This window comes from Triturus cristatus, chromosome 11 (genome assembly GCF_964204655.1).
Source record: "Triturus cristatus chromosome 11, aTriCri1.1, whole genome shotgun sequence".
In the NCBI taxonomy this organism is placed as follows: Eukaryota; Metazoa; Chordata; class Amphibia; order Caudata; family Salamandridae; genus Triturus; species Triturus cristatus.
The window spans coordinates 845039304-845111392 of NC_140594.1; positions in this window are offsets into that span (position 1 = coordinate 845039304).

The window sequence follows — 72089 nt, forward strand, 5'->3', positions numbered from 1 at the left end:
AGTCAAAATGTGCCCTAATTTTTCTTTCTGCAGCACTAATCATAATTTCTATGGCAAAATGAATCCCCTCATTGTGTTCCTTTGTAAATTAAATGTTTTAAGTGTTACCACTTTATTCCATTCAAGATGGCTTCAGGTGTGCCATACTTTTGTCATAAGTAAGACTGTTAGCGCTCTAGTTGTTCGTTAGAACACTCTGGGACATTCTGTCATTGGGCTATACTTGGGCTACATCTGGGTGATATTTGGGCTACATTTGGGCTCTTTTGTCTCTGGTGGCCATTTTGGGAGACTTATTTGTTATGATGTTTCCTAATTTCCTCATTTACTACAGTCTCCTCAGTAGGAAATACTTTCAGTTTTTTACTTTGATTCCATTAAGAAGGCATTCAGATGTGTCACAAATTTGCCATAAATTCAGAATGTTAGCACTCTAGTTGCTTATTAGATCACTGTAGTAAAGCTACTGCTCACCAGGGAAGTCTGCTGCTGGTATTGAAAGTGCATGTTTCAGCCTGCATGTCAGAATTTTTTAATGAAATAGAAGAGGATTTGAGAAGTCACTCAAAATGTGCCCTAATTTTTCTTTCTGCAGCACTAATCATACTCATTTTGTTCCTTTTTAAATTAAATGTTTTAAGAATTACCACTTTATTCCAACCAAGATGGCTTCAGGTGTGCCATACGTTTGTCATAAGTAGGACTGTTAACGCTCTAGTTGTTCTTTAGAACACTCTGGGAAGCTGCAGTAGAACACAAAGGAATCAACTGACAGTCTATGCCCTTGTTGGATGTACATGTTTTACTGAGAATGTCAGACTTCATTCTCACATGACTGAGAAAGATAATGTGAATTTACAGAAAATATGCTCTCAGTTAGCTTATAGATCACCTTCCAAACCTATGTGGGAAAAGCATGAGAAAATAGTTTTCTCTCAAACATGATTCATGATATCACAGCAGAAGGCTTTTTCACATGGTAAAATCACCTTAGAACACACGACAATTCCTAAAATGAGTATGGTACCATCAACAAATGATTTATAATGTAACTAAAGTCTTAAAACCTTCTATTAACTGCAATGCTTTTTAATGAGGTGCTATCATGTATATTGGTCCCAAGATGGCTGCCAACACTTCTTGGATGAAGTGCTGACAGCCAATCAGATCTCACGATGAGATGTGTGGTTAGGCTCCGCCCAGATATATATGTGATTTTACTTTTGATTTCTCAGGAACTACTGAACGGATTTACACCATTTAAGCAAAAGGCACATGCCTGACCTGAGGACTACCTCTTTGCCAAATTTCAAGTAATTCTGTTCAGCCGTTCGTGCTGTACCTTCGACTAAAGGTCCTATGGGAAAATGCATGGGGAAAAAGCGTTTTGGGACCCAGTGTAGGAGCTGAGCAGAGCGCCCCATTAGTTTTGAAAATTTCATGAAGATAAGTCAACCGGCGCCAAAGTTATTCAAAATAGAATTTTCAGATTTCCTATGGGATCTCGGTCCTAACTATAACTATCTACTGGCGACCGCCATTAGATAATATATATATAGATAGCTATAGATATAGATAGATATATATATATCCAAACGAGAAATGCGTCAAGACCCGGTTCCTGGAAAAAGGTGCTTTATTACTATTGGCGCAGGCAATCACATGACAGAGGCACCTGACGCGTTTCAGCATTTGTCTTTCTCAAAGGTGTGTCCTCATTAAGTGCAATGTCCCAGGTGTGCCTGATCACATACCCATCAATTGGCCATACTTCAAGTCCCATAATGCACTATTTGAGACTGGTAACATCACGAAGATCACACATGGAATACACTGTCTCACAAAGCGCATTATGGGACTTGAAGTATGGCCAATTGATGGGTATGTGATCAGGCACACCTGGGACATTGCACTTAATGAGGACACAACTTTGAGAAAGGCAAATGCTGAAATGCGTCAGGTGCCTCTGTCATGTGATTGCCTGCGCCAATAGTAATAAAGCACCTTTTTCCAGGAACCGGGTCTTGATGCATTTCTTGTTTGGATTGTTCTTGCAGAAATCGCTGTCTTCTGTGTTAGTCAAGACCGCCCTGCAGGGTTGGGGGCCTCTGACGACAGCATCTTTTCCTTGGTGTTAATTTAGGGGTCATGATCCGCTCGCCCTGTCACAAGCCTAAGGATTGCCGGCGCTTGTGTGACGGAATAAGAGAAAGGGAGTGGAGCGAGGCAGATGCCTCTATTCAACAGGTCCTGGACCCAGCGCCTCATTGACATTGTGGGGCAACAACGTGTAAGTGCACCAGTCGTATTTCCCGTATGGCCATTCTTACCTGTTACTATCAAGATTGTGAGACAGGAGTTGGTAACATCACGAAGATCACACATGGAGTGCACTGTCTCACAAAGTGCATTATGGGACTTGAATTATGGCCAATTGACGGGTATGTGATCAGGCACACTTGGGACATTGCACTTAATGAGGACACATCTTTGAGAAAGGCAAATGCTGAAACGCGTCAGGTGCCTCTGTCATGTGATTGCCTGCGCCAATAGTAATAAAGCACCTTTTTCCAGGAACCGGGTCATGACGCATTCCTTGTTTGGATTGTTCTTGCAGAAATCGCTGTCTTCTGTGTTAGTCAAGACCGCCCTGCAGGGTTGGGGGCCTCCGACGACAGCATGTTTTCCTTGGAGATATATATATATATATAGATATATAGATAGATATATTGATAGATATGCATATGATGGAACCGCACCCAACACTATCTTGAACAGTTACTTGATCCACAGCAGTACAGCAGTAGCGGATATTTGTAAATACAATCCCATACATATTATCGATCATATGTCCTTATGCAGCGTAATTAGTATCAAAGTACATGCAATAGTTTATTTTCAAAAATAGTCTGATACAGTTTCCGTCCAAAGATGATTTATTCTGAGGAATAATGTTTCCAGCGAAACATCAGCCAACACATGTTTCGTCACTTTTGACTTTTTCAAGGCTGAAAAAACAGGTATAGTACATATTGTTGGTGCATAGCACAGATTGTAACTACAACAAAGGACAAATCACTGTAACCCAATGTTGCAAAAAAAAAACATGGAGGTGTTCTTCAATATTTAGATAGAGGTGAGATTAAAAAGGCGGTAGAAGACATGCGGGAGGAATGGGAGATAAGAGAGAATTATTTGTGATACCCAAAGTTGAGCCACAAAACTAATAGTTCAGTAGGGCTGTGAACCTACACCAAAGTGATTCTCATATCCTTTTTGTCACCCATGTGCGACATCAAATATAGTGATTGACACCCGATTGTGGGAATTATAACAGTATCTATATACAACCCACCAGATAGATGTTACAAATCCTGGTGTTATACGCTCTATTCTCAACAGTTGCTGCACAATATTAGTCCAAGAAAAATCTTTAAAACCAAGATATCTTATTACCAAATGTGGATCTTGGAAAATGCTAGCCTGCCATAACACATTTCAGCCATCATTTGCGTCCTTTGTCATATGTATGTATGTCTGTGTATATGTATATATATATATATGTGTGTGTGTGTGCAAAAAAGAAGCAGAGAACTCTGGGTAGTTCTCAAGTTTAGGTGGAAAGCAGCTCCTGTATAGAGTACCCTCAACACCAGCGACACTCTAGATTTCCTCACCTGAAATGTCTGCTTTTCTATCAAAGTCTTTACAGCTTTGAATTAGTAAAATACCAACCAAGTTAACCTCAAATGAATAAAATCAACCCCTGATATGTGTTTCGCTCTCATTAGAGCTCTTCAGAGAGGTATAACTTTGTCCAAACACAAGGAAGCACCCAGTATAAATCAAAACAATACCCTTACAGGCATCGAGTGATTCATAAATTATGCAAAAAAGAAACAGAGAACTCTTGGTGGTTCTCCAGTTTAGGTGGAAAGCAGATCCTGTAGAGAGCACCCTCAACATCAGTGACACTCCAGATTTGCTCAAATGTCTGCTTTCCTATCAAAGTCTTTGAAAATAGGATTAGCACTTAGTCCATGGCTTCCAGTAATTACTCAGTGTGTAGTCCCCAGATTCCAATATTGATTCAGTGGCGATTCCCAGGTTACAGTAATGATTATGTGGTGATCCACAGAAATGAAAAGTTTAATAGCTACTGCTCTATGCTGTTCTACTATATACCACTGCACTGTACACTATTCCACTCTATGTCACTCTACTGTATGCCACTCCACTATACGCCACTTCACTCTACGAAAATCCAGTGTATGCTATTGCACTGTACACAACTCCATTGTCTGGAATTTCACTCTACGGCACTCCCCTCTACGCACTCCACTCTACGTCACACCAATCTATGCTGATACACTGTATGACCCCCTACTCTACGCCTATTTACTCTATTTCACTATATGTCACTCCACTCTACGTCACGATACTGTAGGCCAGTAGACTCAGCGTTCTTCCACTCTACACCACTTCACTGTATGCTACCTCCCTGTATGTCACTCCACTCTATGCCATTACACTCTATGCAACTACACTTTATTCTGTTCTACTGTACGCTACACCACTCTACCATACTCCACTCTATGCCACTCCACATGTAGTATTGATTATGCTCACATGTACTAATGTCAGGCCTGGGCGGTGAACTTCACCCCGTTTGCGGAGTTTGCGGAGTTTTCTGCACTCCGTGGAGCTCGTGGAATGCAGAAAACTCTGCTTTGCGATGTGCTGCAGATTTTTTTCCCCACGATCGTGAACGGTAAATTTGCGATCCCGAACGGTAAGTTCGTGAGCGCGAACTGCCGCTCGGGTAGCATTTTTACCCGAGCGGCAGGAATACCAGCACAAACTGCAGTTCGCACTGCACTCCACCACCCGTGGAACTTCGCGGAGTTTTTTTGTAACTTCGCTGAGTTCCGCATAGCAACACTCCACGAACTACGCCCAGGCCTAAAATGTTTTTTATTTTTCCTAAGGGTTAAATAAGAATGTGGTTTTGGATCACTTATTTCTATTGATTATGTAGCTGCAATTTAGTTATTATTATGATTGTCTTAGGATGGCTGCATTTTATTTCAGATTTGATTTTGGTTTCCTTTTTCACATTAGCTGTTGTGGTAAGCATGGTTTGCCCACTTGGAAATAAATTATCCCAGTGTTAAGATATATTAGCAAACCACCATTTCTATATGTTTTAGTGGCTTACAACAACATGTGGACCCTGATATCTAATCCCACATGTTTGCTTGAAGATTGTAGTAATGGTTATTATACCAGGCTCTGTGTATACTTGCCCCGTTGCGTATTTGATTGATGTGACCCCTGAGCAACCAAATGTTTTAAATAACAATACATGACTACAGTACAGTTTCTTTGTTCTTCGTTTTTGTATTTTCCTTCTTCTTCACACTTCATTAGATGTTCTCAATACATTCTGTAGCCACTCTGGCAACTTCAGTAGCCAACACGTGTTTCGTCATCAGGTACATGAACTTTTAACTTCATCAGAGCAATAAGAAAATCGTAATGTTCCTCCTCTTGAGTATAGTAAACTCCTTATTGTTAGGGTATCAGTAACCTGTGTCTCCAGATCACATCTGATCGGAGAGTACTCCAATGGTCCGTGTGTACCATGCTGGGGGATTTGCAGGTATTACCCTTTTGACTAGGCAATTTCCATTATGGCACTTTTCTTCACGGAACGACTATCCACATATGTACAACTAATGATATCAGCAAGTCTAGTTTGGGGAATATTGAGCTATGTATTTGTTACACTTGACACAACTATTGCTATGCCGCTGATAGTGTGTGATGGGTAATAAGCCCACTGGCGTACTGTTCTTTTTTTCTTTTATTTTCAATACCTTTGACTCTGCTTTGAATATTCATGGGTTGGTGGGAGGCACAACATGTCTGGACAGAGACTAATTAGGGATGGATGAAACACCTGACATTTTGGACAAGATGCATAGACAATCTTTTTGTTATTTGGGATGGTCCACAAAAGAAGCTACACCGTTTTTTTACATACATTTCAGATAATGATCTTAACCTAAAATTCACACACAAAATACATAAAACTGAGATGAACAATTGGGGCGTCTATGTTAAGGTTGAGGGAGACACCATACAGATTAGTCTTTTCAGGAAAAAGCTTTGCTGGAATTAGCTTTTTACATGCTCAGAGCCATCACTCAAAGAATCTCAAATGGAGTATTCCACTTTGAGAGATGCTGCGGGCGAAATGTAATGCAGTACCCCACAGGCATTTGAAACTGAACATAATAGAATGATCAGCAGATTTAAGGCAAGAGGCTACCCTAGTAAGACAATGAGAGTTGCCAGTGAAAAAGTAAATAACCAGCCCAGAGAGAGTTTACTACAGAAATGGAAAGGAAATGAAGATTCCAATAAAAAATGGGGTCAATCAACACTTTCAATTTGCGAGTCATCTAGGATTAAACAAATGCTCCTGAAACACTGCCATCTAGTCAAGTCAGACCTTGTGATAGGCAACCTTATGACCACACCTCCACTTGTTACCTATAGAAAAAGTGATTATAGGAAGGTACACTTTCCTGCACAAAAAAACCCTAGAGAACTTTTCTTCTAAATCAGCACACATAGAAAGAGGAAATAACGAGGAGAAAGATGTTTCTCCTTGTATGCCTCTGTTGGGAAAGCAAACCATTGGAACGCCCTCCCAATGCAGAGTAGCACATGGCAATGATTTGCGCTACCTTACATTACTCTGCATTTACTAAACCACATAGAGCCACGCAAGGTGGCTGTGTGTAGCTTACTAAATCTTATTTAAACCCTTGTGTTGCCTTGTGTCACTTTGCGTGATGCAAGGGCATAGAAGATCTGGCCCTAAGTGCACTCTATGTTATCAATTCCTCATATGTGTTCAATGGAGGTAAATTGCATTAGCCCTCCTGAGAGCAATTCGCAAAAGGGAATACTTGGAAACATAGATCACTAATAACATGGATAAATTGGGCAACAATACGTAGGGAGAGTGACATGGCATAAACCACCAAACTTTGCTTGGTTAGGGTTAGAAAATGAGTCATTAGTTGCGTGGCCTGTAGTAGTAATGGGTCTACATTTGTCCTACACTGGGAACATAACACCCCATTTTAGGGCTTGAATCTCACAGAGTAACGAAGCAGAGCAGAATCCAAGGCTTACTCAAGGGAGGTAGTGTGGGCTAGTAATCACCATTCACAGATCCCTAATAATAACTAGCAATAAATGATTGTCCAGTCTGTACTTTTTCTTTTGAAAAAGGAAAAAGTACAATTATTACTCAGATTCAATTCAGTACTCTGCAGCAATGTACAAATATACATAAGCTGATGGAAATACATCTTGATGACATTGTGTAAACGTCCTTGCCCCTCCCAAAGGGGGGGGTCTGATTCCACAAACCGCATGTGTTGACGTTAGATTGTCCCTAAATGCGAATATTGAAATGCAAGGATTGAAGATAACCTGAAGTAAGAGCACTTAAAACTGGCACCAATGCAAGTGGCTGTCAACTTCATTATGTCAACAAGCATTTCCTCATAGGAATAATTGCAATAATTACATATAGCCATGACTGAGAGCACTTAATACTGGCAAGAAAGCATGCAAACTTTGATCAAGAGTGTCTGTCAATCTCATTATGTAAATAAAGCATTTGCAAGAATAATGTATCCGCATGTCTAAGTGGTTTACGTGCGTTTAATAAACTTGGAACATGGAAAACGCAATTATACAATGGCCCTTAAAGGGCATTACATTCATAAACACAACACTGCAAATAAAGACATTCACCCCTTCAGAGTGTTGCACTTAAGACATAGTGCCTAAAGGACACATCTCCTTTATTATTACATAAACATGCATTTATCACCTTTCACTGCTAGAGAGAATTGATACAACATTAAAGCACTTCAGGCCACAAGGACCATAGTATTAGTCTTTGCCCCTAGAGGGTGCAATACTCCCCCCTGAAGAGTAAAAGCTCCATTCTGGGGAGTGCTTGAATATTCTACAAAACCCTTGAAGGGTTATCCTTTTGAGTCTTACCCAACTTAGGGTGGGGACTCTGGGAATCTTTTGAAGGGAGGGTGTGTTGCTCCCTTGCACTTCTGCATTCATTTGGTGGTGACCCCATACTCCTGGGGCCACCACAATCCATAAACAGGGCAAAAAACAAGACTAAGGGCCAGATGTAAGACCATAGCATTTGTCGCAAAATGCTATGTACAACAGTGTCTGAGACACTGTTTGCTACTCCCAATGGGGTCGCAAATTGCATGCCTTATGAATATGAATGAGGCTGTCGCAATTTATGACCCCATTGGGAATGGCTAGCACTCCCAGGGATGGTGGCCTGCTGTGGTCAGCAGACCACCATGTTTGGGACTGCTTTGTTAATAAAGCAGTTTTTTTTCAAAATGCAGCCTGTTTTCCTTAAAGGAAAATAGGATGCATTTAAAAAATTAAAATGAAAATTTTCAGTTTCATTTTTTAAGGACAGGCAGTGGTCCCTGGGACAACTGCCTGCTCTAAAACAATCTTTGCGCATGCATTCCCAAAGGGAAAGGGGTCCCCTGGGGACCACTTTCCGTTTGCAAGTGTTTTGTGACCGCAATTGCGCTTGCAAAACATTCATAGATAGGTTCTGGACTCGATATTAGGATGGGACGCCCTTGGCACGCCCCTTCCTATAGCGAGTCGCTAACCCTATTTTGCGAGTCGCTAACTGATTAGCGACACGCAAAATAGGGTTGGTACATTGGCCACACATTTTTTGCGGTCGCAAATGGGCCTAAAACCCCTTTGCAACTGCAAAAACGGTCATACATCTGGCCCTAAATATGCAAACCCGACAGGGCATTATGAGGTGCTCCTCCTGAGCTTGGTGATTTTTTATTAGCGGCTCTTCCACTGCTTTAGGGAGAGCTACACGATGCTTTCTCTTTTTCTTTTTGTATTTTTTTGTGCTGCCTTGTCCCACTCCTTCTCGAGGTGCCAAATCCCACCCGGGCACCCCGCGTGCAGTACCTCGTTGGCGGGCAACTTGGAGAGCCCACCAGTTCCCCACACACCAATAGGTTAGTGTGCTGTCACAGGAACTGTGGCACTTTCCCCTCATCTCTGCCATCTTTGGGAGCCAGGGATGAAGTCCTGGGCTCCTACCTCAGATTGCAAAGGGGCGTGACAATGCTCCCTCAACCACTACTTCTTCTTGGGGCCAAGGGATGGGGTCCTGGGTCCTTCCCTCCTATCTCAAGGGGGTGCATGGTGCTCCCTCGACCAGAGCATCTTCACAGGGCTCAGGGAGGCGTCCTGGGCCTCTTCCTCCTATCACGAGGGGGTGCAACAGCACTTTGAAAAGCCATGACTCTGGCCCTGTTCGGCTGATTTTGACAATCTTGGTCTTATTTTGCTCCTGGTGGTGAGCCCTTGCCACCTGGAGCGCTTTCATCAAGCTTGCTGGTCTCAAAGTGACAAACTTTGCAGAGAGTGGGTTTTACTGGCTCCCTGTGCCAGCCATTCACTTTACTCCTCCTCTGGGCTTCTCTCCTTCTTGGTGCAGGAGCTCAGGCTTGCGCCAACTGGTGCTCGGGGGGTGTACGGGAACCAGTGTCACTGGTCCTCGGGGAGTGCCCACAGGTCCTGGAGTCAATCAGAGACAGAGTCCTTCGTGCAGATGACAGTCAAATAGCTCTTACTTTCAATTGTCCATGGCATCAGCCTCCAGTCCCAATCTCCAACAGAAAAGCACATCCAAGAGAGTGCTCTCCCCCTGCACAAGACCTTTTAAGTTGGGGTGGGAGGTTCCAGCAGGGATGCACCTCTGGCCTATACTGAGGTGCCACATCAAATCGCCGCCCCCGTTTCAACCCTTTTGCACAGCCTTCTGGGGTACTTCAAAATGGTGTCACCCAGGAGTCATTTATGTGCTCGGGGGAGCGCTAATCCCCACCCCATGCTGACATCACTGTCAGGACCTGCCCCAGAAAAACATCAAAGGAGCCCACCTTCTGGTTTGGGTCCAGGGACTGGGCTCACTCACTTTGTTTAGTTGGCTGTGGCCGGTCCTCTTCCTGGTAGAGGATAAGAGTTGGCTGATAAAGACAGACTGTGACCCTGGACCAGTTTAAATCGACTCCTTACGTGCTCACGTGTGGGGTCTCTCAGAGTTCGTCGTTGAGCCCATCCTTATTTAACATTTATGTGTCGGAACTGGCTCCTTTAATCCAACACTTTGGTTTCAATTAACATCATATGCCGACGACACTCAGATTGTGATTGTGGCTCATAAAAATCAAGAATCCAAGTTTCAAAACTGCATGAGGGAAATCAGTGGCTGGATGGGAAGGCATAGCCTCAAATTGAATTCGGACAAAACCGAAGTTGTGATCTTTGGTAGTCTCCAACCAAGATGGGACGGACTCTGGTGGCCTGTTGAAATCAGAGAGTTACCAAAACCGGTAGAAAAGGCAAAGAACCTCAGGGTTATGATTGATAGTAAACTCACCTTCTCCCAGCAAACCAATGCCACAGTTTTGGCCACCTTTTAACTGATGAGGAAGCTGAAGAAGGTTCTGCCCTACATCCCCCCTGAATCCAGGAGGACGATTATAACTACATTAGTATTATCTAAATTAGACTACTGTAGCAGCCTCTATCTTGAGATGCAAAAGCAACATCTGAAAAAAACTTCAGATGGTGCAAAATGCAGCTACTAGGCTTTTACTGAACCTACCAAAGTATCAATCAGTTTCTGAAGACATTCGGAAACTTCATTGGCTGCCAGTGGCACAACGTATTAAGTTCAAGGCACTTTGCCTAGCTTATAAATCCTTGAATAATAAAGCACCGGTATCTCTGAAAAGTATTTTCTCCTGGTACCACCCTGTCAGACAGCTAAGGTCCACCAATGCCAGGTTGATGTTGGTTCCAAGGATTCGAACCTTGAGCTGGGGACGTTGAAGCATAGGCCATGGTATGGCTAAACTATGGAATATGCTCCCTGTGGACATGAGAGCTGCCGACTCTCTTGCCTCTTTCGGAAAAGACCTGAAAACTTGGATATTTTTAAATTAATTATTCCCCCTCGCTTTACCCCAGGGCTTACGGTCAGGTTTAGCGCCAAGACACCTTTGTGCGCTTAAAAAGTTATATTAACATAAGATAACATAACATAAATATAGAGCAATCAACCTAACCCCTTTCTGTTCAGGAGCTGACTTAATCAAGTTAATTGCTTCCCTTTGTGGGGGAGGCATTTGTTCCTGTAGCTAGAGAGAAAAGTAATTAACCCAGACCAGCAGGATGACAACAGGCCTAGGTTTTGCTCCTGAGCTGAGCCAGACAAACATGACATTCCTGAATGACCCATAAGCTATGCAGATATGACTTTGGACTTTACAGAATTGTTCTTTTCAGACACGATACACTGTACATTGGTATGACACTGGTGTCTTTAGACCAAGGAGAAGCGAAGCAAAGCAGCTCTCTAAGGTAGCCTTCCCCATAGTGTATAATAGAGTGTGACTGCAGACAAGACAGTGAAGCACACTGACTTTCCCTATCTGTGTGCACCCACATTATGAGGCCTAACCCAGGTCAGTACCCAACCCTGCAGAGTGCCTTCTGCGTCAGGCTACCTGTGCACAATTTCTGGGCTGCTCATTACAGTATTCTCCCATGTACAGCCCTCACACCTGTAACCAGCCAAGTTCCTCTTACCCATGCTGCATGCAGCGGCCTTATCTTAAATGGCGGATAGTAGCGGGGGAGTCACAGATTGTGAGACTCTCCCACGGTAAAAGGTCAAAACCCAGGTGACCAAAAGCAAAAAATCTGAGCAGATTAGACAGGCAAAACCCTCTTCTCACACACACCATGGACAGCTGACTCTAACAACTGATGGTGGGTTCTGGTCAGACACCCTAATAGCCAGTTGTCTGCTACCCGAGACACCTTGCACTAATTGTCAGCCGCTAAGACCACCTACCTCACCCAGCCATGAGACCAGCTCTCCCTACAGAGCCCCACACTGCATTATGAACCCTCCTGGTTCTAGGCTAGATGCATCTAGGTCACTACTTGGCTAAATGTACTGAGCAGAACTAGGCCTACCCTTGCCCTGGGTCATGCAACACTACGCCCCCACTCTTTTGGACAAGGGTGCAAGTCCTCAGCACTGATACCTCCACACTGGATAGGTCTAGAACCTATCCCCTGGATCACTAAGTGGTCCCTCTTCTGGCGATCACTTCACCTAGTACCCCTTTCTTCCGGATCCCAGCATCCTGAATATGCAGACTCTTTTCACCTTCACCTACAGCCTGTCACTGGGGTATGTAGCTGCTGCCACCCTTTCAGGGTGACTGTATTCCCTAAAGAAAGAACAGCCCCTTACCTATTGGTACCTATTGCAGAGAAGCACCCATGGCCCTGGGCCTGGCTCCCTGCTAGTACCTCAGATTGACCTCAACTCAGCCTGAACAGGATCTCTTCACTTAAGATAGGCCCCACCTGGTTCAGGGTGACAGCCAGACCTGCCTTCTGCACTTTGCAGGGGGTACTCCCCTCCAAATGCCAATTCAAGGGGTATCAGGAAGGCACCCCAGGGCTGTTACACCTATAGTGTACCAGGCAAGGTTCTGCTAAGTCAATGCGTCTGCAGCCTGTCACTCATTGACTGCACAGAGCACCCCCTAACAGACACGGCTTCCTGTCCCCTTCCTTGTCCTGTTGTTTGACTCCACAAGACCTACCTGATTAGTCACTCGACCAGGAACTGCTCCAGCCACCACCTCAGGATTAAAACAACTCACTCTAGGATGACATCCTTTTGCACCCTTGGGTAACCAGCTACCATACCCAGACACATCAGGGTCTACTACTAATTCTCCTCATGGAATCCAGGGAGTCCACCACCACCTCTCAGATCTCCTCGGGGGTACTTACTTTTTTGTTTTGTAAACATTTTTATTACATTATATACTATGTTGATACAATTGATCAAGAGAACACATATAGCATGCAATTATCTCACAATGTTGTAGAAGAAGAGAGTAATAGACAGCACAACAACTTGTGACCAATCTGCCACTGGATACATGTCATTCAGGATGTCCCCCCATTCATCTAAACCTCACAGTCAGATGGGCCAACATGCTTGATTCAGCAAAGACAAAATACTTGCTAAGCAAGGGTGTGGCACATGTACCAATACTGTAAACAGCAAAAAGCACAGAAATGATGGACGGAATACAGAACAAATCAAACATTCACCCCCAGTCAAGAGATCTAGGTTCAATCCATCGTTTTTTTGCTCACGATGCCACCCCAGTTTAGACCTAGCCATATGTAAATCAGTCTTGACCCTGCTCCTCATGGAAATAGGCCAGCCCGAACTGCCAAGCCAGGTCCTCCCGGGACCAGAAACAAGCATCCTGGGAGTAGCTCTGCAGGATGCAGACTTGCGTTGCAGCACTGCAAGCAGTGGGCCTGCGGAGAGATCCTGGCAGCCTGACAGAGAGAGACACATTGCCCAGGGGAACCAGCTGTGGGACACAGCGGAAAGCGGAGCTGGTGTTGCAACCTATCAACATGAAGGTGTCCTAATGGATGATCCTGCGGGTGGTATCTGCAGTGAGGGGTGGGAGACCTGAGATGGAGGCCCATCGGGCGCTGGTGTACGGATCACCTATTCCCCCTAATTGTCACCAGTGGGGGAGGGACGCAAAAATTGTCACAGCAGACTGCATGGCTCCTGAGGTTGGGGGTCAGCAGGGGACAGCGAAGAGCTGTGCTGCGGCCAAGGATGCCTATTGGAATCTTGGGGACGGCTGCCCCAGCGGCCTACTCCACATCCATCTGGGGAAACCCTACCTGTTGCAGCCTAGAGTGCCTGGGGGGGCTGCCTGGTGGGCCCCACGTGACGAATGGTCTTCTGCTGCTTCCTGCACTCTGGTGCTCTGCCCGGGCGGGCCTTAAAGGCTCGATTGGCGATTGCGTGTCTTTGCTGCATTATCCCTGCTGAAGGTGTGTATGCTCGACTGGGGGTTCTGGTGGAGCTAGTTTGCCTAGGACTGTTTATTTAGTGGTGGCCCTCTACTCCAATGAGTGTGCTGTCGTAGACCCTTGTCACCTACCTATCCCTTAAGTGCAGTGCTAACTCACATTGAGTCCCACAATGGTACGGGACAAGGTGCCTAAGGATGGTCAGACTAGTAGAATTGTGCAGTATACTGTCCCAGGTCTGGGCCCCCAAATGTAAGAAAAAGGGGCCCATCCTGATCATGCATACCAGGGCCCTGCGCAGGGCACTACTGATATACTGGTGGCTATATGAGACTGTAGAGCAGTGCTCAAGACTCAGATGGAGTCTATGGCCATAGACATTAACCATCTTAGTTTGGATTTGCGCAAAGTACTAGATAGGGTAACGGTTAATGAGGGGAGGTCTCAACTTTTTGGCAGCAGGTTAAACAACTCCAGGCAACAGTGGAGGGCCTAAAATGTTGTGCAACATCTGTTGAGAAGCACCTGGAAGATGCTGAAGGGTGCTTGAGGTGCAATAACCTGCATTTCCCTGGGCTCCCTGAGTGAGAGGAGGGCCCTAAAGCAGACCACTTTCTAGAAAGGTGGATAACCACAGAGCTTTGACCTAAAGGACTCTCAATTTTTTTCTCCATTGAACGAGCACACCGGGACCTGGCACCCACCCGTCGCCCAGGCACTCCGCCTTGTGCTCTTTTTGTGAGGTCTCTTAGTTATAGGGACAGGGACTCCACTATTCAACATGTACGTGTGCATAGTCCCCCTATGTTTGGAGAAAAAAACATACAAATATTTCCTGATTGGGTGGATCTTGCGGAGTTGTACTCCATGGATTTCCGCTGAGTTACACAAAAACTCTGAGGAAAGTTTGCGGAGTGCTTCTCACCCCCAGTTCACACTTGGATGTCTGGGAGCAGCAGGAGGAGGCCCCTTGGGTCGGTTCCTGAGGGGACAGTGTAGATCTACGTAACACCCAGGCTCGAGTACGGATACCTGCTGCTCAGTGCCCAGGCTCAACAAAGCTGCAGATTAATTTTAAAAGCACAGGAGAAAGTGCTGCTATGTGGGGAACCACAAGTTCAGGATGTGAACACGAAAGGGTCACTTTAACCTGCTGCACGCTGTGTTCAAGAAACAATGTTGAATAAGCGCTTCTACCCCTCGTTGTGAGTGTTAAGCACTATATAAATGCTGTTACATTTCAAAGTCTAGAGTCCCTGATCTGTATGCTTGGGAGGGGATATGTGGGCTCATCCTAAGGCTGTCTGTCTCACTAGGCTGTGCCTGGACTGTCAGGGTCTCACCACAGGCTGTCAGCTGAGACGCAGCATTAGAACATGCACACACCAGTGTCCAGCACGCACACTAAAATACGGTCGGAAGGTGCACTATGTCAACTTCATGTCAGTGTGTTTTCCTAATGCGCACTGTAGTGGGCATTAGGAAAAACACACTGATGTGAAGTAGAAAGGTGCACCCTGTGAAGAGTGCACACTGAAATATCAGTTGTGCTGATTAAAAACTTGAAGTGCGCACGTGCAATTGCAATTTTGTTTATGAACACGGTCACCAGGATCATATCTTTTACCGAATCTGACGTGCACAGGAAATTAGTTCATTCTCTCACAGTACTTGCTGTAATCGCCCTCCCATACCTGCGATGCTGAGAGTGAAGAGCACTCTCACTGCTTTGTTGGCGGCGTCAGCACTCACTGCATTCCTCTGAATCACATCACCTCTGTAGTTTCCTGCTGGACACGTTTTAGTGTTCTGTCTGTTTGTGCCCTACACCATACACCAACACATCACAGGCGTCACCGGTCAGGTGACCCTGCAAATAAAAGGGGGCGGGTGCACGTGCCCTGGGCCAGTTGCAGTACCCTACTACAATGTGTATGCGTCATCATTAGTAGCATGTGTCATCATTAGTAGCATGTGGGCCCATGGCCCACAACACCACAATGGTGATGAGGAAGTCTTACCCCGCGTGTGAGGTAATGGTCGCCTCACAGCTCCTCGTTGAGGGTGTATAGCCTGAGTCACCCAGCACTGATCAACCCTGAGGTAGGAGTGAGAGGACACCCCGCGCGGCAGTCCAGCCCTGCCAAAGCCAGTCTGCGCAACACCTTGCATACCCTGAAAGTGCTGTGGCCCCATGTGAGGCATCCCGCAGCATACACCCGCGGCCAGGTGTCAGTACCCCATCAAGGAAAAGGGACACATCTGCACCACTAAGGAGCACTACCGAAGTTACCCCCGTCTAGGCAAGGCCGCTGAGGCAATGGAAAGAGGCAGTGCAGTAAACCGCACCACAGGCAAGTGCCCTGCATGAAGTGCCCGGGGCCAGAGCAAGTAAATACAGGCCGCCCCTGCAGTGTGCGTCCCAACAGCCTTCCAGCAACAACGAGTCAGCAACGGAACAAGAGGTACACCCACACCTGCTGAGGTGTCCATCAGCTGCGGTGCCTGCCGCTATCTGCCCCAGGGTGAAAATGTGCTTTGCTAATGGTATTGTATAGTAAAGCAAATGGCTTTAACTTAATGAAAGGTGAGACATATTGCATTTTTAATGCTTGTTTGTATCTCCTACCCAGGGCTTTAAGTGTGCCGGGTCCTGCCGGTGCGCAGCGCCAGCAATTCTAAAAAGCAGGTGCTAAGAGAGCTCCATTTCGGGCTCTCCATTTTTTGCCCTCACCCTTGGGTGGAAAAACAATCTTAGCTTTGTAGCAGTCCCACCCTCCACTGCTTTGATGTAACTTCAAAGAGACTGTTCTTTCAGTCTCATCATTTCAGAAGTGAAGCATTTTCAATATTCTATACAATGAAGCCATACTTGTTGCTTATTTATCTTATGCAACTTACACCCATTGACAAAGCAGTAGTCCTGGCTTGTTGCAGGTGTAATGTTACTTGCATTATATTTCTGGATGCAATGACAGGAGCATCAAAACACCAGTCGGGCGGCAAGCAATAAAAAAACACACATATTTAGCATAAGTGTTTTAAAGCTACGCCCTTAATTACATCGGCCACGCCCCTTGGAGAGACCTCACAGCTTTTTCATCCCATTTAAAGCCCTGCTCCTACCACAAAGTACGTGCTAAAAAAACCTCTGCCCGAGAACGGATGGAATGTCACATTTAAATTCACATAGGGTCACGTGAATCAACTCGAGAAAATGAGGGGAATTAATCTCCAATGCAGTCACGTGGACATCCTCATGACTTGCTACGTGTAGACGCAACAGACGTAGAATCGTGGTTTAAGGAAGCACTAGGGAGCATTTATTGTTCCTTTCACTGACACATATGCCACAAATGCATTTGCTGGTGCAGCAGGTGCAGTGGACAGTGGTTGTAAGTAAAAGAGGTGCGACTAGTGGTGCCCAAAGGTCCTCCAGTTATTGGGCTTGGGTTTACCTGCGGTGGTATTAATTGTAATGGGTGATGCTTGCAAGCACTCTAGGTGCTATTGGCGCATGCAAGGCACTACAGGTGGAGTCAAGTGGTGCTTGCCGGTGCCTTGGTATGTGGTGTTGCTTGCAGGAGGGACACTGGTGTCTTAGGGGCTCATGGTTGTTCTAAAAGGTGCCTCGGTTGCAGTTAAGGGTGTTTACAAGCACTGCATTGCCAGTTGGTGCTCACAGATACCCCAGGTGCAACTTTTAGTGCTCACGGGCACTGCAGGTGCAGTTGGTGGTGTTCGCATGCGCGTTGTTCGCAGCTGCGGTTGATTCTGTTGAGTAGAAAAGAAGAGAGGATCCCCGAAAGTAGGCATGAGAGAATAATAAAAAAATAAAAATTAAAAAAGGGGGTCATAAACACGATAAGTCAATTTGGGTAGCAATAGCTGAGGGGCCCCCCTCTTTTCTCTTCTTCCGTTTCCATCTCGTTATCATGAGTTCTCCTGCGCCCTCCCTGCAAATATTTTTGCCTTAGTAGCCAAATAGATTCTGAGGTGGAGGTAAGCCGGTTCCTCTTCTTATTGGGGATTGTGGGGGCTCAGGGATGGTCTTTCTCTGACGTTAAACTGGCATTACATTACGCCAGCATCGACAAGGGAGGGTTTTCCAGGGGGGTGGGGGGGTTGAGGGTGGGGGTAAGGGGGGGGAAAAGTTAAAAAGTCCTCATAAGTTTGTCTCAGTTTTTCCGGTAACTTATAATTTAGCTTTTGGGGAAGTTCTGGTTAGGAGTTGTCGTAGGGACTGTTTTAGAGAGATTTGTTCTATAGGTAGAGAGATAGGAACGATGGGAAAGGTTAAGGCACTATGACAGGGTTGCCATTTTTATCCTGGAATGTCATTGGCCTGCAGGTGAAGGCTAGAAGACATAGAATCTTACAGTATCTGAAAGATTCCCCCGCACAGGTCATTGTCATCCAGGAGACACACTTACTAAAACACGAGGTCAGGGATATGCTAAAGAATTTAAAATGGGTGGACAAATTTGTATTCACGGACCACAATGTTAACATACGAGGGATCCTTATAATATTTAAAAAACATATTAGTGTTCAAATTCTGGATCAGAAGGAAGATCATAGTGGTAGATGGCTATTGGTAAAAGTGCAGTTAGAAGGGCTAGTGTACACCCTAGTGGGTTATTATGGCCCGAATCAAGATGACCCGTCATTTCTGAACAAAATTCAGAAGTATCTGATTTCTTGCCAAGACCCCATCATTTGGGTGGGAGACTTTAATATAGTTTTAAATCCCAAGCTGGACAAATCATCTAACTCAAGAGCAATAAAACTCTCTAAATCTAGGCAAACTCTTATAGGTATAATGTCAAATCTGGGGTTGGTGGATGTATGGAGGCAGAGATCGGGCAGTATACCAGGGGTTTCCTTTCACAACTATAAATATAAACATAAGTCAAGAATCGATGACGCTTTTTTCAGTCATAAGTTGATAGACGGTTTGAAGGAGATATCATATATCCCCTCCCACCTCTCCGACCATTCTGCCATTTTTTCCATTCTGTTACACCATCAGCAGACCAGGCAAACCTCTTGGTCCTTTGATCGGATGATTCTGCTTGATGAGGATGACATTTGCTTCGTTGTTGCTGAAGTAAGCATATTCCTGGACATTAATATAAATTCAGCCTCAATAGTCACCGTATGGGAAGCACTGAAAGCCTTCCTAAGAGGCTGCATAACAAACAGAGCCTCGTATAGACGTAAGGTCTATAGAACCGCAGTCACTAATATAGAGCAGGAGCTTAGGCAGAGAGAGCTGAAAAGCGTTCCACTCTCGGCAGAGGACCTGGAGAAGCGGGCTGCGTTGAAGGCAAAGCTTGGAAATCTACTTCAGGAAAGGGTGGCCAAGAGATGGGAGGCAAGTAAGCTGTCACATTTTGAGTACGGAGAGTAGGCGGGTAAAATCCTGGCGTGGAAAATAAAAGCAGATCAGGCCAAGAAATACATTAAAGAAATAAAACGGGTAGGGGAAGCCAAGGCTAGATCTACAACCACAGAAATAGGGACTGCCTTTCAGGAGTTCTTTCAAAATATTTACAAGGAAGACATCGTGGATGACCCCACGGCTAAGGAGGCCAGGGAGGCATGGTTAGATGAGGCTCACCTCCCCACATTTTCGTCAGACCAGCGCGACCAATTGGAGACCAAAATAACAGAGGGTGAAGTCAGCAATGCCATCAAGCAATTGAAACGAGCGAAAGCCGCAGGCCCGGATGGCCTTCCAGGGGAGGTGTACAGTGCACTGGGTTCAGTTATAGTTCCATCTTTGACCGCCCTTTTTAATGCTATATTTATGGAAGGCATGGCCCCGCCAGACTCGTGGAATGAGGCAACTATAGTGCTGATCCCTAAACCTGGCAAGGACCCGGCTGATTGCGGGTCCTATAGACCAATCTCACTCCTAAACAATGACTACAAGATCTTTGCGGCTATTCTCGCGGGAAGGTTAGGGAGTGAGATTGGGTCAATAATCCATCATGACCAGAAGGGATTTATAAGAGGGCGACAGCTGGCAGATCCTACTTACGATTTGGCTGGAGCAATTGATATTGCCACTTCATTTTGTCTCCCATTGGCCACCTTTACCCTGGATGCTACCAAAGGTTTTGATAGGGTCAACTGGCCCTATCTGGCCGCGGTTCTGAAAAGGGTTAATCTAGGAGAAAATTTCCGTCGAGCTATCGCACTTCTTTATAAGGATCCTAGGGCTAGACTTTTGGTTAATGGGGTTCTTACTGAGCATTTTAAAATCACGAGGGGTACCAGGCAGGGTTGCCCGCTTTCTCCCCTCCTATTCAATTTATACATCGCACCCTTTGCTCAAATTCTGAGAGACGATAATAATATCCCCTCTTTTGAGTTTGGAGGATGGGTTAAGCGGATAGGACTCTATGCGGACGACATTATATTCTATACAAACGATCCTGTGCAGGCTTTCCCCGTCATTATCAATAGACCCAAGGAATTTGGGCGGATTTCAGGGTATGAAATCAACGAAGGAAAGACTGAGGTGATGACCTGGAATATTCCAAACCCGAAGTTGGTTGTCGTTTCATCTATGTGCTATCTGGGAATTAAGATCACTCAGGAGATTGGTAAAATGGCAGATATTAATTTGGACCAGGTTTTCCGAGAATGTCGGGCACTATGAAAAGCCTGGGCCTTTCTTCCATTGACAATACTTGGGAGAGTTAGTTTAATAAAAATGTCCATCCTCCCCAAGTACACGTTCATTTTTAACACCATCCCTCTAGCCTTTGACCATAAGCAAATTCAAAAATGTCAGCAAGACATAAACTCATTTATTTGGAATTACACAGCTACTAGACTGACCTGGAAAAAACTGAGAAGGAGGAGGGAGAAGGGGGGGCTTACACTCCCGGACCTACAATATTATGCCTGAGCGCTTCAGTTATCATACTCCAGGATGCTGTTGAAATCTCCATCAAGCGCATCAATAGGTAACATGTTCAAGGCTATGTTGAATGGGGCAGATTTGCCCCCCCGATGGTTTTCTTTTTAAATTCGGAGACCGGAAGTTTTTCAAGAAGGTGAGGTTAGAGACCCTACTATCATTGGCTAAAGCTTGGAAATTGATTAGAGAAAGGGTGGGGTTGCCATATTTTTCTAGGCTTGCCCCAATCTGGGACTCCCCGGGGCTCCCTCTATGTTTAAGGGATAGTCTTGCAACACCTATCAGGGAGGCAGGGATAGTAAGTTGGGGACAGCTGCTAGTGGATGGGGCGCTGGTGGGGTGGGAGGAGTTATTTGAGAAGGTTGGCCCCACACTATCTAGATTTAAATACATGCAGCTTGTTAGCTGGTCCCGGGAATTGACTAGGAAAAAGATATGCTTGGGGAGGAGCAGCCTCCTGGAAGAACAGTTGATAGAGAGACAAGAGGGGGGGAAAGAGGTAGCCTTTTGGTACTGGGCCATTCAGGAGGAGGTGGATGAGGACTTCACTCTACCAGATGAACAGTGGGGAGGGCTCATGGGTATGCAGTGTGAGGATATATGGATAAAGATCCTTCACTCTCCTGTATAAAGTGGTTGAGGCGGAACCATCTGTTTACCCTCCATCGAGCCTATTTATCCCCTCAAAGGTTATCTAAATTCCAGCCGGGAAAAGCATGTAATAAGTGTAACCTCCCTGCAGCCTCTGATGTTCATATGTTTATGGACTGTCCACTTATTAATATCTTTTGGGAGGAAGTAAAGACCACTTTGGATGCCATCCTTAAGAAATCTATATCTCTTACTTTGCCGTTAATTATATTTGGAGTGGACGATAATATCACGAGGCAGGCAAAGAGTTTTCTGTTTTATGCAATTTTGTTGGCTAGACGGCAGATCTGTAAATACTGGGTTGACCAGAAGGCACCTTCACATGCAGGCTGGTTAGAGTCCATATATGATACATCTAAGGTGGATATGGCTAGACCATGTAGCCAACGTAACCTCTCTTTTTGGAACTTGCTGGTCCAGTGGAAATAAAAGGCTCTGTTGAGTTACCAGGGTTTTTTGGGTTTTTTTTTACCCCGGGACCAATGATTATGCCATCATACTCCAGGTGCCTTGGTGGCTCCTTCTAAAAGGCTTATTAAGTCTAGATGGAGTAGCGAGGGGTTGGTGTGCCCTCTCATCCTTTTCTCTCTTCCCACAATATTATCCCGGAGAGTGTCTTTCGCCAGTCTATATTTCTTTGGTGTCCAGGTCTGGGATAAGAACAGTACCTAGTTCCAGGCGACATCTAAGGTGATCGGCACTTCTTTTTTGGGATTGTGGGGCAGGCAAATGAGGACAAAAAAAAAAAAGCAGTAGTCCTGGCTTGTTGCAGGTGTAATGTTACTTGCATTATATTTCTGGATGCAATGACAGGAGCATCAAAACACCAGTCGGGCGGCAAGCAATAAAAAACACACATATTTTGCATAAGTGTTTTAAAGCTACGCCCTTAATTACATTGGCCACACCCCTTGGAGAGACCTCACAGCTTTTTCATCCCACTTAAAGCCCTGCTCCTACCACAAAGTACGTGCTAAAAAAACCTCTGCCCGAGAACGGATGGAATGTCACATTTAAATTCACATAGGGTCACGTGAATCAACTCGAGAAAATGAGGGGAATTAATATCCAATGCTGCCACGTGGACATCCTCATGACTTGCTACGTGTAGACGCAACAGATGTAGAATCGTGGTTTAAGGAAGCACTAGGGAGCATTTATTATTCCTTTCACTGACACATATGCCACAAATGCATTTGCTGGTGCTCACGGGTGCAGCAGGTGCAGTGGACAGTGGTTGTAGGTAAAAGAGGTGCGACTAGTGGTGCCCAAAGGTCCTCCAGTTATTGGGCTTGGGTTTACCTGCGGTGGTATTAATTGTAATGGGTGATGCTTGCAAGCACTCTAGGTGCTATTGGCGCATGCAAGGCACTGCAGGTGGAGTCAAGTGGTGCTTTCCGGTGCCTTGGTATGTGGTGTTGCTTGCAGGAGGGACACTGGTGTCTTAGGGGCTCACGGTTGTTCTAAAAGGTGCCTCAGTTGCAGTTATGGGTGTTTACATGCACTGCAGTGCCAGTTGGTGCTCACAGATACCCCAGGTGCAACTTTTAGTGCTCACGGGCACTGCAGGTGCAGTTGGTGGTGTTCGCATGCGCATGAGAAAAGAAGAGAGGATCCCCGAAAGTAGGCATGAAAGTGTGGAGCAAAAAAAACTCGAGAGAGAGATGAAGAAGAAAGCTGGGCGAACACAAAGTGAAAAAATAATTAATAGAGAGGAAGCCAGGGAGGAAGCCACTATACGGCAGAGAGGGGTAGGGAGAAGGGAGAGAAAAGAGTTAAACACAGACCAAATGAAAGATAATAGAAAGAAATAGAAATGCAGAGAAGAGATGACAAAGAGAAATATTCGGTGCGGCAAGGAGAAATAGAAGCGCTCTGATACCCGATACATTCGGGTGAAGTTCGCGCTATAAAAACAAGGCAGCGTGACGAAGCTTCTGATAAGAAGCTTGGTTGCCATGACAATAGAAAGTTATTGCCACAAGATGGCGTTGGACTGTCCACTGTCCATACGTACACGCGCATGCTGTTAGGTTCAGGCAAATGGCGAGAGCAGCCATCTTTGTCCATCCCTACACGTGCATGTAAGGCTTTCAGAGAATCGATTGCAAAAAGCACTTGGATGGCGAGAGCAGCGCATGCGCTGCTATCGCCAGGCAAAACCTAAAAAAGCAGGCATGTGTGTGACACTACCTGGCACTGGAGAAGTCTTCATCCCCTCATGCTGCCAGCCCCTGTGGCCCTAGCACTCCCAACTGAGGCAGCAATGCATGACCACAGTACCACCTAGTGCCAGAACAAAGTGACTGTAACATGGCAGCCCAGACTGGGAGAACTACATGCAATTCAAGAGCTTCACTGCCATCCGTAGTGGAGGAACCCTGTAAAGACCCTCTCACCATGCTCTGTAGATTAGAGGGCAGGCTCCCAATTTGCAGCACCCGAGGGAGCCACATGGCCGGCAGCTTTGGAACAGCTGCTGTGGCCTCCTGAAGGTTCTACAGTGCCACCTAGCAGTGGTTTGCTGCACTTCTCCCCAAAAATTACAGTGAGAGCGAGCGGCTTGCAAAGGTACCCCTGGACGACTCTGTCGCTTCTACATGTGTGTCACTCCAAGCCAAGCAACTGTTAAGCATCTAACAGAAAAGGACTAGCAGCTAAACAAGGAAGCTAGAGTACCTCTAAGACACACACACGAAAATGTATGTCAGCCACGACCCCCAGCACTGACTGAGTGGCTTCTCACTCCCACTGTGCTTCCATGCCAGCCGGGAGACCAAAAGGTGAGGAACAGCCAGATGGGTGCAGAGTGCACTGCACGCCCCTAGTGGCAATAAGCCACTACTGCTCCACCAGCAGGAACAGCACAAGAGACAACGCCAGGGCTGATGATGAGTGCATCACATGCTCCAATGGGATGCCTATACTTTCAAAGGAGAAAGACCGTCACACCTCACCAAGGGCTCCAAGAAGCCCAAAGCTGCACTAGCATCAAATAGAAAAGAGCAGCAAAGCCTATGAAGCAGAGAGCCCCACATGAAGTACAAGAAGAAGGGGTGCAGTGCACTCTACCCCAGTGGCTGCCCAATCCCACCATCAGTGAGGAAATGTTGCCACTCGCTCCTAGTAGTGAACAGACACCACCGCAAGCTACAACAGGGGTACACCAAGTGCCAGAAGAGGGTGCCCAGGAAGAGGACAGAGTGCATGAGGTGCGCAGAAGGCCATACCAGCCAACCTGACAGCACGGTCAGGCACCCGGGAGATAGACATCTCCACAGAAAAGAAGCAATGCTGAAGGCAGCGGAGAGCCTCTACATCCTCACTGCACCAGCGAAGCCCCGCAGTGGGCCAAAGACAGCAAAGAGTGTCCTCCCTCACACTGCCTCAAGACAGAGTCGCCAGTGGCTCAAGACAGTCAAGAGGAGAGTTGCACACCCCACGTGGCAATCCACCACCGCAGCACATGCTCCAAGGACACGAAACACGTGGCCAGATGCCACATCACACTGCAAGCAAGGAGCACGTCACTCGAAGCGACTGACCTCGTCATGCACACCTGAACGGCGGCAGGATCAAGCACCATGACGGAGCAAGCTGAGGTGCAATCACGACACCCTTGAACAAAGAAATAACCTGCCATCCTGGCAGAGGATCACTGCAAAAATCCCTGAGTAGGGGATGGGGCCGGCGAAAGGTCCTCAAGGAGAAGAACCACGTACTACCAACAGGACAGACCTGCGACAGGTCAGCAGCAAAGTAAAGGCAGTCCCAAGAACCGGACTCGACCAGCGAGATGTCCATGTGGCGCAAACATGAGACATGTGGCAGGACGCCACATCCGAGTGACGAACCTGGTCGGAAGGAGGTGAAGAGCGTGGCTGGATGCCACATAGTGAAGGAGAAGAGCGTGGCAGGACACCACTCCATGAAGGAGGAAAGGAGAGTGGCACGATGCCACAGGGCAAACAACAGGCATGTAAGAGGGAGAAGGAGAAGATCAACAGGACAGAGGACTCGTGACAGCACTGGAGAAGATGTTCTTCAGCACAAGCCAGCCACAGGGTTGCAGGGGCGTCACCGAAGACAGCTTTAAGGGAGGAACAACCATAAGTCGCTAGCAACCGCGATCTGCATCCAGGCCCCACACTTCACAGTACGACCGTCCACTCACCTGTCACAACCTGCTTGGCATTGATGGCATCACGTCTACCAAGTGCACCTGCCAGAAGATAACCGCAAGTGGCCACAAAGTCCCTCCAGTCCTCCTGATTCCACAAAGTCACTGACAGCATATCACTGTTTGTTTGCCCAAGTGTAAAATAAACAAGCATCATCATATTCATCATCTCGGTGCATCATCACCAAGAATGTCAGAGGAGCATCACACCACCAAAGTGGATCCAAACACTCAAGACATCCGGAGGTCAACGAGGCACTCCTGGCACTGTGGGAGGCTAGCCACCCAGGAACCTTCTGTGTGCACCCGTAAACCTGAAGCCTGCCGAAGAAGAGCATACCCGACCATTGGACTATCCACCCTTGGGGTTACTCGAAAGCCTGGCCCTGTTGGGAGTTCTGCAGTGACCCCTCAGCATGGCCTACAAAAGGCCCGCACAGCCCACGTGGTCACGTGGCAATCCAGGGGCAAGGGCCTCAACTGAGTTCCTGTGAGAGGGGAATCCGAATCACAGAGATGTGTCAGCAGCAGCACCACGACAGGCACCGGGAAGCATGGAGGTCACAGATGGAGACTGGTCACCCAAAAACCATTGGAGGAAGGCAGAGAACCGGAGTCCTAATGGCTAGAGCACACAGACTCTGAGACACCACCCCCTGCGGCTGCATGAGTGACTTGGCCGTGGTCCTGAAGGCAGTTCCTCAGCAATGCCTTTGCGCAGCCTACAAGAGGCCTGTACAGTCCACACGGTCCCATGGCAGCCGGGCAGAAAAGCCCTCCATGAGACTCCTGCGAGAGGGGAGTCCAGGCAGCAGAGGCAAGTCGGAAGTTGCTCTGCCAGCAGGAACTGGGAAGCATCATTGCCCCCAAGGAAGGCCCTCATCCACCAAGGTCATCCTCAGTATTTGCAGGTTTGTCGTCCACTGGAACCTAAGCACCTGCAAGAAGATCTCCATGGTGGGCTTCACCACCGCTCCTGATGCGCCGCTAGTTGAACTTTGTAAATAGACTCCAACACCGCAAGACCAGGTCGGTCTGAACTTCATCGCTGAGGCGGACCAAAACTTCCTGACTGTGTGGTCCAGAGCTCCAGCACCGCCCAGCAGATGGCCTGAAGAGACTCATTGGTGCGGTGTATTGTTGTTTATTTTTCTTCATAGGTTGGACTAGTCGTTTGTTTCTTTTTCATTAACGTTTAGGAGGGATGTAGTGTCCTGCTGGACACATTCTAGTGTTCTGCCCGTTTGTGCCGCACACCATACACCCACCCATCACAGGAGTCACCTTTCAGGTGACCCTGCAAATAAAAGGGGCTGGGCGCACATGCCCTGGGCCAGTTCCAGTACCCTTCTGCAACGTGTCTGCATCATCATTAGTGGCATGTGGGCCCAGGGCCCACAACACCACAACCTCCATCTACAATAGCTCTCAGCATTCTGGGCTAGCATGCCGAAGGAAGCTGTTAGATGGAGGTCCCATTGCCTCGGACTTTCCCAAGAAGCGGGCCAGGTCACATGTCAATCGCTGTAAACTAGTTGTGCAATTGCCTCTCCCCACCTCCTGTTATTGAAGTAGGTTAGTGTCCTTCATCTATTGAAGTCCATTTGGGTTTCTGAGAGCTCCAAGCTATGTTTTCAATCCGCCCTATCATACTGTCTCCTTCTCGGCAGCCTACTTCTGGTTCAGGGACCAGAATCTCTGACACTGTGTGCGCAAGCCCAGCAGAAGCACTTATCTGCAGACCAAACAGGTATTTCCACTCCAAAAGGCAGACATCAATTATCTTATCTGGGGACCAAACAGGTATTTCCTCTCCAGAACGCAGCCACCAATTAGTGCAGCATGTAACAGGATATAAATAGGATTTTCCTTAGGTTTCACTCAGCCATAGGGGGGAGTGTAGATTACCTCAAGCGCTAAGATTAGGAGTGAACAATGTTCAAATCCTCTGCTTTTCGGCAGTAAACTCTGTTACGCTGCATTAGCAGAGTTTTTGCCGCACTCTGTTCTCCAAGCGGAGTGCGGAGTGTGTACTCCACTGGTGGGTTGGAGTTCACTGTCCAACCTTACGGATTATACAAGGAAAGTGCATGTGCTTCGGAAATCATTCCTGGCAGTTAGGAGACAATTATGTGCACATAATATGAAATACAGTTTGCTCTTCCCAGCAAAGCTCTGAGTCCAATACAAGAATAAAGTCCACTTCTATGAATCCCTTCAAGAGGCTGCAGATTGACCAGAGTCCTTGGGCATAGGTATGGAGTGGCAACCATTGGACTGGAGGGAACAGAAGCGGTGGGGCATGGATCAGATCGGCAATGCCTCATGCCCAGCAATCGCCCAAGCTATCCAGAATCATTGGGGCATGACCATATCCTGCTCGGATGGAACCCTGCGAGCAGACCCTGAGCCATTGGCCACACGGAACTCCTTCTCACCATTGTGCTTGGTGACTGACACCCAGAATGATGTGGCCTATATTGCTTGAAGTTGGACTGTGACGTCCCCTGTGTTTCAGGTGTTAATAGGGTCTGTACTAACTGCTGGATACAGGGGAGTTTTGCTGACTACCCTGAGTCTTTTTCGAGTTCCATGACTATTGGTACCACTGACACTGCATGCGCTCCTTCATATTTGTCCTCCTTATGTTATTGCCGGATTAGGCGATTTAATACCCTTGGCGAGGGAGGCCTGTGGTCTAGGCCTGCGTGGATTGCTGAGCTTCTTGTGAGCTTCCGATCTCAGTGGTTCTGGGTTTCCCAGACTGAAGCTACAGTTTCTGCAGCTATACATTTTCTCTATTCTTTGAAATAACTGGGGTTTGCATGGGCGCTTGGGGCGGGATATGCTACCTCTAGCCTATTGGTTTTTGGTGGGAGGTGACCAGACTACTGCCCGAGGGTGGGAGTGGTGGAGGGGGGCATTTCTTGTTCTTGTTTATTGCTATGTTACTGCAGTTGGGGATACAGGGGAATAGAGCTTCCGCATACTATAGGGATGGTCAGTTTGTTCCTGGGGCATATCCTCCTTTGGTGGAGCTAGACCTATCATCATTACCTTTCCCATATGTCTGGTGGAATCACATATAAAATGTTGTCTTGGAATGTGAGAAGCCTGAATAATCCACAGAAGAGGAATAGGGTGCCTGCTTTTATTCACAGACATAATATAGATGTAGCCTTCTTACAGGAGACACACCTAGGGGGGGAATGTATTTAAAGTCTTCAGGGACATTGGAGGGCATCGGTGTATGCAACATCTTATTCTAGCTACGCTATGGGGTCCCTAATATGGGTGGCTCCGGGGGTACCATTTAAATGCACCTGAGTGCTTCTTTATGGGGAAGGGAGTTATGTCCTTTTGTAGGGTTCCCCAGACACTCATGACCTCTGTTTAGTCAATATCTATACCCCTAATTTGGATGATTGTGCCTTTTATGGTAGTATGGTTGTAGATACACATGTCTCTGTGATGTCGGGGGTAATCCTATCAGGCAAATTTAAGTGCGTGCTAGATGCCCTGATGGATAGGGACAATCAATGCACTGACACTAAACCCCATATGACCTCTGCACTTCACCAGACTTTGCATGGTGAGTCTTTGGTCAATACCTAGTGTATCCACAGTCAGCTGGTACGTGCAATTTCCTGCTACTCCCCTGAGGCAGGCACATATAGTCGTCTTGATTATTTCTTTATCTCTGCCCCGACAGTGCATAAGATCCAGGATATCTGTTATTTGGCCCGCTACATCCCAAACCATTCGCCACTGCTGGCTACGTATTCTTTGCAGTGACTGTGCCCTAGAGTGCCCCTGTGGAGGGTCAATGTCAAGTCACTAACAGATCTGGCCTTTGCAGGCACCCAGGGGGAGACCCTGGTCCAATATTTTGAGCAAAACTGGGAGAGTGCTAGCAGCAGGGCCTTAGACTCTGACGCATTGAAATCAGTGTTGCTGGAATGTGTACGGCAACCACAGTTGGTATCTGACGGACTTTGGAGGGGGACCTGACATGACAAGAGGCTGGGCTAGAACTGCTGGAGAAGGCGCTGGCTGATTCTACTGAATCCATGGCAGAGTGGGATAAACAACACTGTAGAGTATGGGATTTGTGAGACCAGTTAGAAAAGTATGTCCGAAATGCAGGATTCCACCGCTCGTTTATGAAGGGGGATAAGGTGGGACAACTATTGGCACACCCAACCAGATCTGAGACTGATTTGACCCCATATTGATGTATCAGGATCAGGAGGGCCGCATGGTGCATACTCAGCTGGCCATTAATTTGGCTTTTGCAACACATTTGAGAACGGTCTGTAGGGAGGACCAGCATACTCATGTAGATAGTGCGCTTTCCACCTATCTTCTAGAGCAGTCACTGCCGAGCCTCTCTTCTGAGGACCGTGAGCAGTTAAAAGCGCCTCTTGAGAAACAAGAATTGCTAAATGTGGTGAGGGCACTGAAGTTGGCTAAGTCACTGGGAGGAGATGGGCTCCTGGCTGAGTTCTACAAACTCTTTCCCAACACCCTGATGGATAAGTTATTACCTGTATATATGGAGGTCCTAGAGAAAGGTATCCTCCCAGACTCTATGAGAGAGGCTTTAACCGTAATGCTGCCAAAACCTGATAAAGACCCACTCGAGGTGTCTTCCTATAGCCCCTTCTCCAAGTTAAATGTGGACTAGAAAGCCGTTAGTCAAATGCTCATGGCTAGACTACTCCCACACCTGATACATCTGATCCATGCGGATCAGTCGGGATTCATCCCATGTCAGAATACCCTGCATAATTTGTGCCGACTAACCCATGTGCTGCATGCCCCAGAGTTGCCTGGCTATTCTTACGTGCTCGCCTTTCTTGATATTGAACAGGCTTTTGACTCGGTGAGATGGAAATAAGTCTGAGAGGTGCTGGAGAGTATAAGACTGGATCACACCTATATCAAATGGGTCCTGCTTCTGTATAGCTCTCCAATGGCCAGGGTCAGGACGTGCCAAGATGTCTCTGAGGTCATAGACTTACATGGGGGCACTAGCCAGGGTTGTCGTCTGTCTCCTTTGATTTTCAACATTGCGATAGAGCCCCTAGCCTGTACACTCAGACAGGCCCTGCATGGTTGGGGTATATGGGTTGGGAAAACGGAACATATATAGGTCTCTCTATGTAGACGATGCCATGATATACTTGTGGCAACCCGAATATCAGGCTTAATATTGCACAACATCTTGACAGAATTTCGGGAGTGTTCAGGACTATGACTTACTAGTGCTAAATCGACGCTCTTCCCATTGGATCTCTTGCAGATGGTCCCCGTGGACCGGCATCCTTCAGTGGGACTACCCTGGAGGCAGGATCCTGTATCTGGGCATGCAAATGTCACATGGGAAACAGCAATTATTTTACCTGAATATGGGTTGGGTGCTTTGTGGTCTCCAACCCTCAATCTTGTTCTATAATGATTTAAAGCTGTCCCTGATAAAAAAAAAAACATTGCACTGATTAAGGTGGTGGTCTTGCCTAGTGTTTGTACCTCTTCCAGGGGCCGTGTCTGAGATTCCAGGAGACGTGTTTTGGAAATTGGACTCCTTGATGGTGGAACTGCTTTGGGCTGGTAAGCAGAGCAGAGTAGCCCTCACTGCACTTCAAAGGGAATGGGATCAGGGGGATGGAGGTCCCAGACCTCGAGCTTTACTACCTAGTGACCCAATTACAGTACACAGTGCATTGGCTAGATGGTGAAATGAATTGGGAGAGATCCCTGTTGGAGGGCATGCTCGATGGTCACCAGCTTGAAGTGCTACTACTGCATGGCCAAGATGTCCCAGACTCTTTTCATCACTTGATTCATCTCTTGGGTAGGCTTTGGGACGAAGCCATAAAATGAATAATCTGCTGCACGCTGTGTGCTCTCGAGCTGGATATCTCAATTTTGGGCCTATTTGCCCAAGTAGCCAACATCATGGTGGTTGATAAATGGCAGTCAGGAGGCTGCATAATGTTGTCAGACCTCTATCCGGAGGGCCATTTCATCACTATGCAGGAGGCGGTGAAATCCTTTTGTGTAGGAGAGGGTCAATTCTTGCAATATACTAAAATAGCAGCCACAGTGCACAAACTATGGACGTCCTTTCTTGAGACACTTGATTCTGCACATGCACTTGTGACTTTATTATCTGTGGTGGGGGGTCATTGACTTATCACACACCTATACATGGCGCTACACATCAACCAGAGTTTAACGCGGCTTCATGTGGAAAAGGCTTGGCAGAAAGTCAGTGAAGACCCAATAACCCTTAAGGACTGGTCAAAAATTCATGCAGTGTCCGTTAGGTATCGATTTGCACCAGGTTCAACCAGATTCAGTATAATATCTCACACATGGTATATATGTCCCCTATGAGACTACACTCCATGTACCCAGATAGGGGGTCCTGCTGTCCTTGTTGCGGTATGATGGCAGCAGACCTTTTACATATTTTGTGGCATTGCACTGTTATAATAAATTTCTGGACAGAAGTTCTTTCCTGTATTAAACATGATACTGGCTGGGATATTCCCAAGTGGATTCTTAGCTACCTGCTAGGGCAACTCTCAGAGAATCCTAAAAATACTTTGAGCAGGAGATACGGGTTATAGGGGGCTCATTGTGGCAAAGCGGTGAATAGCAATCCATTGGATTAGCCCTCGGCCTCCAAAAGTTGAGGCATGGAAGTGGGACCTTATTGAGTGGTCTTGTGCTGAAGAGGCACACATGAAAGAAATGCACAGAGACGAGAAGGGTGCAGAGCCCTGCTGGACTGGGGCGCTATGACACAGATATTACTGGAACACCCAGACGAGGCTAACATATTGGAGAATATTGAGATGGAGGGGGATGGCTGAGTGATTCAGGAACCCCAAGACTATATTTCTAGCCTGGAAATAGTTTATTACGTTTGTCTGACTTTGAGGAATAACACTGTGACCTTTATTGAGAAGATATCCTAGTGCGACATCTTTGTGTTTGATTGGAAGCTGGGGGGGGACGGTGATGGTGGGATGAGTTGGGTGTTTCTCTATAATAAACAGTTTGTATTTCAATGTGTGCCCAGGTGCCTGCTGGCAACAGCCAGTATGCTATCCATAAATGGCAGGGAACGGAACATTATCAGTAGTTATTGACTGTATTGTTACATTTCCTGTTCAATAATCCTTTCTTGCCACTGTGGTTTTATTGAGTGCTGAATTGTATATTGACCCACCATTGAAAATCTGAAAATAAACTAGTTAAAAAATAAACAATTGCATAATTATACTCCTATAGTTGCAACCCCCACCTCTCAATGCAAGGGGGCATTTTGGCTTTAGGAGTGCCGAAATTGGTGAGCAATGCTTGGTGGTCAGTGACAACTGTGAAATATTTTTCATGCAGGAACACATGAAAATGTTCAGAAGGCCACACTACAGCTTGGCTTTTTTTTTGGATGGTGAATAAGTATGTTTTGCCATTGAAATATTTTAGCTAGCATAAGCCACAATGTGTCCTGGGGCATTAGGATGTCCAGTGTCCTGGGTAAAGATGTCACCTAATCCCACTGGGCTTGCATCAACAACAACCTCCATCTGCAATTTCCGATCAAAGTATGCCATTTCAGTTGCGCTATAAATTGCATGCTTGATTTTCTTGAAGCTTTGTTCCCTTTCACTATTAGAATGGGAAATTTTGTTTAGTTAAGCCTCTCAATGGGGCTCTTACAGTGGAAAAGTCATGTATATACCTTGAACCGTAACTGGCCATACCAAGGAAAGATCTCAAATTAGTTACATCTTGTGGGGGAAAAGTGGCTGACAAGGCGTGTACTTTGTTCTGGTCTGGAGCCATTCCCCCATCAGAAAAGACATGGTCAAAGAATTTGAGTTTGGTTTGATGAAACTCACACTTTGCCGCATATAACGTGAGACCTGCATCAGAAAGTATACAACACACTTGTGCCAGAGCTTTATTATTTTCCTTTTGTGTGGCTCCAAAAACAAGTATGTCATCACTGTAATTGAAAGCATTTGTGACCGGCTGTATTATGTGATGTATTTCTTTCCTAAAAGAATTTGACAACTAATAATACCCTGAAACTTAGCCTTTTGTATCAAAACAAACTGACATGAGTTGAAAAGGTAGCAATGTACCTGCAATTCTCTTCCAATTCGAGCTGGTGATATCCTTTGTTCAAATCAAGGATGGAAAAGACCGTAGCTCCATTCAGCTGAGTAATCATGTCGGCAATCTGTGGATCTGGATGTTATTCTCTTTCGATCGCCTTGTGTGCTCTGCACATATCAACGCAGATGCGCACAGCTCCTCCACTATACTTTTTTGGCACTACCACTATGGGTTATACCCATGGCGTTGGACCAGTAGATCGCTCAATTATGTCATGCTTTAATAAGGCATAAAGTTATTTTTAAGCAGCCTTTAACGATGGCATTGAGCAACAGGACAAATGTCCTCATTAACGTGAAGTATCACTTTCATGGTCTTAAGTCTTCCTTATCCATGAAACAAAGACGGAAAAATGATTTACTATCTCATGACAGGCATTTACATTATAGTTTACAGAAATCAGCCCCATGTCAGCAGTAGTGCTGAAAGTGAGTAAACATGCGCTCGATGAGGTGCCTAGCAAGACATGAATTGGTGATTGTACCTTCGCATTTTTATGCTTCGCAGTGGTTGTGAATGAATGTTGGCTTTGTAGTGATGTCAAAGCAGCCCATGTATACACTTTGGTTTTCCAGGAAGTTAAACAGGGCACTGGAGACAGTTCATTGTACTTCTCCATCAGCATAATGTTTATTGATGCACCACTGTTTGTGATAAAAGGTATGGAGCACCCTTTCACTTTCAGCATGATCTTGGGACAGTGTCCAAATGACTTTCACTTGTTGGCCTAGTTTTGACCGGCATTCTTCCTGGCAAGAAGCTAACCCTACATCTACACATCGTCTGGCAGTCAACATTGAAACCACACACCGATCTTGCTCACTGTTAATTGACAATGACGGTGGCAAGCTTTTAGACAAAGAATTTGATTACAATCAACATTGTTTAATTCTACTTGCCTCAACTGATGTTGCCGCTTGGCCTTGTGAGCATGTGTAGAATGCCCCATCTGGAGCTTTCTGGTATCCATTTTGTTTTCTTGATGTGACTCACTTGATCTTTCCCTCACTTTGCAGACTGTTACAAAATGGTTCTCTTTCATGCAGCCTTAGTATACCTGTCCAATGGCGGGACCTCTACCCTCATATGGAAAGGAAAATCCACATTGGAAATGCAGCTTCTTTTTCTTTGGAGGTATTAATTTATGGCTATCTGCCTTGTGTTTCGACATACTTTTCACTCTTTTCTCCTCCTCTCTGGGAACCATGAGTACTTACTCCAAGCTGAGTGTCTTATTCAGCATTCGTTGTCTGAAGGAATCGGAGAGGCAACCATCTATTTCTCTGAGACACATAGCCTCGTCATCATTAAACTCATTGCACATGCAATGCTTTATAAGCGAATCACGTCTTTCTACAAACTCATCCATCGTTTCACCAGCTCTCTGCCTTTTCTGCCTGAAAATGTACCTTTCATATTCCACATTCGGTATTGGATTGAACTTGCTGTTTAATGATTCTTTTATTTGATGGTACGTCACTTCATCACCTTATGGTGCTTTCTTTCTCCCTTTTTTTGTACTCCGCCACCTTCCAAATTCTTCAGGTATTTAAGAATCTTTTGTCATTTGCTTCTTCCCGTGCATCAATGAAATCATCAAAGGTTTCGACACAGGAAGTCCATCTGTCGCCAATATTTTGCTCTTTGGTGTTATCGAAGGGAGGCAGTGGTTTCAAGAAGGCGGCGAAGCAATACTTTGCACGACTTTCAGTAGCCATCGAAAGACATCACTATTCTGACTGCCACTCACAGACTTTCAGTCAGACCACTGTGATTCACCAGCCTTGTAAGTACAACCCCGTGCTTCTGCCTGGGTTGCGGCATCAGGTGCTGAGGTTGGATGACTCTTTTAAATGAAGTTTTGGTAAGCGTGATCATCTTCTTTATTTAGGCTTGGTCGTCGCCGTTGCTGCATTCACCTGCATCAGCTCTCAGCGTTCTCTTGCACCTGGTTGTCACTGCCTTTAGCATTTCTTACTGTTAGAAATGTTTCTGCTTTTAGCGCTTCCTTGCATTCGGTTGACAGAGTCTTTAGTGCTTCTCTGAACCTGTATGTCGCTGCCTTTAGCATTGTCATACTTTATGGATGACGGCTCTGTGTCACATTGTAGCACAGTACTTCTTTTCTCAACTTTATCTGCAAATTTCTAGCCAACAACAAATAAACTTTCTGTAAGGTCTTCACTTTCTTCTGAGGCCTGGCACTGGCTGGAGTGTCACTTTGACTCCACATATGCCAACCATTGATTTTCACTTTGAATGAGACACACGTGGCATGCACGAGCAGTTTGCTGCACCACAAGAGAGTACTCTCATTTCTTACGGTTGTGGGTTTTATGTAATCCCCTATCTCATCACCAGTTGTAGCGTTCCACCCCATCCCGGGTACCTATAAATGATTACACCACATACAGAGCCTGGTATTACTCTTCTTTATTCTTCAATGTGTACCAGTCAACTGAGCATTCTACATCATTAATTCTATAACCTGCACCCATGCATTTACGCCACTGTTCTACGGAGTCCATCAGGAACGAAAAGGGTCCCGTCATGTCTAATTCACAAGACACTACAAATGCCACTTAGACTACAGACAACCAGTTTACCTTCTCTTCAAGTATGGATATCTAGATGTGCACCCCAGGTGCATTCTAAACCAGGCGTGTTACTCTACAACCTGGTGTAATTCTGTTAGTATGCTGACAAACAGGTGTTCAGCTCTTAAAGTACTAAAAACAGAGTGAGCATCTGTTAGGTAATTGAATGAGTGCAGGCACACATACTCTAAATTCTGAACTATCTGTATAATATTAGCACACATAGAGACTACAAATACTGCATTATTTATCATGCTCATCAGCAAGCATACAGACTGTAAACAATGCTCTGTTTATATTATGTGATTAGCGTTAGCAGGAACATACTTATATTAGGATTACCATCTATTTGTTTTATGCCATTTTTGGCAAACAGACTGTAATAACAGCATTGTTTCATTCATTTTCTTGTTTATGTGTTCATGGAATAGACAGACATACACTTTGTAAATACTGAACTATTTGTTTCTCTTGTGAAATCTAGTAAGGCACACATGCCAGCACAGGCACTGCTGCACTAATGACAATCTCATATTATTGCAGACAGGAAGGCAAGAATGACTGCTGACTTTCAGGACTTCTGGTTGTGTACCCTCCCCTCAAGCCCTCTTCTTTTTAGTTCTCTCCTACTAGACAGCCCATGTACACTCTGTTGCAAGATGTATTGCCAGGTTTGGGATGGGCTTAGAGTACACCCATTGCTTACTATTAGTTGACTTTAGTGTCACTCTTTTTTTCGTGCTTCTTATTCATTAGCTTCTGTGGGCTTTACTCCCTGTTTGTGCATTTGTCCCTGCCCTGGAGCATTGACACATTGCTTGTGCCCTTCCACTGCTCACTTTGCAGGCACTACTTTTTATTTTTGTTCAACCACTCTACAGGAATGTATGTGTTTCCAGCTATCTCCCTCATGTCCTTCTACCCCTCTGCCGTACTCCTATTGGTCTTTCTCTGCCCATGTGCTTCTGCCTGCCCCCTCCATGATGCACCTGGTCTTGTATGCCTCTCCCCCTGAGTTGCTTTCTCGCTCATGTGCTTCTCCCCCAGCTCCACACTGTGACCTCTCTTATCTGTTTACTTTCTCCCGCTCCTCCTTCCTCTCTCTCCGTTTACTTTCATCACAACACATTCATGTAGCTTCCCTATGTCCCCCCATTTTGCTTCCACCTGCCCTGCTGTTGCTTCCTCACCCCTCACTCTCCATGAGTCCAACACCTCCATATTGTTTCCCCCTACTCAGAGTGGTAAACAACAAGAAAAAAAGCACTTGCATCGTTTTGTAGGGGCGTGCATGCTTGGCACACACACACCAAATTATTTTTCACATTTTTAGCCATGCTGCACAGCATAGGGGATGCTGTACAGCATGGCTAAAACCACTGGCAAAGCCAATAGGTCCAAAAGACAAAACCAATTGCCTTTGTCAATTCTTCTTTTTACACAGTATCAGGGACACCTGAGGGTTCTCAACAGATAACTTGGAACCCAGATGATGGATGAACAGCATGAACGTGGATGAAGCAAGGCTCACAATGATACCCAGACCAATCTGTGACACCAGTCTCTCTTAGGGCCACATTATGTATGCCCCTGTAATTCAGATGAGCTTGGTAACTGGAGTTACCTGCCCCACGGAAATGAGCAAGTCTGTGATATTATCATGGATCTATTGTGTTTCACCGTAGGTGAAATCACAGTGTGAAACTCTATGGAAAAATAGGGTATTACCACGGGAACTGGATAAAGGAATTACTGACTCCATCAGTGATTCCTCCACTCGGAGAGTGCCTTAGAGAATGGTTCAGTGACTAAATATCGAGGGACATAATATAGAATGCCCAAAATATCGACGCCAAAATATAGAAGGACAGAATATCGACTCTCTATCTACAAACAGGTAAGTACTAAAATATCGATTCCAAAATATAGAATGTTAAAATATAGTTAGCTAAAATATCGAATTTTTTAAATGTATTAAAAATAATATAAAAGTTATTAAATATTAAAAACAATTAAATAAAACATACATAATATAATATAAAAAAGCTTAAATGTAAACATGATAAAAGTCATGTAAAAAAAGTAGAGATTTTGTTGGATAGTGAGAGCGTAAAAATTACTATTCCCACTCCAGTGAGTGCAACAGTAGGGAAAATGTTGGATAGCGTAGGGGTACAAATTACTATTCCCACTCCAAAGAGTGCAACAATAGGGAAAACGTTGGATAGCGGGAAGGTAAAAATTACTATTCCCACTCCAAAGAGTGCAACAGTAGGGAAAGCATTGGATAGCGGGAGAGTAAAAATTACTATTACCACTCCAGAGAGTGCAACAGTAGGGAAATCGTTGGATAGCGGGGAGGGAAAAATTACTATTCCCACTCCAGTGACTCCAACAGTAGGGAAAGCATTGGATAGCGTAGGGGTAAAAATTACTATTCCCACTACAGAGAGTGCAACAGTACAGAAAGCATTGGATAGCAGGAAGAGAAAAATTACTATTCCCACTCCAATGAGTGCAACAGTAGGGAAAGCGTTGGATAGCTTAGGGGTAAAAAATACTATTCCCACTCCAGTGAGTGGAACAGTAGGGAAAACGTTGGATAGCGTAGGGGTACAAATTACTATTCCCACTCCAAAGAGTGCAACAGTAGGGAAAGCGTTGGATAGCAGGAGGATAAAATTTACTATTCCCACTCAAGAGAGTGCAACAGTAGACAAAGCGTTGGATAGCGGGAAGGGAAAAATTACTATTCCCACTCCAGTGAGTGCAACAGTAGGGAAAGCGTTGGATAGCATAGGGGTAAAAATTACTATTCCCACTCCAGTGAATGCAACAGTAGGGAAAACGCTGGATAGTGTAGGGGTAAAATTTACTATTCCCACTCCAAAGAGTGTAACAGTATGGAAAGCGTTGGATAGCAGGAGGGTAAAAATTACTATTCCCACTCCAGTGAGTGCAACAGTAGGGAGAGAGTTGGATAGCGGGAGGGTAAAAAATACTATTCCCACTCCTGAGAGTGCAAAAGCAGGGAAAGTTATGATTTAATTTTAAAATAAGATTACATTAATTATCAATACTAATAAAAAGCTAATTAAAAATAATTACCAGTTAATAAAAATTAATTACCATCGGAAAAAAGTAATTACCAATTAATAAAATTAATTACCAATTAATAATTAGTTATCAATTAATTATAAATACATATAAATAAAAATTAATATTTACTTTATTACAATTAATTTATTTCTCACCCAATTTCCCTATAAACCCACAACCCACTCCCAATAATGAAAAATACAATTAACATTATTATCAATTAATCAACTAATAAAAATTAATTACCAATTAATAAAAATTCATTACCAATTAATAATTAATTATCAATTATCAATACACATAAATAAATAAAAAATATTTACTTTATTTCAATTAATTTACTTCACACCCAATTCCCCTATAAAACCACAACCCACTCCCAATGATAAAAAATACAATTAACATTATTATTATCAATTAATCAACTAATAAAAATTAATTACCAATAATTAATAAAATTCATTACCAATTAATAATAAACGGATCATTCACGTAAGGAGAGTTGGCTGGATTGGCACTAAGCAAAAAAATATAAGTGGGGATTGCATCATAATAAACTTTGAGGATCCAAGGGTTGCTAGCTATGTATGCAGCGGACCTGTAAGGGAGCATAGCCTAACAGGTAGCGGGGGACCAATTGGCATTCGCGACCTTAGTTACTTTAATCCCCCAAATTTCCCAGTGAGGCCAGCCGGAACCCCTATGTGGGAGGACGGCAGACAGACTCGTGGAAGCCTCTCCCAATTTAGCCTATTCAGTAATACCCCATGCCAGCCGCATGGTCGGTTTTGGCAAGGTTAGTGACATGCAATCTGCCCAATACGGGAGAAGCATAACGAGGCATCTGGGGAGACATCATTTGATAGTCTAATATTTGGAGAGGAGTTGGTGAGGTCACCCACTAGCACCCCCTTTCCAACAACTATCTCTAGGGGGCACTCACTGGTGGCTCGCCCTGAAGCACTCGAGCCGACTCTGCCAAGCAGAGAGTCGATCGAGGGGGACATTTTACCTACGGAAGCTGTGGCGTTGCCTATCATTGAGGTGGCTACTGCCACTGCCAATGCCCCTCTTGCAAGTGAATTAGCAATGGGGTGGGGAGGGGATGGCAGTGTGTCCCTGAAGGTAGCTAGCTGGAATATAGCGGGCCTTTCACGGAACATAAGCATACTAGATTGGAATGTATTTATAGAATAGTTTGGGATTTGCTTGTTTCAGGAAACCTGGTGTTTGGAACCACAACACAAGATGGCTTATACCACCTATTTTGTCCCTGCCACACGACCGAGTGGAGGGAAGGGGCGCCCCTCGGGAGGGTTACTAATCTGGGTAAGCATCTCCCTGCGGTACTCTATTAAATGTATAGCTACTAAGTCACCTGACCTCCAGAGGCTAACAGTGAGAGGGCCATGTGGAGGGAGAGTGCTTGAAATCTTTAATATTTATGTCATAGGCACACGGGGTGGCTCGTCCACTCTGCCCTCAACTGGCATTGACGAGGAACTCAGAAATAGTAGCGCGGATTCCTTCGTCATGCTAGCTGGGGACTTCAACTGTACATTTGAACCCCTTGCTGTGGACGATGTGCTAGGCACCAGAGATGATGACGTAAGGAGAGGTATCCCACCGTTGCAAATCACGCCAATTAGAAGATGGACCCAAAGTGCCATCGACCTTAATGCCCTCTGCTTGGAGCATGGCCTTAGAGCAACTAATGGCAGATCCAATTCAGACCAAATGGGGGCCCATACGTTCAACAGAGTAGGGCATTCCTCACGGATCGACTATATTCTGCTGAACTATCGTTTGTGGGCTCACCTGGTGGATATGGTGGTCCTGCCATCCATTGACAGTGACCACAACCCTCTGTCTCTGTCTTTGTCCCCTCTGTGGATGGGATGTTCCCTACCCCTAATCCCACATGTGTGGAGAACAACACATGAAGTGTGCCCCTCTAATTGTGGTAGGCGCCTGAAATGGAAGAATATTGTTGGTAATGAGGGAAAGATCTTGGAGGTAAAATCTATAATGGCTAATATCATACCTAGTTTAGACTCCCCCTCTATCAGTGCGCAGGAGGTATCCACACTGTTTGCCCAAACCACGAACGCATTAGGCGAACTGTTCTTAGTCCATAATGCGGGAAAAAGGGATAACAAAAGTGGCGGCACGAAGGGCAATGCTGGGTGGTTTTCACCTGCCTGTCGCGACGCCAAAAGGGAATTAATAAGGGCAGTGAAATCCAAGAATAGAGCCCTGATTAGTGTCGCAAGGGGCAATCACAGGAGGGTTACATTTAAGGCAAAGGTAGAATGGGAGAACCAGTTTTGGTACGACCTGAAGGTCGCAAGCCTAAGGAAGGACTCAAAGGGTTTCTGGGACCTATTAAGAGCTAGGGATAAACCCGTGGATACAATGATAACATGTAACATACCGGAGGGCGCGTGGTTTGACCATTTCTCCCAGCTCTACACAATGGTCCCGGGTAAGGGGGTACGTTTGCCAGAACGGCATCCCTTAGTATCCTGTGAGTTTAATGATGAGCTCCTGTTCACAGCTAAGGAAGTGGTAGGGGCGATTAAATGTCTTGTCCCCAATAAAGCAGCAGGCCCGGATGGCATACCAGGGGATTTGCTACGTATTAATCCGGAGGAGTGGGGAAAATTCATCGCTGCCCTACTGAATGCTAGTTTTGATGGGGCAACTTTCCCGGTCTCATGGAAGGGTGCTGAGGTGGTCCCAATTTTTAAAAAAGGGAGCCGGAACGACCCAGCCAACTACCGCCCCATAAGCCTCTTAGACTCTTCGCAGAAGGTGGCGGGAAAAGTGGTTTTGGGCAAGGTATTGCAGTGGGTTGAGGAAAAGGGCATTCTTTCTGACTTCCAAGCCGGCTTTAGATCGGGTATGGGGACGATAGAGCAATCCTTCCGGCTTATGATGCTGTATTGGAAAGTGGTTGTACTGGGCAAAGGCAGTCTGTACCTCGCTTTTATAGACCTGCGGACTGCCTTTGACCTGGTCCCACGCAGCCAACTCTGGAGTGTGCTCGATGAACAGGGTATTCCACCATATCTACTAAGCATACTGATAAAACTGCATGCCGATAATTTTGCACAGATCGGGTGGGGTAATCAGGGGCAAAAAACAGCACGAATACCTGTAAATAGAGGGGTACGCCAGGGATGTGTCTATTTTCATTGTATGTCAATGGAGTGGTGGAGCACCTGCTGCAACATCCTGCAGACGCACCATCCCTGGCTGGCAGAAGAATACCTACCCTCCTATTTGCAGATGATACCCTCCTGATCTCTAAACCCCCGGTAGGCCTGCAGAGTCTGCTAACTAGCTTTAAATCCTTTTGTGATGCAAGGGGGTTAGTTATTAATACAGGGAAAACCAAGTACCTGGTCCTTAACCCACCGAAAAAGATAGCTAAACCACCGACCCTAGATTCTGTTTCCCTCGAGAGAGTTACGGAGTTCGATTACCTCGGTATTCGTCTCTGTGACTCTATGAGATGGAAATGTCACCATCAAAAGATGCTGCTGACCCACAAGAGGGTGGTGGGTGCCCTTCTTAAGGAACAACGTGCCTCAACCCTCAAACCCATTGCGCCTATACTAGATATCTACAGGGCAAGGGGTGCTAGTGCAGCACTTTATGGGGCCGAACTCTGGGGGGTACATAATGTGGACCAGCTATCCCGTTCAGAAAGTAAATTCCATAAAGATCTAATGGGGCTCCCCCATAGTACCCCAACCCTTCCACTGCTCTTAGATATGGGTACTCAGTCAATTAGTGACCAGGCTAGGCTCCGTCCTCTCCTCTTATGGGCGCGAATCTGGAGAGTTCCAGAAATGTCTAGCTACGCGGATGGCTTAACTGATGTGTTGGGGTTGCCAGGCTGGCCTAAGATCTGTTGGTTGAGGGAAGTCAAGCGTCTTCTCGTCAATCTTGGCCTTGGCGACGCTTGGAACAATAGAACTGCCCCCCCAAAGTCTGTCCTGAAGAAGATATACTGGAGATGGGTAGCCGATGGTAGAAGTAGTAATACCAACTTGTGCAGGACCACCTTGGATTTCCTTTTGGTAAAGGATGTGTCTTTTTGCGAACTATACTTGGATGTTATTACAAACCGCAGGGACAGGGCTCTATATTTCCAATTCAGGATAGGTCTACTTCCTGTTGGGGAACTGACTTCTAGGTGGAAGGCCCCGGTTCAAACAATTTCTTCCTGCCCATTCTGTGAGAATAGGACAGAGTCAGTTCCCCATTTGTTGTTTGAATGCCCGGCCTATGTAGTCCCCCGCAGTAGATGGTTAAAGCCACTCTGTAGAGAACTTGGAACAAGACATTATAAGGAGGCCCTACGTATATTGAAAAACGACCCACGGCCCCTCTTTGCCTGTGGCTTAGCAAAGTTTCTAGGATGGGCTTGGCGTATCAGATCAACTGGGCTTTTGTACCTTGTTTAATCTGTATTTTTAAACTGTTTTTACTTAACTTATTGGGGCCACTTGTAGTATGAAATGTATGGTTATTTTTCTATGTATTGGCTCCTTTTATTGTTTTATTGTTCATAAGTCTATGTACTGCTTTTTAAGATATTTATCATATCGAAATAAAGCTGTCCAAACCGCTATTTAATTACCAATTAATAATGAATGATCAATCAATTAATTATCAAAACATATAAATATAATTAATATTTAATTAACCATAATTAAATTACTTCCCACCCTATTCCCCTATAAACCCACAACCCGCTACGGAATTAAATTACGCAAAAATTAAATTACATAACATTCATTAGTTTAAAAAAATTAAACATACATTACAAAAATAATACATAATTTTAACACATATACTACCATACATAACACTAAAAAAAAATCGATATTATAGATATCTATATTTTTAAATTCGATATTATGGTAATCTATATTTTAAAATTCGATATTATGGAATTCTATATTTTTAAATTCTATATTATGGAAATCGATATTTCATACCCCAATTTCGATATTCTGACCTATCTATATTTTGATAATTTGATATTCTGTCCTATCTATATTTTAGAATCGATATTTTGTCCTGTCTATATTTTGGATTCTATATTTTGGTCGTTCACCTTAGAGAATACAGCATAAGTCCCCAGCATTCCACACCCTCAAGTTAACAATACCCCTGGGGTAGGAGAGTAAGTACAGAGCGGAAAATGGGTGCACCCGTAACAAACCTCGCGAAGCATTACAGCGCAAGTTGTTACAACGACTTGCTGTAGGGGGCGCGCTGGACTTAGGAATAGTATAATTTACAATTCCTACTCCAGTTTGTGCAACAGCAGAGAAGGTGTGGGATTTTGAATCCAACACCTCCTGCCCCCTACATCAAGTCGTTGTAACGACTTGCGATGTAATGGTTTGCGATGTAACAACACAGTCGTTGTAACGACCTCGTTGTAATGGCATGCGATGTAAACGCTGTTTCCCTTTATATGTCCTCTTATCACTAAGCCTGGGCGGAATTTCAATTACGCAGGAGTAAACAAAGTAATTTCAATAATTCCTCGTTACTCTTTGATGCATACTTACTGATAATGATGAGATTACTCCCGCTTGCATAATTAAAGGGGGGGGAAAAATCCTACAGCAAGAGAACATTTAGCGAGTGCGAGCGGCCGCTCATGCTCGCTAATCGTTTTCTGTTTTCTACCGCATTTGGTGCTATTTCTTAGCGCAAAATGCATATTTGTTTTAATTTTGTACTCGAGGGTGCATATTGCACTAAGAAAATAGCGATAAATGCCTTGAGTAAACTGGGGGAAAATCCTACCTCAAGAGTACATTCAGCAAGCGTGAGCAGCTGCTCATGTCGCTGTTCGTTTTCTGTTGCATTTAGCACTATACCTTAGTGCAAAATGCACCCTCTTTCCATTTTGGATGCGAGGTGGCATTTTCGTGCTAAGAAATAGGGCTAAATGCAAAATTACTCCTCTTGCATAATTCCACATAATCTCGGACAATTCCAGGGTAATTCTGCATGCTTACACTACACAGAATTTAGCGAGTAATGTCCATAACTAACTATCACCACAGTGCACAGACCATTCTGTAACTCTGTTCGTGACTCTATGTAACAACACCATTCACACAACCTTGTATGAAGTCTGCCCTTTCTCTCTGTGCCTCCAGTACCCCCACCTCAGTGCACACGGCCTTCTTTGAACTGGAACCACGTAGCTCCATCTCCCATCACAGTGTAGACAGCTTTCACCAGAGGCGGCCTCTGCCACTTCCGCAGACCACCTTCAGTCACAGACCAATCTTTAAACTTGCTTTTCGTACCTCTTATCGTGTGGAGCATCCTTCAATGGCATCGACCCAATCTCCCTACCTCCTATAATAAGTGCCCAGCCTTCAGTAGCTCCCGGCCCTAAGAGCTCCTTTAAAATACATCGCCCAGCACTAACCATTAAACCTCAGAAAAGAGACCACGCCAAAGGCCCACCGATAAAGCGTCTCCGGACACGCACTCAACAAAGCTTCCTGTATCATTACACACGCCATGTTAGGCAATGGGCTGATTCTCAGTGCATCTAGGTGCATTTCTGTTCACCGTCTGCACATTACAAATACAATTAAGTGAAAACTGAATTAAGGCACCTATCTCTTAATTGCTTAATTGTTTCCATGTATAATCTTTTAGAAGTGACTCCTAGGAAGTCTGAGCACAGTTGCGAAAAGGCACAGGCATCACTGTTGGCGCACATAACCTGGTGTTTTCTGCACAAGCTACATTTAGGTGCCGATTCGGATCCTGGAGAACCGGGTACGAACCGTCGGACGGAGCATTTTCTCCGTCCGACTCGTACCCGGTTAAAAAACATTACAAACATGCAAGTATGATTCGCACGGAAACTGCATTTCCGTGCGATCCGTACAAAACACCGACCGATGAAAATATACATACAAACGTGATCCGGGAAAGCGCCGACGTGACGTCGGGACGCATGCAGGCTGCGGTTCACGAACCAGGAAGTACGATCCGCACCGACGTCACCCGGCACGGATAAAATTCTCCGCCTGCCAAAAACTGCCGGGAAATCAGGACGACGCGCACAAGGAGCACCTGTACACGACGGACAGCCATGGACCTGAACCTATGTGTCATCCCGGCCCTCATAGCAGTCTACCTGCTCTACAGGAACCGACGCAGACGCCGCAGAAGGTCAGAACAACACCCAGGGGCAAAGGGGGGGCAGGGGCAGGACACAAAACCCCCACCCAAGTCACAAATCATAAATGCCTTGGACATACCTGACCTTCAGGGCCTGTTCACTTCGAGGGGGTGGGGGCGTGTCCAGCAACGGAAGTGGATGTAGACGCGAACCGGCAACACAACAAGTCCGGTACGTACCGTACCCACGCCTTAAGAGCGTGGGTATGAGTCGTACCACGCCCTCCCCTACGTCACCCCAATAATGGCGGCACGGCCCATACCCACATTCTAAAGGCCTGGGTACGGGCCGTACCCCCACCCGTGTATGTACGGCGCGTACCCACACCCGCGTACGTATGGAGCGTACCCCCACCCCAACAGTGTATGTATGGAGCGTACCCCCACCCCACCCATGGATGTACGGACCGTACCCACACCCGCGTACGTATGGAGCGTACCCCCACCCCAACAGTGTATGTATGGAGCGTACCCCCACCCCAACAGTGTATGTACGGACCGTACCCCCACCCCACAAGTGTATGTACGGACCGTACCCTCACCCCACCAGTGTATGTACGGACCGTACCCCCACCCCACCAGTGAATGTACGGACCGTACCCCCACCCCACCAGTGTATGTACGGACCGTACCCTCATCCCACCAGTGTATGTACGGACCGTACCCCCACCCCACCAGTGAATGTACGGACTGTACCCCCACCCGTGTATGAATGGAGCGTACCCCCACCCCACCAGTGTATGTACGGACCGTACCCCCACCCCACCAGTGGATGTACGGACCGTACCCCCACCCCACCAGTGTATGTACGGACCGTACCCTCACCCCACCAGTGTATGTACAGACCATAACCACACCCGCGTACGTATGGAGCGTACCCCCACCCCAACAGTGCATGTATGGAGCATACCCCCACCCCACCAGTGTATATACGGACCGTACCCACACCCACGTACGTGTGGAGCGTACCCCCACCCCAACAGTGTATGTATGGAGCATACCCTCACCCCACCAGTGTATGTACGGACCGTACCCCCACCCCACCAGTGTATGTACGGACCGTACCCTCACCCCACCAGTGTATGTACGGACCGTACCCCCACCCGTGTATGTATGGAGCGTACATGGCCAGACACAGGAGGGGTGGGTGCCTATCACTCCCAGCAGTGCCCAGACAAAGGAGGGGTGGGTGCCTATCACTCCCAGCAGTGCACAGACACAGAAGGGGTGTGTGCAGAGCCCTCCCAGCAGTGCCCAGACACAGGAGGGGTGTGTGCAGAGTCCTCCCAGCAGTGCCCAGACACAGGAGGGGTGGGTGCCTATCACTCCCAGCAGTGCCCAGATGCAGGAGGGGTGTGTGCAGAGTCCTCCCAGCAGTGCCCAGACACAGGAGGGGTGTGTGCAGAGTCCTCCCAGCAGTGCCCAGACACAAGAGGGGTGGGTGCCTATCACTCCCAGCAGTGCCCAGACGTAGGAGGGGTGTGTGCAGAGTCCTCTCAGCAGTGCCCAGACGCAGGAGGGGTGTGTGCAGAGTCCTCCCAGCAGTGCCCAGACACAGGAGGGGGGTGCCTATCACTCCCAGCAGTGCCCAGACGCAGGAGGGGTGTGTGCAGAGTCCTTCCAGCAGTGCCCAGATGCAGGAGGGGTGTGTGCAGAGTCCTCCCAGCAGTGCCCAGACACAGGAGGGGTGTGTGCAGAGTCCTCCCAGCAGTGCCCAGACACAGGAGGGGTGGGTGCCTATCACTCCCAGCAGTGCCCAGACGCAGGAGGGGTGTGTGCAGAGTCCTCCCAGCAGTGCCCAGACGCAGGAGGGGTGTGTGCAGAGTGCTCCCAGCAGTGCCCAGACACAGGAGGGGTGTGTGCAGAGTCCTCCCAGCAGTGCCAAGACACAGGAGGGGTGGGTGCCTATCACTCCCAGCAGTGCCCAGACGCAGGAGGGGTGTGTGCAGAGTCCTCCCAGCAGTGCCCAGACGCAGGAGGGGTGTGTGCAGAGTCCTCCCAGCAGTGCCCAGTCACAGGAGCGGTGTGTGCAGAGTCCTCCCAGCAGTGCCCAGATACAGGAGGGGTGGATGCCTATCACTCCCAGCAGTGCCCAGACGCAGGAGGGGTGTGTGCAGAGTCCTCCCAGCAGTGCCCAGACGCACGAGGGGTGTGTGCAGAGTCCTCCCAGCAGTGCCCAGACACAGGAGGGGTGTGTGCAGAGTCCTCCCAGCAGTGCCCAGACACAGGAGGGGTGGGTGCCTATCACTCCCAGCAGTGCCCAGACGCAGGAGGGGTGTGTGCAGAGTCCTCCCAGCAGTGCCCAGACACAGGAGGGGTGTGTGCAGAGTCCTCCCAGCAGTGCCCAGACGCAGGAGGGGTGTGTGCAGAGTCCTCCCAGCAGTGCCCAGACACAGGAGGGGTGTGTGCAGAGTCCTCCCAGCAGTGCCCAGACACAGGAGGGGTGGGTGCCTATCACTCCCAGCAGTGCCCAGACGCAGGAGGGGTGTGTGCAGAGTCCTCCCAGCAGTGCCCAGACACAGGAGGGGTGTGTGCAGAGTCCTCCCAGCAGTGCCCAGACACAGGAGGGGTGTGTGCAGAGTCCTCCCAGCAGTGCCCAGACGCAGGAGGTGTGTCTGCAGAGTCCACCGAGCAGTGCCCAGACACAGGAGGGGTGGGTGCCTATCACTCTCAGCAGTGCCCAGACACAGGAGGGGTGGGTGCCTATCCCTCCCAGCAGTGCCCAGACGCAGGAGGGGTGTGTGCAGAATCCTCCCAGCAGTGCCCAGATGCAGGAGGGGTGTGTGCAGAGTCCTCCCAGCAGTGCCCAGACACAGGAGGGGTGGGTGCCTATCACTCCCAGCAGTGCCCAGACGCAGGAGGGGTGTGTGCAGAGTCCTCCCAGCAGTGCCCAGACACAGGAGGGGTGTGTGCAGAGTCCTCCCAGCAGTGCCCAGACGCAGGAGGGGTGTGTGCAGAGTCCTCCCAGCAGTGCCCAGATGCAGGAGGGGTGTGTGCAGAGTCCTCCCAACAGTGCCCAGATGCAGGAGGGTTGTGTGCAGAGTCCTCCCAGCAGTGCCCAGACGCAGGAGGGGTGTGTGCAGAGTCCTCCCAGCAGTGCCCAGATGCAGGAGGGGTGTGTGCAGAGTCCTCCCAGCAGTGCCCAGACACAGGAGGGGTGTGTGCAGAGGCCCCCAGCAGTGCCCATGGAAAGAAAAAGGGTGGAGTACCCACAGATCCAATGGCCACAATTGTCAGTCAGGTGCACAAAGACCCTGCAGTACATGTAACACATGTGTGCGAGGCTGGGAGTACACACATGCATACTGCCTAAAAGGGAACATGTCCACATGAAGTCATGTCAACAGACTACATACACAAGTACAGTGATCACCAAGGATGCCACGAATGATGCAGGTGGAGACATCGCTCTGCATGCATGGCCAAAGTTGAAGGGGTCCGTCACACACCCAGCTAATGTAGACACAACTCAGCATAACATATTGGAAACACCCTGCAGGGAAGATGTTAGGGTACACAGAGGAAGGAACACACCTTGGGACAATTTCACCATGCAGTAACTGCTTACATGAACAAAGAAACTTAGCTAACACCTTGTGATGGCACACAGATACCAGGGTCCCCCCTATGACCAGCACACTACTACATTTCCCACACACCCAACACATGATCACCACCCAAAATCATGTAGCAGCCCCACCAACAGCAATATAAGAAAAGCAGTAGTGTTCTAAGGAAACAAAAAATGGCTTTAATCAGCATGATCAAAAAATGTTTGTTCGGAGAAAGTTCAATATTTACAAAGCCCATAGGGCAGTCCATGAGTCACAGCTGGATGGGGGACACAGTGGGACGCGTGTCCCCTAGCTTGCCTGCACAGTTCAGACCACCCTGTCTTCCACAGGGAGGGGGCATCATGTGGGGGTGAATGACCAGGCACCGCAGGGACAGGAGGGGCAAGGGCAGGCGTTGTGGGTGCAGGGACGGAGGACTCCACCACAGGGGGTGGGGCAGCGCCAAAGGAGGTGGTGAGGATGGCGCTGCACACGTCAGCAAGGTCCCCCAGCGTCTCCCCTGCACCCGAAGGAACCACAGGCCCCAAGGAGGGGGGGGCGGAGGAATGGGTCGCAGCGCCACTGGGGGTGGGTGTGGACAGGGGGGGGCACTCAACTACCCTGACCGGGGACTCCTTTGCCCGCTTGCGGGGTGGTGTCACTGTTGGGCTCAGGGACAGAGCAGCCATGAAGGAATCCTTGCTGGATTCGTGGCCAGGAGAGCTGAGGGGAGTGGATTTGGAGGGAGGGGATTTTGCGGAATGCGGGCTCCCACTCTGGCTGCGTGACTTACGTTTGCCCCCCGACCCAGTGGGTGTGCCTACCTCACCCTGTGTGTGCGTGCCAGGAGGTGTGCGCTTGCCCTGCCCTGCTGGTGTGGTGCCTGTGTCTGGTGGGGTGCGTGCATGCTGACGTCTGGGTGTAAATGGGACAGGCATGGGAGTGGGAATTGTGGTTGGGGCAGGGGTAGGGGGTGGAACGTAGCGTTGCAGGAGACCCACTGCTGCAGTCAGTGTTGAGTCTATGGACCTCAGCAAGTTGCGTTGGTCAGACTGCGCGGCTGAAATGCCCTCCAAGTATGCCTCCATCTGGTTCAGCACTCGGCTGTGGCAATGGAGGACATTAAGCGTCGCAGTCTGACCAACCCGCAACTGCCGCAGGATGTCCACAGACTCGGCATTGGTGGCAGCAGTGGAGACAGGGGTAGGGGGTGCGGTGCCTGGCAAGAAGGAGACACGTGGTGACCGAGCACGGCGGGAAGGGACACGAGCAAGTGGGAGGCCGGTGATCGGAATGGAGGGGGCGGGTAGTGATGGAGTGCTGGTGTCAGCTGTGGGACCAGCCTCCGCCCCCTCGGAGTGCTCAGCCTCGGACCCGTCTGCGTCATAGTCGGTGGTGGTGTGACTGGACAGGTCCTCCGCTGCACTCCCGTCGGCCTCCGTGCCACTCGATGTGCCAGACAACTCTGCACTGCTGGCACTGGTGCTCGCTCCCTCCACACGGTCCGTGCCAGTGTCTCCCTCGGTGTCCCCCGACGATGCTGTGGGCAAGGTGAAGAGACAGGAAATAATCAGACACCTGTATACATATGTCACATGAGTCAAATCCACATAGGTCACAGTGCATAGCCTGAAAAGCAACATGAGTAACATCTACAATACAAGGTACATATGTAGGCCTTGCAACACACAGTTGGTTGACCCACCATGCCACTGACCAACTATGGAGAGCATGACACAAAAGCAAATAACATGATATGGATTAGGACAGAGGAGCCAGGCACTGGAGACAATCCAGCACAGCATCTGCAGCACACAGCGTTGGCGTAAAAAGGGATGAGCAGGAACCATGTCTATTAACTGTAGGCACATGCTGCAAAGGTAATACTTAAAAACATGCCCAACATTAATGGGTCACTGCACCTTGAGTGTATGTCCAGACAAACATCACACACTGCCCAGACCTAGCAAGGAGACTCCAGGTTTAGACATGTAGGCCTTGCCCGCACCAACCACCCCCTACATGAGACAATTTTCTGAGACACAGGAAGCACTTACATCTCTTAGTCTGGAATAAAAACACATGGCCTGCAAGAAATCCTGATTGGACACAAAAAAAACCTGGTGTGCCGGTACAAATACATCATCTACAAATGGCCATCATCAGATCATTTTACTAAGACACACAGGCACTGGCCCCCGTGAGTAAGAACAAGGGACATTTGGTCAGCCTGTACAGTGGACACATGTAGAAGAGTTTACGTAAATACAAATGGTGCCAGTGTACAACGGCACAGAGCACAACCTATGACGTAGACACGGAGATTGTCGACATTTTTGGATTATACACATGATACCTAGGAAAAGATGCCCCAGGGGACAGCAGTGGCCACACTACTCCATGGTCCTGAATGGTAATGACTGCAACACAAGCCACCATCCCTGCACTCTGCATATCTCACACTCATGCACATCATGTCACAGGCCACAAAATAGGACATGCATGCTGTAAAGCAATACACTTTTGAGACACACTCCTATGTCTGGACTCAGCATCAGTGACAACTGACATGGACCCCACAAGTACTGAACTGGACAGGGCACAGGCAAGGTCCCAAAACCTGTTACACACCACCCCCACACATGGAGCTGCAAGCATTGGGCACATCGATAAACTGGCAGCCTAGATAACCTTGTGCAAGTGTGACTACACACAGACCAGGGTACACATGGCAAGGAGGGGAAGGGAGGAAGGACAGCACAGCTACACTTTGGGGACTAGGAACTGCACTGCACATGTAAACCCTGGCAGGGTATCCATGCAACTGTGCACTTACAAATGCTGGTGACACACAACAAACACACATGTACCTACCCCCTTCCTGCTGCTGCTTTTCCCGTAAGCGCCTGTCCATGTCAGGGAAGACGACCGCCAGCACACGCTTGTGGATGTGGGTCAGACGGCGGCGCCCATGGTTCTTTTGGCTCACAGGTGAGTCCCCCAGCAGGACCCGTGCGATCCTCCGCGTTCAGCACCGGATATCCTGCCAGCGTTTCCTCACCTGGGCTAGGCGCCGCTTCCGTCCATCCGTCTGCCTCACGGCACTGACGGCGTCCTTCCAGATCTGCTCCTTTGGCACAGGCGCTTACCTGTGAGGATGAAAAAGTGAAACAACATCAATACACCTGTGACATGTCACAGAGACACACATTAGGACAATTTGGCTGGTTTTAACAGGGCATAGAATGCATCAAACTCATTACACCTGTGTCATAGGGACATTTTCCTCTGTGGAGGGCAAAATGCACTAGGTGGCATTGTAGAGTACACAGGTGGCATGAGGGGTCCGACACAATCAATCATCCAGGCTCACACTGTGCATCACAAGCGACACCAGGATTATGTGCAGCACCTCAAAGCAGTCACATGCCACAGGCCACTGAGGTGCCCTCAGCAGAGTACACAGACACACACAGCCACAGGACAATCACCTGCCATTGCCGACTGCAGCTACACACCTCACTCTGCACATGTGCCACTAGACTGGGGGGTGTCACAGGTGTGGGGCTGGCCCATCACCGCAGACACACAGCACTGCTCCCTGCTCACATCAGATGGGCAGGGTATATCCATCCCTCATGCAGCTGGGGTGCTACACTCCACATATGCACTCACCCACATGACAGGGGACTTACACACACCCACCAATGTCCAGGGGACAAACACATCATTTGTACACTCTCAGCACAGGTACACTAAACAAACACACATCTGTGGGTACTGCCACCTGTCACACTGGGGGGACCACAGATTCACATTAGGACTGTAGTAACAACATTCCCAGGAGGATTAGACAGTCAGAATGTGTAATGCCACATGCAGTGATTGTCACAGTACACACAATGCAAGTGAGGAGAGCAGACATGCACCACAGCATGCTCTGGCTGGGAGACATTAGGCATTCCCCCACCCGGGACCCACCCTACAGTACATTGCATGTGTGTTACACCTGGACACAATGGCAGAAGTCACAGTCACACAAAAGGGGCACAGTCTTTGCTAGTGGACTCAGCACTCACCTGAACCCCTGGTCGACCATACAGCATGGGGTACTGTGGGAGGATCACATCCAGCAGGACTTGGTTCTCCTCGTGGGTGAAAGGCTGGGCCCTCTCCACAGACCTGGACATGGTGCCAGAGGAATCACTAGCAGCAGCAGTGGTGTGAAATCAAAGGTTGTGCAGGCAAGTGCCCTCTCATGGGACCTGGCTGCCTTATATCTGCCTTGCTGCCCTGTGTCATTAGACTCACATAAATATACCGTAGTGGAGAGGATATCAAAAGGTTAGTTACAAAAGTGCACAGAAAACACACCTTCAAAAATATTAGTTTTTAAAGACGAGAACCCTCACTCACCAAGATGGTGACATGCTTCATCATTGGGTCCCCTCTTGCACACAGTGTCCGCAAGGTACACTGTGTGGGCTTCTACTCTCCCTTAGGAGAGGAGCTGAGGTGTTTTGACACTCCAATGTGAGTATGTGAATGGGGGGCAGAGTGCAAATAATATCAAACGTGATTTAAAACCATCTCTCTAAGGCGAAAAATTATTTATTAGCTCTCCCTTAGGGATGGATCTTAAAATAAGGAGTGTGACGATAGGGATAAGATGTTTCCTATCTGACTAGGTCAGGTCAACATGTTTCTGCCAAACTGAGGTGAATTCATGGCATTCATCAGGACCACTGTCTTGTCACTCTGCTTAAAAATGATAAAAATAAAAACCATACTTATAATTCGTAGGTGTGGAGAGACCAACATCAGTTTGGTCTTCTTACATAAAGCAGATCAATACCTGCCAATACCTTTTATTGGTCCTTATGTTAAGCGGGTATCAAGTTACACCGCCAACTTCTCCCAAATGGAGCCGACACAGGAGTACAGAGTGATTGGTCACTCACATTTGCATCCCATGTTTCCTCCAATCCCTTTAAACCTATCACAGTCAGTGCATTTGCATTTTTTTTTATTGAGCATGATGTCAACTCAACAACCACTTTGCAACAAAGTAGATTCTTTCAAACCGACTTTAGCTGGGCAACTGATGAAAAAAATTCAAACTTTAAACTCGGTCTCCATGACAACCAGCATGCATGTAGGGCTTTATACTTGTCCCTCATGTGTCCCCTATGTAATTTGGACATTCACACACAGGTACGGTGAGTTCCAGGGCCCTAGGGCACCCCAAATGCATAGAAACGGCCCGTACACGCGCGTGTCCGGGGTGTATCACAATGGGTACGCATACGCGAGCACACCCATAGTGAAACGGCCCGTACACGCGTGTGTACGGGGCGTATCACTATGGGTACGCATACGCGAGCACACCCATAGTGAAACGGCCCGTACACGCGTGTGTACGGGCCGTATCACTATGGGTACGCATACGCGAGCACACCCATAGTGAAACGGCCCGTACACGCGTGTGTACGGGGCGTATCACTATGGGTACGCATACGTGAGCACACCCATAGTGAAAAGGCCCGTACACGCGCGTGTACGAGCCGTTTCACTATGGGTTTGCTCGCGTATGCGTGCCCATAGTGATACGCCCCGTACACACGCGTGTACGCTCCATATCACTATGAGTAGGCCTACGGCAGCACTCCCATATTGATGGGGAACGTACACACGCCCTCAGAGCGCATGTACGGTGCATTTCACACCTGACAGTGGTGACAGGCAGCACACAGAAAGGAATAGAGCTGACATACTTGTCCAAGGCTGGACATCAAGGCATTGTCTGTGCAGTACTACATGTGTGGGGCACAGGTGTGTCAGGCTGTAATGTGGCACATTACTCCTGAGTTGTGAAGGCAATAGATGTATGATGAGATGTGTACAGATGTCATGTGTGATGGTGGACTATGTGCCAGACATCCCCTTCACTCCTTTGACATGTGTGCATGTAGTACAGAACACTTGTGAAAAGCGTCACTGCCATGGCACAGTCAACAACACACGCAACTGTCCCCTGATGCCAGCTACAGGGGTTTTCACACCTGACATGTGACTACCCGTGTTGCGCGATGTGACTATGTCATGTATGTGTCGTGTGTTCCCATTAGCTTGCTGTGGGTATTTGGTCAAATGCATCTGCAGTTGCTGCAACCAACATGTGTCTGTGTGTAGATGGCCATGGCACAGTGTTACGCATACCAAGCCATGTGTGGAATCCGACGTAAGGTGTGTATGTATGCATCGACACGGAGTTTCAAAACAAGGACATATCTGCATGCTCTCAATGTATGTGTGATCATTCTTGAAATGTAATCCTTCATGGCAAGGTGTGTGGTCTGTCCTTTTTCTATTACATGTGACCTGTGCCTCTAGTGTTCCGCAACCTGTCTGTACAATAAACATCCTTCCTCTGCACATATTTGGTTGTCTGTAACTCCTGTAATGCGTCTGCCTGCTCACTTACACTGGCCCACAGCTAGTTTCATGGCATGGCATAATGAGGTTGAGAATCAACGTTTGGAGCTGTCTCTTGGTAGGAGTGTCACATGGCTGGCATACGTGTCCAGGGCATATTGCACAGACCTGACTCTGTATGTAGCATATGTGTATTGCCTGTTGACCATGTGCTCAGTACATTGACATTGGTGGTGTACTGTACTCACTCTTCGTTGTCCCTTCTAATTCACTGCAGGACTCCGCCTCTCCCTCGAGCAATTTTGGACTTGGCTGACCTGCGGGAAAATGACTGTATACGCCGCTACCCCTTCCCCCAACGTTTGATTGTGGAATGTGGACTTGACGACACGGCTGGCAACACACCTCCAACCGCTACACAGGTATCCTGGTGCACTGACACCCAAGATGAAGGTGATGGCAGCCCTACATTTCTTGGCCACGGGTACCTTTCAACATACCATTGCCCATGTGGGTGGGATGTCCCAAACCATGTTAAGCCGTGTTCTGCATGATTTTTTAGAGGCCATGTTGGAGCACCTTGATGACTTCATTAAATTCCCAACTCCTGAGCAGTTGACAGCTGTCAAGTGTGAGTTCTATGCCCTGGGAGGGATGCCCCATGTCATTGGGTCCATAGATGGAACACATGTGGCTTTGGTACCACCACAGGCACAGGAGGTAGCCTTCCGTAACCGCAAGCATTACCACTCCATTAATGCCCTTGCGGTGTGTCTTGCCAACATGGTGATTTCACATGTTTGTGCTCGTTTCCCAGGATCAGCACACGATGCATACATCATGAGGCGTAGCAGGGTGCCTGAAATGATGCTGCAGCTGCGCAACGAACGGGCATGTATTGTTGGTGGGTATACTCTAGCAGTCCTGTATTTAACGTCATCTTCCTGTCTTACTGCTTCTCCTGACCCACTCTTGTCCATGATGTTTCCATGTAGGGGACGCTGGCTATCCCAACATGCCATGGCTGATCACGCCTCTCTGCAACCCCTGCACAGCTGCCGATCACCGCTACAACAACGCCCATGGGCGGACTAGGCGAGTGATAGAGAGGACGTTTGGCCTCCTGAAGAGCCGATTCCGTTGCCTCCACAAGACCGGTGGCGCACTCCCATATGCACCGGTGAAGGTCTGCAAGATATTCCTCGTGTGCTGCATGCTGCACAACATGGCAGTGGAGAAAGCTGTGCCACTCATCCTGGATCCAGATGAGCAGGACCATCCACCCGTGGAGGATGAAGGGCTTGGGCACGAGGCAAGTGATGTGGAGGAGGAGGAGGCGGTAGAGGACATGCGGAGTCGGCTCATACGTGACTTCTTTGCTTAGTGGTGAGTTCCAGTGTCTGAGTGTGCGCGCATTTGGCTGTGTGTGGCATGTGTTGCAATGTGTGTGTCCATCTGCAAGTCTTCCAAGTGAGTCTGAGGTGTGTTTGGATGTGTCACTCGAGTGATGGTGCAATAGAAGAATGTTTTTCCAGAGTCATCATAGTCACCTCGCATGTTGACAACCTAATACGTGTCGAGTACATGCACATGCATGCGGATGTGCTTCTTTTCTCTGACTTCTGGTGTGTCTCCCATCCACAGGTACTTGCGCATGCTGTCTGCTGGTGGCATTGTTGTGCTCCTGCTATTCCTCATGAACACAGCAACATGTGCTGAATCAGCATGACATGCACGGACAAGTTCGAAAATCTCCTTCGGGTAAGGGATGCAGCACAGCTTTTTGGGAGTGGCATTTGTTTTGAATGCGTGTGCACTGCTCCTGTTCATGTTTGGATACTTCACATACATGTAGATTCACCATGGGGCACATGACCTGGAGCAGAATTCACCTGAATTGATGGTCAGACTTGGTGACAGTCATCTGTAATGGGATTGTGATGGAGCCATCAATGTGTGTAACACTGGCCTCGGAAACATACGGGTTGCACCGGGTTGACATGGTGTGTGTGTATTCCCCATTAGGGGCTCAATGGTTTATAGCTGGCTCTCCGTGAGCAGCAGGGGGTGTTTAGCTGTAATCCGTCACTTGTGTGCCAGTGCCATGGATTTCCAGCATCTGTGGTGGTAAGGGGGGTGCCAGTGTTGGTCCCACGTGTTCATCCACATGACCTGTGTATGTGTTGACAGAGTTGCATTAGCATTCTGACACACATGAGTAATAAAGGTGTCCCTCTGCCTCCAAGGTGCCTCATCTCTGTCAATGGTGGTCTGTTGCCACTGTGCATGCGGCATGTCTGGCATTGTTCTCAGAGATGGTGCATATGAGTCTATGTGTAGAGTAGCAAGATGCAAGCTAGTTGTCAGGGATTAGATTTTGTATTGTGCATGATGTCCATGGCTGTGTAGGTTTTGTGGCATGTCAGTCTCCACGGCGGCCACTGTGCCGCATGTGAATCCATTGTGTGTGTGTGTGCCATGTTGAACCAGACATTCCTTCCTTGTCATACACCTTTTGCATGGTTCCTTCCTGAGATCCTTGTCTTTGTGTGCTACTTGTGGCATTGTTTCCTTGACATGGCGCATGCTGCTGCAGGCCCTGCTGCAAGGGCACCCAGTGTCCACGCAAACGAGCTGGTGTTCATCATGGATTGCTTGCTGACATGTGCTATGCTGATCAGCAGCATCTGTGCCTCATGCGGCAGCACACTCTGCATTATGCACGTGATCCCCAGTTCCATCCACCTCAAGGCAAGAGGGAGACCATCCCCCAGGTCAACTATGACATCTGTGTCAACTCCTACCCTGCACTCTACGGACATGTGCGTTAGAAATCCCATGATACTTGTCCACATCCAGGGTGCATCTGCACAGCTCTGCTTCTACATCCGGCGACGAGGCCACATCAACGTCCAATAGAGATGGGGGAAATGGATCACTGGCAGCTGCAGGATGACCTTCTCAATCCAGGCACACACTCAGGATGCAGCCAAAAACCACAACACAACCTTGTGGCACTGTGACCCAACACCCAATTGTGCCATCTCCATGCATCCAACCTTGGCTGGCCCACCATTCTCCACATCCACCTGACTCAAGCATGCAGGACATGGTCCTGCCACGTGTCTACACATACCTGGGACTCCCACCCCAGGACACTCCACATGATCCCTGACCTCTGCGCATGACTGTTGCTCTTCTAAATAGGTCTGTGGGCACAGTTGTGCGGGCACCCCCTCAGCTGGTCGGGCCCATCACGGGTGAGTATGGTGCTCTATGTCTGTCTTGGATGGTACGTTGTGACCCATGTGTGTCCTGTGCCAGACTCAGACCCCAGGGTATGGATGTTTGGAGTTAATTCAGTAATCAGGCATGGTTTGACTTTACAACTCAGACATGTAGTGGAATAATGCAAAATGACGGCATCATCTTGTGATTGTGATGAATTTTATTAGTGCTGGGGTACGTGTTTGGGGGGGTGACAAGAGGTGCTTGGCGGGAGTGTAGAATCCAAAGTTCACAGGGGGAGTTGGTGTCCTTGCCATTGACAGTCATCAGAGTCTGTGCCACAGTCTTTGTCAACATTGGTCAGACAGTGACCAGCAAGGCCATGTGGCAGAGAATGTCCATTGCTGCTGTGCTGCTGTTGGGCCAGAGGGTCAGGTGCCAGGCCAGGTGACCTGGGAGATGGTGATGTTCCGCTGACTCTCACGGTCTTTTACGTGGACGACCCACCTTCCTGCGGGGACCCTCAGACGCCTGCCTTGACGATGCAAGGGACGCTCCATCAGATGTATCCTCCTCCTCCTCCCTCCCTGGGTCTAGTGCTGCTCTATGCCTGGTGGCGCAGGGAGGGTTTGCCAGGCTTTGGGCGAAATGATGGAGGGATTGGCTCACGTCCCTGTGCACCGCCAAGAGCTCTGCAAGTCTTGCCTCCATCCTGGCATGATGCTCAACCTGCAGGGCCTTCATCTCATTGAGGGTCTCCACTACCTGGGCGATGCCTCTGGAGTCACGCCGGTATGCGTCCAGGATGGTTCTGATGTGTGCCATAGCCGGGTCCTGAGCCAACTGTTCAGGTTCGCGCCTCCGCCGTCCTCCACTCCCACCACCCCTGCCCACTTGCGCTTGGCCTGCCGTTGTGGGCACATTGGGTCTCCGGGACCCCTGAGGGATGGCATTTGCGGTGTCGCCTGCCTCCTCCTGGGTGCCCGGAGCACCGTGTCCCTCCTGGACAGACTGGCTGTGTTGTTGTATGCGGGCAGGGCTCCTGGGTGTCTCCTGGGATGTGGCAGGAATGGGGGTGGTGGTTGGCACAGTTGTACCTGTACTGCTCGATCTTTCCGGTCTTATTGTGTTGAAGGGTGATTTAGGTGACTTCAGTCTCTTTCCATTCTAGTCTAAGGGTTAGAGTAGTGTATAGAGCCTATTTATTAGGCACTTCGACATGATCCTGTGTTCTTCCCCATAGATCAGGGTTTGCATATATATATATATATCCTAGGGGATAGATTCGTTAGCATTAGGGGTAATCTGTTCTGTAGTGAGGGTATTTCATGGAGCCGTGCTGAATTCAGGCCTGGTAGGCCTTAAACGGGAGAGACTCCATCTTTCCTCCTGCTCTGGCAGCTCGGGATGTTTCTAGGTCATAGGCAGTGTTTTAGTTAGGAGGTGTTATTCGCTTGGAGAGAACCGGTTCAGGCCGGCCCTTATCGAAGGATTGTATTTTTCTTCATGCCGAAGACACTACATCAGGCCGGCCGGCTGGGAACGTGTCCTTGGCACGGGGAGGTACAAGAATTTGGTGGGCGGCAGGTTACGGGCTGGAATTTTCCATGAGGAAATGCACGTCTATATTAGTAAAAGTTTGAGGCAGATACTGGCACTTGCTTCTTGTCCATGGGCGGCACCTGGCCGTTAGTAGTAAAGCTGCTACTTATTCCAGGGAAGACAGATGACAAACTTGGAGGTGGAGAAAAACCGAGAGATAGATATTCCAAAGAGAAGAGAGTAGCCGATGAGGAAGAGGTCCCAGTGACTCGGAGAGGGAGACGGGAGTAAACCCGTGATTGCGGAGGTGTGACTTCCAGGCGAAGCCGAGGCGCAGACGAGAAGGGAACCTAGATGACCATTGAGTGCAGGCTACATACGACCAAGGTGATGTCAACCCCTTACTATTAGAGTGTACAACTTAATCTTTCACTTTTCTTTGCAGGCTATGTGATACGTATTATGTTCCGTGAGTGTGCATGTAATAACTAAATAAAGTATTCAGTTTGTAGTAAAGCAATATGTGCTACGTGTTCTTGTGTAAGAGGGTAACCTATTCTTCTAGTCAGCTGTGACTTAACATGAACAGATGTTAATCCTGATCAGGTAGGTGGTAACTGAATAAGGGAGAAAGGAGCCCTTCGAACTGGGGAACAAGTTGTGCTCAACTAGCTGTCTTTGTGTGATCTGATATATAGTAACACTGATGTCGTGGTAATTATAGGATGAACTCGTGCTAAGGCTGCCGTCTGGGCAGGAAGTCCTGACTCCATTTGGGACCGCGAGGCTGTGACTGCCGTCTGGGCAGGAAGTCTGTGGCTGCCGTCTGGGCAGGAAGTCCTGGGTCCGTTTGGGACCGCGAGGCTGTGACTTGTCTAAAGCTGCCGTCTGGGCAGGAAGTCCTGGGTCCGTTTGGGACCGCGAGGCTGTGGCTGCCGTCTGGGCAGGAAGTCCTGGGTCCGTTTGGGACCGCGAGGCTGTGGCTGCCGTCTGGGCAGGAAGTCCTGGGTCCGTTTGGGACCGCGAGGCTGTGGCTGCTGTCTGGGCAGGAAGTCCTGGGTCCATTTGGGACCGCGAGGCTGTGGCTGCCGTCTGGGCAGGAAGTCCTGGGTCCATTTGGGACTGCGAGGCTGTGACTGCCGTCTGGGCAGGAAGTCTGTGGCTGCCGTCTGGGCAGGAAGTCCTGGGTCCATTTGGGACCGCGAGGCTGTGACTTGTAGGTCTTGGTATATATAGTAGGAATTCCCTGTCCTTAGGTGGTACATATATGTGGTTATTTAGGTGTAAATAGGCCCTAGGGAGGGGGTAACGTTCTGGTTTGGGTTAGAGAGGCTCTGCTGAGCGGGTTCCGAAAACCCAAGCAGAACATTTGGCGTCACGAACCGTTTACGAAACCTGTGTGCGTTGTGGTTGTCTTGTGTTTGCTTTCGGCGCGTGCGTGGTTTTGTTTGCATTTTATTTTTGTATATTTGTGTGTATAGTTTTTATTTTTCTTCCTTCTTTTCTTTCTCTTCTTTTCTTCTTTTTCCTTTTTCACGATGTTTTCTAGAAGGTCTAAATCTACTTTTAAGTTGCCCGTTGATATTCCCGGATGGGATTCAACGCCTTATGAAGCCTTGGCCCGTGAGTGGGCTGGTTCCACTGGTTTGAGTGAGAATTGGAATTCTTCTTTGGAGCTGGCAGAGCCGGCTGATGTGATTGCTTGTTTGCAGAAGGCACCCGTATCGAAGGGTGAGGAGATTCCCATTTTGGGGCGCAGAGGTTGGATTCTTTTGTCTGCATACAGGATTCTGCATGAGAGATTGTTGAAGTTACAGATATCTCTTAAAGATGTGGAAGCGCACTTTGTTGAGATTCAGAATTCTCATACTTTGTTGCGGTGTCAAAATAAGTTGCTTGCTGATAAACTTGAGACTTACCAAACTATTGCCGAACGGGCGGCTGTGCGAATTGCTCGTTATAAATACAAGAACAGGCGCGGTCGGGTTTCGACGCGAAAGGTGCGTCTGGTCGTGGCGACAGCTGGGCTGGATTGGAATCCTGATGAATGGGATGGTAATATCTGGAACTCGACGGATTCTTGTTCCTCGGGTGAGGAGTCTGCCAAGCGCGAGTCTTCTCGCTCCCGCCATGATTGTAAGTCTGCTTCTCGCACCTTTGATGGTGCACCCCGTGATTACGCTCGTTCTTCGAGTGGGATCAATGCTTCTTACACTGATTGTCCCTCTACGAGTACTGATCGGGCTCCTTGTGATGCTCGTCAAGCGGTTTCTGTGCATCCAGTTTTCCGTCGGAAGTTGCAGCAGTCTCCCAATGCTCCGCAGGGTATTTCTTTGGACTGTTTAGAAGACTTTACTCAGCAGGAAATTAGTGATATTTTGCAGCGATTTCGGCAGCGAGCTGGTGAGTCCTTGCTCACATGGATGGTGCGCCTTTATGAACTGGGCGCTGCTGGTATTATGTTGGATACTGGCGATTGTTTAAAGTTCTGTTCCTTGAGTTTGGATTCTACTGTGCAGGATCATTTTCGTAACTATAATGGTGTTGGTCAGATTTCTTTACTCCAATTGGCGACTGAGGGTTGTAATCTAAAATATCCTACTGAATCTGACTGGCCTGTGAATGACAAGCCGTGGTATACTTTGCGTGATGCTGCTCAACGTCTCAAAGAGGAGGTGATGAAAACGGCAATTTTTCTGGGTACTGCTGACAGGTTGCTTGATGGTTCATTGACATCTTCTGTGCGGAACCGTATCATTCGATCTTCCCCTGTTGCTTATAAGCAGGTCATGATGACTTTATTGATTAATCAGACTGGTAACGTATTATCTACGGTTTTGGAATCGGTGCGCCAACTCGGTGAGTTGGGTGAGTGGTTTAAACCTGAACGGCAGTCCCGGCCTGACACTCGTACTCCTGGTGAAAATAAACTTACTAGACGTGATATTTTTTCTGGTCTTCTGGCTGATGGTGTGCGGAGGGAGGATATTGATGGTGAGACTACCGCTCGTTTGTGGGAGTTGTTTCGCAAACGTGGCTTGGATCGAAAGGAGGGTGCCCGGCGTGTTCGGACCACTGAGTGTGATCGTGGTGGTTCTGACGGTAGCGGTGATGACGACCGCCGTGGGCGCTCTGTTCGTCGTGATGATCGACGTTCTGCACGTGATGTGTCCCCCCGTCGAGAGAGAGACAGGGAGAGAGAGGGGGAAAGAGAAAGGGGGAGAACTGACTATGTTTACAGCAGACGTAGAGATGATAGGGATCAATCCCCTGAGTTGAGGAGGAGAGAGGATCGTCACAGTTTGGTCGATTGTAACCCGCAGTACAATGCAGAAGATACGAATCCGTTCCGTACTGGGAATGGATATGAACAGGAGGTACCGATACCTAAGAAACGTGAGAGTCTTTATCCTGATCTATCCTGGTACACAGAATGCAGTAAGAATGACTAGGAAATAGGTCAAGCTCCGGTACACAGATGGGCTCACAGAGATAATAGACCCTATGTAGATATTGATATTTATTGGAGACATCGTAATATCCAAAGGGCCCGAGCATTGGTAGATACAGGAGCGGAGGCCACTCTTATTCATGGAAAATCAAAGAAGTTTACAGGTCAGCCTTTTACTATTACCGGATTAGGTGGAAAAGAAACCCCTGCAGTTCAAACTTTGCTTGAAATGAGAATAGGTAGAATTCCTAGAAAAGAGTATTCTGTACTAGTAGTGCCACTTCTAGAATTCATAATTGGGATTGATATTTTGAGAGGAATGACTTTGCATCTAGATGACGGATGTTACCAATTTGGAACAACGCATTATATATCGTCCAGACCTATACGGGTTGGTCGTTTAAGAATGCCCCCCATACAAGTTCCCCATGCGACAAAAGTGGTTTGTCAGAAGCAGTATCGTATTCCAGGTGGTCATGAGGAGATTAGTACCACTATTCAGGAGTTAGTGGATGCAGGAGTCATAACCCCAGTTACTTCTGCTTGGAATAATCCTGTTTGGCCGGTGCGTAAGAGTGATAACTCTTGGCGCATGACCGTTGATTATCGAGAATTGAACAAGCACACACCCTCTTTGACTGTTGCAGTACCGGATGTTATTACACTTATTGAGAGAATCCAAAAGCATCCAGGTACATGGTACGCGTCCATTGATATTGCTAATGCTTTCTTTTCAATTCCGATTGCCCCAGAGTGTCAGGAACAATTCAGTTTTACGTGGAACGGGCGTCAGATGACGTTTAGAAGTCTTCCCCAGGGCTATGTGCATAGTCCTACGATATGTCACCGGCTGGTGGCAGAGCATTTGGCTGAGGTACCGGTTCATCCCCAAATTCAGATATGTCATTATATTGATGATGTTTTGATCCAAGGCGAAACACAAGAGGAAGTTCAGACCCAATTAGACAGAGTCATTGAGTGCCTGCGTGAGAAAGGTTGGGAAATCAACCCAGATAAATTGCAAGGTCCGTCCCAGGCTGTAAAATTTTTGGGTATTAATTGGCATGAAGGGCACCGTGAAGTGATCCCTCAGGTTAAACAGAAGATTCTTGATTTTGCAGTTCCTAGAAATAGGAAAGAAGCCCAGAGCTTCATTGGTCTGTTTGGCTTTTGGCGCCAGCATTTTCCTTATTAGAGTCAAATATTAGCCCCCTTGTACCGGGTCACGCGTAAAAAGAATGCATTTGAATGGGATAAACCACAGCAAGATGCGTTTAGTCTGGCAAAAGAGGCAATTCAACATGCTCTGGATTTATGGCCTGTACGTGATGGTGACGTGGATTTGAATGTGTCTGTACAGGGCCTTTATGCAAATTGGAGTTTGTGGCAGAAACAAGGCAGGAGTAAAGTACCGTTAGGTTTTTGGACCAAAAAGTTACCTGATGCTGGTGAGCGTTACACACCCTTTGAGAAACAGTTACTTGCTTGTTATTGGGCTCTGGTGGATACCGAGCAATTGACTTTGGAACATGATATAGTTCTGCGTCCGGAAATTCCTATCATGCAGTGGGTCCTGAGTTCGCCGAAAACTCACCGAATTGGACACGCTCAAGAGGCGAGTGTGATTAAATGGAAATGGTACATACAAGACAGGGCACGTGTGGGCCCGAAAGGAATTGCTTCTTTACATGAGCAGGTGGCGCGAGCGCCATCGACTGAGACTGAGAGTGAATGTTCCGTACCTTTAGCACAGGAGTCTCCTGTCAAGTGGGGTAAGCCTTTTGATGATTTGTCCGCAGCGGAAAGAAACCATGTTTGGTTCACTGATGGTTCAGCGAGGTTTATAGGGATGACACGGCACTGGAAGGCGGTGTCCTATAATCCGATCACACAGAAATTGTTGAGCACAACTGGTGAAGGTAAAAGCAGCCAATTTGCCGAGCTTTACGCTGTTTACCAAGTTTTGAAACAAGAGTTACCTGGTACATGTCATATTTTCACTGATTCTTGGTCTACTGCCAATGGACTGGCTGTTTGGTTGCCAACTTGGCATTCCCATAATTGGAAGTTACATTCCAAAGAATTATGGGGAAAAGAGTTATGGCAAGAAATTTGGGAGATGCTCCCACAGAGTACTGTTACAATCTTCCATGTGGACGCTCACACCCCGATAGATTCTCTTGACAAATTTTTTCATAACATTGCAGATGAGAAGTCTAAAATTGCTGAGGCAGTGGTGGACAGGCAAGATTCTGATATTGCGGGATTGGCGAAATGGGCACACCAGAAGGCAGGACATTTTGGAGAGAAGGCCACTAGCAGGTGGGCTGCTGATCGAGGAATTTATATTCCCTTAGATTTAATCAAAAATGTTATTTTACACTGCCCCGTTTGTCAGCATATCAGACGGCGTAAGGTGCCCCAAATTGTTAAAGGTCATTTACATCGCGGCAAATTGCCCGCTCAAATTTGGCAGATCGATTACATTGGTCCACTTCCCATGAGTAGGAATTGTCAATATGTTTGCACTATTGTTGATACATACAGTGGCCTGCTGGTAGCCCTTCCCTGTAAGCAAGCTACCCAATTGAATACCATTAAAACATTAGAATTAATTATGATGTACTATGGTGTGCCATTCCAAATTCAATCTGATAATGCATCCCATTTTCGTGGAAGATTGGTACAGGAGTTCTGTGCGGAAAACAATATTGAATGGATATTCCATATCCCCTACTACCCACAGGCCTCGGGCCTGGTGGAGAGATTGAATGGCCTGCTAAAGGACCAGCTGCGTAAGTTAACGGATGACAAGTATAAAAATTGGCGAGACTTTTTGCCCCAAGCACTATTGATTTTGAACAATCGTCCTTTTTTTTAAATGCTGAATCTCCACTCATGCGTTTGTTTCCCCCGAATGCTGAGGCTATGCCTAATGAAATCAGAGAAACCGTGATGTATTGGGAAATTACTCCCGGAGCTTTGGCTCCATGTAGAGCGACCCCAGGGTCGGCAGGTTTAGACTTGCATGCTATGGATGACATTGTTATAAAAAGTAGAGATCGAGTCATCATAGAGACAGGTGTTGGTGTTCAGATACCACCTGGAAATTTCGGATTGATCGCCCCTAGATCGGGGCTGGCTGTAAAAGGCATTCAGGTGCTTGGAGGAATTATCGACAGTGATTATCAGGGAGAGATTAAGGTGCTCCTGCTGAATAGCAGTGAGATTGACTTACTGATACATCGCACTGACCGAGTGGCTCAATTACTCATAATGCCTGTTTTCAGTGGTGTATTAATGAAAGGCACTGCTCCAACGTTGCTAACTGTACGTGGCCAGAAAGGTTTTGGCTCCACGGATAATCCTGGGGCCAGAGTTTGGGTGCAGTCGCCTAAGAATCCCCCTGAACAAGCAGAGGTCATTGCCACCGGTCAGGATAATACCATTTTGGTTATGAGACCAGGGAAAGATAGCTGGGAAGCGGTCCCGGCTGATAAATGTTATTTACGAGAATGATTAATGCCTGTATTTGGTTCTCTTTCAGATCATTCTTTGGATTGTTTCTGCAGGATGTGTCGGAGCCGGACTGTTTTCGGACTGGTACGACGAGAAAGGAGGGATCCTATCAACCCGGGATGAACTGGGAACCCGAGTGTTGCGTTCCTTCACTGCATGGGATTCATCATCGAACTTTTGGACCGCACTTGCCAAAAGGGTGACTGACGCCCCTCACTTCTGTTTGACACCGATGAGATCTGTCCATGACATTCTGGCGACCTGCCTGGTTGCTGTCCCCGCCTCATTGGAAACTTTATGTATTGAATTGCCGAACGAGCAAACCCCCATCCAGTCCCAAATACTTAATCCTAGTGCGATCTCTGAATGTCTACGCCTCAAACTAAAAGGCGCTACTTCATTTACCGCTCACGAACGGACTTTGTGCTTTCAAAGGATACCGACCACATGTGTTTCAGTTCAGAACAATATGACTTGTAATAGTTTGGTAGTTACCCCCAGTCACTATCGCGCGATGTTACTACCTGCCGGATGGCTTTTCTCATGTGGTAATACTTCCTGGCCATTTGTCCCTGCAAACATTTCCGGAGGCCCTTGTGCCATTACGAGACTCAGTTTGTTGATGTTTGCATCGCACCCGAATGCCAACTCTCGTGTGCTTCGAGATACCGTAATGTTACAGGAGGATTGTGACCCATCTTTGCATTTATATTCCAAGTCTGAATACCTTAGCTTAGCTGTGTCAATTATTGGTGTTCCTGCTTTGGCGGTTTATAATGCCAAATCTATTGGGAAAATGGCCTGCTGGATGGTGAAATCTATCAATCATACTTCTACAATTTTGTCTGACATGCTATTAGACGCCCAGGGTGAACGTAGGGCCATTTTGCAAAATAGAGCAGCCATTGATTATCTTTTGCTTAAACATGGACATGATTGCTCGGACTTCGAAGGTCTCTGTTGTTTTAACTTGTCTGACCATACACAATCCATTCGTGCTCACATCGACAAGTTGCGTGACTTAACAGAAGAAGTTAGAAAACACATTGACCAGGGCTGGTTTGACTGGCTCTTTAATTGGTTACCTGATATACACGCGCTACGCCAAATATTAGGTGGTATTTTGATTGCTGTTGCTGTTTTGATTTCTATCTGTTGCTTTATTCAGTGTATTCCTTCATTATTTCAATTCTGCACACTTGGTACTAGACATAGATCAGTTAGCTTTGTTTCATATTATTCTTCCACAGATGTTAGCTCCTTTTAATGAATGTATAATAGACTGAAGTCAAGGGTGAAATGTACTGCTCGATCTTTCCGGTCTTATTGTGTTGAAGGGTGATTTAGGTGACTTCAGTCTCTTTCCATTCTAGTCTAAGGGTTAGAGTAGTGTATAGAGCCTATTTATTAGGCACTTCGACATGATCCTGTGTTCTTCCCCATAGATCAGGGTTTGCATATATATATATATATCCTAGGGGATAGATTCGTTAGCATTAGGGGTAATCTGTTCTGTAGTGAGGGTATTTCATGGAGCCGTGCTGAATTCAGGCCTGGTAGGCCTTAAACGGGAGAGACTCCATCTTTCCTCCTGCTCTGGCAGCTCGGGATGTTTCTAGGTCATAGGCAGTGTTTTAGTTAGGAGGTGTTATTCGCTTGGAGAGAACCGGTTCAGGCCGGCCCTTATCGAAGGATTGTATTTTTCTTCATGCCGAAGACACTACATCAGGCCGGCCGGCTGGGAACGTGTCCTTGGCACGGGGAGGTACAAGAATTTGGTGGGCGGCAGGTTACGGGCTGGAATTTTCCATGAGGAAATGCACGTCTATATTAGTAAAAGTTTGAGGCAGATACTGGCACTTGCTTCTTGTCCATGGGCGGCACCTGGCCGTTAGTAGTAAAGCTGCTACTTATTCCAGGGAAGACAGATGACAAACTTGGAGGTGGAGAAAAACCGAGAGATAGATATTCCAAAGAGAAGAGAGTAGCCGATGAGGAAGAGGTCCCAGTGACTCGGAGAGGGAGACGGGAGTAAACCCGTGATTGCGGAGGTGTGACTTCCAGGCGAAGCCGAGGCGCAGACGAGAAGGGAACCTAGATGACCATTGAGTGCAGGCTACATACGACCAAGGTGATGTCAACCCCTTACTATTAGAGTGTACAACTTAATCTTTCACTTTTCTTTGCAGGCTATGTGATACGTATTATGTTCCGTGAGTGTGCATGTAATAACTAAATAAAGTATTCAGTTTGTAGTAAAGCAATATGTGCTACGTGTTCTTGTGTAAGAGGGTAACCTATTCTTCTAGTCAGCTGTGACTTAACATGAACAGATGTTAATCCTGATCAGGTAGGTGGTAACTGAATAAGGGAGAAAGGAGCCCTTCGAACTGGGGAACAAGTTGTGCTCAACTAGCTGTCTTTGTGTGATCTGATATATAGTAACACTGATGTCGTGGTAATTATAGGATGAACTCGTGCTAAGGCTGCCGTCTGGGCAGGAAGTCCTGGGTCCATTTGGGACCGCGAGGCTGTGACTGCCGTCTGGGCAGGAAGTCTGTGGCTGCCGTCTGGGCAGGAAGTCCTGGGTCCGTTTGGGACCGCGAGGCTGTGACTTGTCTAAAGCTGCCGTCTGGGCAGGAAGTCCTGGGTCCGTTTGGGACCGCGAGGCTGTGGCTGCCGTCTGGGCAGGAAGTCCTGGGTCCGTTTGGGACCGCGAGGCTGTGGCTGCCGTCTGGGCAGGAAGTCCTGGGTCCGTTTGGGACCGCGAGGCTGTGGCTGCTGTCTGGGCAGGAAGTCCTGGGTCCATTTGGGACCGCGAGGCTGTGGCTGCCGTCTGGGCAGGAAGTCCTGGGTCCATTTGGGACCGCGAGGCTGTGACTGCCGTCTGGGCAGGAAGTCTGTGGCTGCCGTCTGGGCAGGAAGTCCTGGGTCCATTTGGGACCGCGAGGCTGTGACTTGTAGGTCTAGGTATATATAGTAGGAATTCCCTGTCCTTAGGTGGTACATATATGTGGTTATTTAGGTGTAAATAGGCCCTAGGGAGGGGGTAACGTTCTGGTTTGGGTTAGAGAGGCTCTGCTGAGCGGGTTCCGAAAACCCAAGCAGAACAGTACCTGACGCAGGTGCTGCAGGTGGTTGGACACCAGAGGGGCCAGGTTGGTCTGGGTCATCCACGGAGTGGTGAGAGTCGTCGCTGCTGGTGGGGTCCTCTTCACGCAGAGCCTGGTCCTGTGAGTCTCCCCCCCAGTGTTGGGGGGAGATCAATGACATTGACCTGTGTGTGAGAGAGACAGTGTTAATTGTGTTACATGCGACATCCATGTTTCATTCATTTTTGATTTGGCACAGTTCCTCTGGGTGGTTGGATTTGGCTAGCATTCCTCACACAGTGCACTTGTGCATG